General features: G+C 38.7%; 2 protein-coding genes and 2 long non-coding RNA genes across 4 annotated transcripts in view; all 4 read right to left on the bottom strand.

Moving 5' to 3' along the window:
* Positions 1–3,414, bottom strand: part of LOC130463642 (uncharacterized) — a 5,748-nt gene extending 2,334 nt beyond the window's left edge. Inside the window, exons 1-3 of the long non-coding RNA XR_008923825.1 lie at positions 3,091–3,414; positions 2,930–3,005; positions 1–2,453 (exon numbers count right to left, since the gene is read on the bottom strand). The exon at positions 1–2,453 is cut by the window's left edge and continues 2,334 nt beyond it. This is a non-coding gene — a long non-coding RNA (uncharacterized lncRNA). The remainder of the gene's footprint in view (positions 2,454–2,929; positions 3,006–3,090) is intronic.
* Positions 3,415–23,882: 20,468 nt separating this feature from the next.
* LOC130465927 (uncharacterized) lies at positions 23,883–25,279 on the bottom strand. Its single transcript, XR_008925948.1, has 2 exons — positions 24,661–25,279; positions 23,883–24,081 (listed from the first exon to the last, which is right to left on the bottom strand). It is a non-coding gene; the product is annotated as an uncharacterized lncRNA (long non-coding RNA).
* A 31,564-nt stretch (positions 25,280–56,843) lies between these two features.
* Positions 56,844–58,016, bottom strand: LOC130465421 (uncharacterized). Its single transcript, XM_056834169.1, has 5 exons — positions 57,885–58,016; positions 57,726–57,798; positions 57,179–57,613; positions 57,070–57,121; positions 56,844–56,958 (listed from the first exon to the last, which is right to left on the bottom strand). The coding sequence occupies exons 1-5, from the start codon at positions 58,014–58,016 to the stop codon at positions 56,844–56,846; spliced, it is 807 nt and encodes a 268-aa protein (XP_056690147.1).
* Positions 58,017–58,031: 15 nt separating this feature from the next.
* LOC130465420 (uncharacterized) lies at positions 58,032–58,580 on the bottom strand. The gene is made up of 2 exons (XM_056834168.1): positions 58,267–58,580; positions 58,032–58,200 (listed from the first exon to the last, which is right to left on the bottom strand). The coding sequence occupies exons 1-2, from the start codon at positions 58,578–58,580 to the stop codon at positions 58,032–58,034; spliced, it is 483 nt and encodes a 160-aa protein (XP_056690146.1).
* Between the last annotated feature and the right edge of the window lie 13,509 nt (positions 58,581–72,089).

Below are 72,089 nucleotides of genomic sequence, written 5' to 3'. Positions count from 1 at the left end.
TGTTTTCGCTCACAATGATGTAATCTAAAATCAAAACCCAAGTGTAATCTTTTGTGCAATTATAAGGTTAGTAGGTTAGTCTTCAAGAAATAAATATATATTAAAGCATAGAAATAAATATACAGAAACTTCTGGACGTGAATACTCCCTTTTGATAGTCTCTTTTGTACTTACAACAGTACACCTTGTTGATGTTCCTTGTTGTACATTCACTAATAAAGTTGTTCCCGAACTTCTGTTATATTTCTGAAATTGAGTTCCTCATGAGTTGGACCAGGAACTTGTGCGTTGGCGTCAAAGCCTTCTCATGGATAAGTTGGTTTTCGTTCCTGTATTCTTAGGTACTTCAGTGGTTCCTCCAAATCTTGGTCTCTGTTCCCTTGATACGTGGAACATATTTTTACGCTTCAATTTCTTTTACTTCAAGAATAGATCTTCAAAACCTTATCGTTAATTTGCACAACTAACCAAACACAAAGAGTTAATAATATAATAAATAAAGGAAACAAAGTAAATCACACAAAGTAAATAAGGATTTTGATTAAACTCCCTTCTTCATATTACTCATAACTCTGTCTTCTTAACGTAGTCTTTGAAACTTAAATTTAATCCATATGAGTTTGTTCGTTGTCTTCATCCATCTTGATTACAAGGAACTGACTTGTTGTGGAGGAATTGGATTTGACTTTGTACGGTTTTCTTATCCAGTTCCTACTGCGTCTGTTCCTAATATTTCAACGGACCTTAAGGGATATACCATCTTTTCTTTCTTCTTTGTGTGATTTGTTAGCTGTCCATTTCTTCGTTATAGATCTCTTGCATAATGATATAAACCTGTAATACAACTTCTCTTCTAGAATATCTTTTAAAGGCTTTTCGTGAGACACACTTATATGTCTTCAAATATGTGCATGAATAACATTTTTGTCATGAGCTTTATATTGTCTTTTCTCACATATGGCCTGCAAAATAGATCAGTTCTTGTTCTTGGGTACCCAAATTTGCTTGAGTCCCTTGTTGTTAGTAGGAGTAGTCAGATGTGCCCTTTATTTTTTAAAACATGTTTTACTATACTACTAATACTAACAAGATGAATTATGCATTCATATGGTACTGAATAAGTAAATAGTTCATAATGCATAACCTTCTTGACTTTAGGCATACACCTTGAAAATATTAAAATAACAGTGCCTAAATAATTCAGTTCCCATAAGTAGGAACAATCAGTTCCTCCAGATCTATTCCTTGTACTGTTTCTAGTGAGATGAAGATTGATAATTTTTAAAATGATTTGAAAACCTTCTCTTCAATTGAAGACACATAAATATCGTATTTAAAACAGTTAAAGTCGGATTTCAAGTTCTTAAAACAGATAAGGTCATCTTTACTAGAAACAGTTGTAGGAACATGTCTAAGTTCCATCAAAGTCAATTCAAAACTCAAAGTCGGAACTTTCCATATAAGTTCCCTTCATGTGTTCAACACTTCACCAATAAGAAACTTATTTTGATTCGTAAAACCTGTTTTGAAATTGATATGACTTGTTCCATAAACGATATCTAGGTTGTTCCTAGTAAATTCAAATTTTGAAAATTTCATTTTGAAATTCTGAATTTTCCTTTTTATTTGCATTATGAAGAAGTTCAATAATTTTTAAACACAGATTTCAAAACTCTTTTGGAACCAAAAATTGTTTTCCGAAAGCAACACAAGGAACAACGAATCTCAGTTCCATCTCAATGATTTTGGTATTCATGGTCACATGGTTCAATTCAAGTTGCATGACCTTTTCGACAATTTGCCAAAACAATTTTTGATACTTCAAATTAATAATGCTTTTAACAAGTCTTGTTGCACACATGTTCGTAGTAAAATATTTATGAAACAAATTCTTTGTAATTTTAAAAATCCATTTAAAAATCAAACCTTTTAGATTCAAGATAATAAAAATTATATTTCAAACCATTTGGAAAAATAGAAATATTTTTAATATCGACAAGACCAAGAGAAAATTATAATTTTTGCTGGAATTATGCAACAATCAAGACCACTTTGTTCCTCTTCAAAACCGAAAGAAATATTTTAAATTAAAGCAAAGTCTTATTGAAAACTTGTAAATAAACAGGGTTAAATCAAGGTTGTTCACAATCAATCGTTGATTTCTAATTCTGCGTTACGGAATGTACACACATATGGCCAATAGTATATAATGTATGATGTTCCGAATATTTAACAATTAAGAGCAAACATAAATAATATATTAAAGATTGAAAATTTACCTCTAATTATTTTTCTTCAATCTTTGTGTTAATCATCATCATCACCAAATACGTGCTATCCTCCTTTTCGTCCATCAGGAACAGCAGAATTGTGGGAACTGTTTCTTTCATAACATTGTTCATCTTTTCCCGGATCACTCATCAGAATTACCTGTAAATTATAGAGCACCGGCTCTGATACCAATTGTTAGGTTAGATGAACAACACAAAAGGGGGGTGAATTAGTGTAATACCCCAGATTTTTAAACTTGATTAATTATGCTAATTATTTTAATTTGCCTTTCTAATTAAGCTTTAACCTCGTTAATAAATATTTTAGAAAATTAAAATGTTTTAATGATAAGTATTATTTTCAGGTTTAATGATTTAATTATAAATTATGTTAAAACTTATTTATTTTAGTCAAAGGAGTTAAAAATCTGAATATATACTTAATTACTGAATTGCCCCTATATGAGTAAATCAGGTTCCCAGCCCTCTTCTTCTCCTTCAATCGTGTCACCATGGAAATGAAGCTCAATCACCAAACTCTCCATGTGTCTCTACAACAATCAATTACCTTGCTAAATCATCAAACCTACTTGTAAACCTATAAACCTAAAACTGGAGTAGCTAATCTTAATCACCAATTCCATTGCTCAAATTCTTACACTTGTTAATACAATCTTGCTGAGTTGTTGCATCCAGAGAACACCATTGCTCCTATAAATAGCTGCTCAATCATCCCTGAAACAATACAATTCAAAGTAACCTTCAATTTCTAAACCACCATTAAAAGCCCTCTTAAATTATTCAAATTTCTGGAAATTACCATAACTCATCACCATTTAACCACCACTGCCGCCCCTTTTTGCCCGGAAAACCACCACCAGAACCGGCCGACGGCGTTGCTTCTGCCGCCCATCTTGCCCAAGCTCCGACCATCGTCCACCGCCCAGTCGTTGCTTTGTCTCACCTCCTCTTTTCTCCTCTGCGGCGCTGCTTCTGTTCTTCATTTTCTTGCTTGGCAATTATCAGTTACCAACTTGAGGAGATTTGGATTTTAGTCCTTAGGCCCACATACCTCTAGCCCACTAAATAGTAAGAAATTGTCTCTTCTTTTCCTTGTTTTAATGCTTATTCTTATTAACTACTCTAGCATATATGAGTGTTTCATCTCTTTATACGACAAGTATTAATGGGCTTTGTTTTGTTTTCTATTAAAATAGACTAATCATGGCTTGTTATATAATAGTTGACTTTCCAATAGCCAAGAGCTAAAATTTACGTAGCTAACAATTATTATTATTATTATTATAGAAAACACCAAAACGTTACAAGCTTAGCAAGCTACAAAGATCAAATGAACTACAAGAAGTTCGAGGGGAGCCGAGATACAATCTGGGCCCCCACTCCTCTGGCTATGGCGAACCCGATCCTGCTGAAAATGTGGGCAGCTGCCCCCGCCCCAATGTCCTGAGCCCTGGAGTACACCTAGACCCGCTTCAGCAAAGAAACAACCCCTTTCTCTAATTCCCCAAAAGAAGAGAAAGAAAAAGGAAAGAAACCGTAGCCCAAAGCCCTACAACGTGCCGCATACTTATCCTGCTTGCGCTGCAACCACCACAACCCGACCCGGAACGAAGCCTGCCAACCCAGATTGCGTCAGAGGGGAAGACCCAGTCAAGTCAACACACACATCCAAACCGCCATCCCATGAGTAAAGCAATATATCTGCAGGACGAAGAGCTCAATCACTCTCACTAGTCAGCCCAACATCAACCTCCTTGCGAGCAGAAATCCCCGACCGGTAGCAAATATCCAAAAGGGTATCACGAACAACATTATGTCGATGTTTGATACCCACGATCCCAGCACAAGACACGGCATGATCCCCATAAATGTCTCCATCGAAAACCCGAGAGCAAGCAGAACACGGCGTCGAATCAGAGAACAACGGAATACCCAACCGATAACAAAGAACCGAACGATAAGTCTTACCGTTCATAGTCTAACCTAACCCCGAGATGGGGACTGCCCGCAACCAAGCTGAGGAGTGATCCCCCTGCTGTGATTTCCATAGGGCAACAAGACGCGAAGATAAGGAGTAGGCGGATTCCGCATCAGCAGTAACCTTCGTGAAATATATGTCTGCCAATTTCTTCATGAGAGAGGGGGCAGCGATCTCACTAGGGCTACGCATAAGGTCGGTCTCCACGGTCCTATTGAAAAGACCAAGAGCATCATCAAAGGCCGGTCCCGGACCATCAACACCTGAAAGCCGAAGAAGCGAATCCTGCAAACCAGAAGACTGCAAACGGGATGCAAGAAAAGCATAATGCCGAACATCACCAGCTGAATAAACACCCAATCCTCCATAAGAATAAGGCAAGGTGGCAAGACGCCATTGCCAGTCACCGAACCCAGGTCCCGAAGCAGTCACGATACGCTCTAAAGAAGCCCGCAGAGCCACATCAAAAGATAATTGGGCCGCTTCGAAAAGATGAGGCGGACAAGTGCACATAGCAAAGTAGAGTTTAGAAACTCTAGTACACGCACGAAGAAGCAACAACTCACACTGGGGATCATTAAGCTTGGCTACAGCATCCATCAACACAACAGTCTTCGACACACGCTGTGAAACCAACCCCTTACAAAAAGAGGAATCCGTACTGACTGGGCCACCAAGCAACTTAACACCAAGCGCAGGACGAGCAATATCCGTAGGAAAGACACCCTCTAGACGACTGCGTGGGTCCACCGAAGGCCAGAAAACCTCCGTCTTCTCAACATTAACATGGAGACCTAAACGAGGACCCTCCTCCAAAATCAACTCCAAGACCTGTCCAACCACCAAAGTGTCACCAACGATAGTGCCATCGTCCAAGTACCAAGCCTGAAGAGATAGATCAAAAGAGTCTCTGATACGACACACCAATGGATGTAGAACCAGAGAAAACAGCAAAGGACCGAGAGGATCCCCTTGCTGCACACCCTGACAAGACCACAAGGTATGCTCCCCATAATACAACCGCGCTGGAGAAGAGTAACAGAATTCAACCCAACGCGAAAGAGCAGGACAACGGAGCCGAACCTCACGCAACAAAGCCGATCGATCAACTAAATTGAACGCATTCTGAAAATCCACCAATAACATAGATAGGCCAACATCGGCCCCACGAGCCTCAACCAACCGATTGACAACATGGAGAATGGTCTCACCACCAGCTGGAACCCCAACTCCAAACTGAAGACCTCCAAAGTAGTTTCCTAGACGCGGACCAATCAAAGCAGCCCCGACCTTAGAAACAAGTCGCCTCTGAAGGAAATAATGCCCTTGGTCCAAGTATGCATTCTATGTTAAAGTCTAATAAATGCGGTTCAGTATTAATTAACAAGTTAATAATTCAGTGAGATCAAGTGAGCTGAATGCCTAGCTAGAGGCCGCTTCAGTTCAAGTGGAATTAATGATATTAATCCACAGCTTACTCTTGACTGAACCCGTAGGGTCACACAAATAGTACGTAAACGGATCAAGTATTTAATGGCATTAAATACTCCATCTATGAATATTCGGAACCGACGGATCTTGGTTTCAGTGGGAGCTAAGATCGTCACAGGCAAGAAATGAATACTCCGGAAACGATGATATTGCCGGAAACGGAAATATGGATCGTGTCGGAAATATGAATATTATCCAAGTCGTAGATGTTGCCGGAAACGGAAACATGGTACGTATCGGAAAATATTATTGGAAATGGAAATATTACCAGAATCGGAAATATTGCCGGAAACGGAAATATTGTCAGAATCGGAAATATTACCGGAATCGGAAAATAATTCCGGAAACGGAAATATTAAATATTTGTTCGAAACGGAAATTAATTCCGGAATCGGAAATATTAAATATTGTTCGTATCGGAAATAGATTCCGGAAATGGAAATTTAATCGGAAGCGTATCGTACGAATTAGCATCGGACGAGGCCTGCCGGACGAAGGCCCAGCACGAAGCCGGGCCATCGCCCAGCAAGCACGCACGCCACAAGCCCAGCGCGCGCCAAGGGCCAAGGATGCGTGGGCCGTGCTGCGTGGGCTGCTGCTCGCACGCGCATGGGCAGCCCTTGTGGCTGCCGTGTGTGTGTGAGTTTGTGCTCATGCGTGATTCCTGAATCTGCAAGAGTCAGTGTATGATTAAATTACTATTCCAAATTGGATAAATTAATTAAATAGAATTCATGTAGAATTCTAATTCCAATTAATTCGTATCCTACTAGGATTACGATTCCTTTTCCATAACTCTATAAATAAAGGCCTAGGGGTCATAATTTATACACAAGTTTCAAAGTATTCAAAAGTGAGTTTTTTGAGAGAAAATCAAACACACATCTTGCTCAAAAGTGCCGAAATTTTCTAGTACCTTAAGGGCGATTCTAGTTGGTCAATCTTAAGGCGGATCCGGACGTGCTGTGGACTATCTACGGAGGGACGACACTTGGAGTCCTAAAAGACTTGTTCTTGTTCGGTTCGGGCGCAGCTAGGGAGGGCACGCAACAAAGAGTATGCATCCAAATTATGCTATATGATTATGTGTAAATAATATGTTGTCCTGGGTTAATGGTTGTTTCCGCATGATTTATGTAATGTCATATGTATCATAACCTAACAGTGGTATCACGAGCCCCTTATTATTTTCATAATCTAAATTGCATGAACATGGTTAAATATTACAAATTTGCAAGAATTAAAAGGGGTGATTAATTTTCGTAATTGTTAATTAATTGCAAATTGCGTTTATTTAATTATATGTACGCAGTTTTTCGGCAGTTTCTTCATTACTCATCCGAATTGAGTGATTTTTGTGTCAATTCCGCATGTAAAAGGCATTCTAAAATTTTGACAAAAATAGTGTTTTTCTGCCGAACCCAGAATTCTCAAATTCGAAGCCTAACTATGACTTTTCGAAGGTTTTAGTTTCTCGAATGCAAAATTTCGTAAATTTAAGATGTTAAATTAAATATTTGCGATTCTTGTTGATAAATCTTGAATTTTTGATTGACCTACTGCATATGTTTAACAAGTTTGAATGCCTAGTCTTGTTAATTATGCAATCTAATTTGTAATTATGATTAATTTGTTGAAAATTAGAATAATTTAGAATTAATTTGATTTTCATAATTAATTGTAATTTAATTAGAAACCTATGATTAAAAACCACCATAAAAATTATAAATTTACGATAAATTTTAAATTTTTATGACCTAGACTTGAATCCATATCAATCGGAAATCAATTGGTAATAAATTTTCGATTTTTTCGCCCTAAAATTATGAAATTAATATTATTTATTAATTTGTCATTAATTTTAAATATAAATTTTAAATTTTTATGCGATTCGTTCAAATAACTTGCACGCACGAAGCAATGGACGCTTCGTGTTACCCTTAAGGGGTGTTGTATAATGCGGGCATGCGACGACGAGCAAGGGAGCTCGTCGCCCGTGCGGCACGAATGCAATGAGCAAGGGCGTAGTGCACGAGCACAAGGCAGCAGCCCTGCCTTGTGTCGTGTGCCACGAGCAATGAACGAATGGGCATGGGCGAGGGGCGAGCCAAGGCAGTCGCGTGTGGGCAGCAAGCGAGCTGCGCCACAACGCGCGCTGCCTCGCACAAGTGCGCGCAGCCTCGCGCGCAGCGAGCGCAAGCTCGCGTGCCACGAGCGCTGCGCCCAGCACTACTCGCGCGCACAGCGCGCGATGTCGCTCGCCCAGCGAGCGATGTCGCGCCCCAGCGAGCGATGGCTCGCGCGCACAGCGCGCGATGTCGCCCGCCCAGCGAGCGATGTCGCGCCCCAGCGAGCGATGGCTCGCGCGCACAGCGCGCGATGTCGCCCGCCCAGCGAGCGATGTCGCGCCCCAGCGAGCAATGGCTCGCGCGCACAGCGAGCGAGCCAGCGCGCCCAGCGAGCGATGTCGCGCGCCCAGCGAGCGATCTCGCGCGCGCGCACTGCGAGCGATAGCTCGCGTGCGATGGGGCGCTATGCGGAGGCTTGCGATAGGACAGCAGCAGCTATGCGACGAGCGCATGGGCTGCGCGCACATGGCCAGCAATGGCTGTGTGCGTACGGCCCATGGGCGTGCAACGCGTAGGGTGTTTGCGTTACCATTAGATCGTTTTGAATGTTTAATTTGAAAATTTCTGTTCACGTAATTTTAATTGATTTTAAAATTAATAATTTGAATTATTTTCTTGGATTTTAATTTTGAATATTATAATTATAATAAATGTTATTTATTCTAATTATTTTACTAAAATTAAAATCATGAATTAATTTAAATACGACTGAAATTAAATTAAATTTTTGGATTCAATTATAAATTGATATGAGCTTTAAATTTTAATTAAATTTGTATGTTTCCGGTTGGACTAGAAATACATTTTTATGTTTAAAATTGGTAAAGCATATGAATTTATTGGTTTAAGTGGGAGCGCTTTTTAGTCATAAACTCTTGATTAGGTCTACAAATCCTTAAGGTTAAAACAACTTGATTAGAATTAATAAGGACTGAATAATTGGTAGATTATTGGTGCCCTTGATTAATTGCTGCAAATGTTTACGTGATGCATAATGTGTTTTACTAACCAGCTATGTGGGCCATTCATGATAATGAATGGGTGAATGGTATATATTGTATATGTACTGTTTTGCAGGTTATGAAGTGACTAGTATGGCCCAAATAGGATAGAAAATATGGTCTGCGTACCATTAATTTGAATGTAATTGGTCTAAAGTACCAAAGTTATTTTTCAATTCAAATATGGTCTGCGAACCATCAAATAGTTGTAATTAGTTATAGCTTATCCTATTTGAAGAAAATGGTGCCTCCCACGGAGATTTTCAAGACGGACTTTGAAGTCAAAGCTTCAAGATGAAGTCGGGCCATACTAGATCACAAATATCTTATGCATGTTTTAAGTTATTTATTGTTTTAAATATGTCTTAAAATGCATGAGATCAAAAGCTTGATTATGTTGCATGATTAAGGATTTTAGTTCACTTAAAATCTAACCAACATAGTAAGAGCCTTAAGTTCCAAACTTAAAAATTGAGTTAAAAGGTGCCATGCCAAAATATACACTTGCTTGGATATCCTTTACATCAATCTAGTAATAGTTTTCGCTCAGCGAGGTGTTACTTATTGGTCCTAAAGGGGCAAGGTACACAAATAATTGTGAGTACATGTTAGTTTTGGTGAAACTCAACGATATAAGTAAGGAGTCCTTTTATGTCGTGGCAAATTCGATAGGTTTACCTAATAAGTTCTTAGACGTACCTATCAACCAAGAATAGTTTCTAGACTATTAGCAAAAGGCTTTTGCTTACCTAAGATGTTCTAGGATTAAGTCGACAAACTGTGCTTAGTTCTTCAATGATTTTAGGATCTTGGAATCATTTTATTCACACCTGCCGGAACAATAAAATCGAATAAAATGCTAATAACTTGTTTGAATTGCATGGTTGCTTTAATTTCAAGTTATTATTCATGATAAATGTTTAGACTTTGCATGCTTCAATGTATGTTTTAATTATTGTTTATAATTAAATATCTTGCACTGCAATAAATCCTTTTAGAAAGGTAACAGTAAATTTCCTCGATTGGTAGTGAATCCAAGAACGATTCACGGAAATGAGAGAAAGTGAGCAATTTAAAATGTACGTTTCTTATATCGACTTTTATGGTTGTTTTCGAGTATCAAAATCGAATGGCAAACCAATTGGTGCTTGTGAATTCAAAATACACTGTAGTTTTGAGATCATAAAGCATTGAGTTTAATACGCTCAGCTTTACCAATGGTTAACAACCTAATATCTTTGTCCATTTAATTCTCGAATGAGTCTAGTCCCTAGACATTCGAATAGATCGATGCTTAGAGAACTTTAGAAGCTTCTGGTAAGATCATCTAGTTGAAACAAAATATTCAACATAAATGGTAAAGAACCTTGTTGGTGACATTGGACATGTCTAACAAAGTATAAAAGTCAACACTAAAGAATTCAATTCTTAAGACCATAAGAAAGGGTACAAGAAATAGGAAAACGAGGAACAATGAAAGGAATTTACGATTCCGTTTCTACCTATAAGTTTATGTTTAAAGAGAAGTGACCTAGCAATCAAACTTCCTTGGTATCATATACCGCTTGAGGTTCTTACTTTGGTAATAACTCAAACAATGGAAGCTAGGATACACTAATGACCTACAAGTAGGAAATGAAGCATGGCAATGCTACATTAATTGTAGGGTCATCTAAGTTTGTTTTAAGTCCTTTCAAAGGCTGGAACTTAATGGCTATTTTGTTCCAAAATCAGCATACCTAAATTTCTGCTTCAAACACAGAAAGACTCACATTCAAAGAAAAACAAAAACAATGTTTGTTTGTTTATTTGAATGAAATGGTCAATTACAGGTTGAGTCAATATGCTTGATTAAAACAAACAACTCTTTAAAGAACTTTACTAGGTTCAAATCAACCCCTTGATTTGAGTTCCACAAATCTTTGGCATTGTTGCTTAGACCATATCAACAAGTTAACATTCATAAGCTCTATTTTGATGGACTTCTGAAAGTTGATTGATTTCTAGATCATTTTAAGACAACTAGTCTTACTTGTTGAAAGTAACAAAAGATATGAACTATTGTTAGAACGCCTAGACAATGGAGTTCAAAGCTAAAGAAAGATTTTATGACTTTATTATTTCACATGGATTTGAGTGAATATAGGTTTATTTACTCAAATGTGATATAAGTTGAATCTGTTTGGCTAGTTCAAAGATTCAGAAGTATAAAATCCACTTGGCAAGAAATCATAAAGATCTAGGTTAGATCATGTTGATGATTACTTGAGACCAAATATGATCATCAATGATTGTGTGTTGTAATTTCACAATCTAGGTCCATAAGATATGGCATATCTTAGTTGGAATAATCGAAGTCAATTAGTACTTGATTCGATCAATGATGAATCATAAAGACTTTTCCTATAATTTCTAAAACTAAATGCTCAACTACCACCAAACTAAACCAAATTCGTCAAAGCTATTGAAAAGTAATTTCAGGATATCTTCTCAATTATATATATCTAAAGAGTTGCTAAACTCAGTGGGAGCTTAGTGTTTGTTATTCAACAAACCAAGGCCCAAGTCTAGATATATGTTTCATTGTGATTTATTCAAATGAGACACAAGGGTATTGTTTCTACCACGAATTTTTGAGAACATAATGTTTGTTTGCTCGAAATAATGTCCTTTTGGAGATTCGTTTCCAAAATGACAAGTGGGAGAAAATAGACCTCGAAAGTCTTCGAGGCGAACAACAAACATAAACGGACATTCCGGAGGCTTTTCGAAGTGCTTCAGAAAAATCCGAACTTATTCTTTAAGACTTTAGAAGTGGCTTTAAAGAATAGACATCTCTTAGAAGACTTTACAAGTGCTTCAAGGAGAACAGAATATTCAAAGGACTTTCAAGTGGCTATTGATATTCTATTGTTTGATGTTCTATACCCAAGTAGGCATAGAATTCAAGTCACTGAAACTATGAGATTCTTCTATTAGATAGTGAAGAAACATAGAGATCAGGTCAATAAAACTATGAGATTCTTCTATTAAATAGTGAAGAAACCTACAACTTGCAGTCAAACTATTATCATATAGATTAATGAGTTTGTGACTTGTAAGAAAGCTATGACGAAATATAGATTCCCTAAAATGGTTAGAGGCCATATATAGACTATATGTTTAAATGGTTAGAGGCCATAAAACATACTCAATGTTTTGATGACAAAATTAAAATTTTGTTGATTTGCAAGAATAGTTTCACATCTATTGGTTGCAAGTTTGTTTTAAGGATAAAAACCATCAAACATGAAATTGTGTTCACACGCAAAGCTAGATTAGTTGCTAAAGGTTACAAGCAAATTCATGACATGGATTGTGTTGAAACCTCATGCATAATCGTAATGCTCAAGTCTATAAATCAAGCAATGATTGCATATTGGTACATATGGCAATTGGATGACAAAACATATTCCTCAATCAAATGTTGGAAGAAAACTATGTACATAGGTATGTCATAGGATTTGTGGATCCAAATAAATGCTTGAAAAGGAAAGCTAGCTTATAAAATCTAAGTACAGATTTAAGCAAGCAATTGGGAATTGGAACTGTATTTTAAGTGAAGCTAATAAGCATTTTAGTTTCATAAAATATACATGATTCTTATAGATGTATAAGAAGTTTAGTGGGAGTACATAAAAACTTATTTGGTCCTATGTGTATCACACACATATCTCTCTATTGTGAAATAACATTCAAATGCTAATGACTTAGATTTGAAATTATTCATCAATGATGGACCATGGCGAAACTTAGTACATATTGGGTATTAAGATCTATTTACAAAGATCTTATAATATTGTTTTAGATTAAGTAATGGCATTTACTAAATCAAACACGAAAGTCTCCATTGGAGATATTCGACCCATGTGAATAAATCTAAGTAAAGAATGTTTGAACTATGTATAAGCATTTACTAAGTTAAACATCAATGAGTCTAAATGAGATTCTTAACCTATATTATATGTCAAAGAATTTAGCTGGATTCAGTATCTACTAAAATTGAATGAGCTAAAGTTACATGAATAGAATTCAATTGGGAATTATTCTGCAAAAGAATTTATCATGTATGATATAATATGAGGATCGCCAAAAACGTATCGTATGACTTTAGGCATGACGAACATATACCAATCTCTATTGATCTAAGTGAAGATCAACTAGATTGAGACCAAGAATACTTATGGTACTTGAAAAGGTACATAGGAATAGTTCTTGATTCAAGGAAATAAAGATACGCTAAATATTGATGCTACACGCATAAACACTGGCAAAGGATCAAGCAAGACCCTTTGGAGTTAACCATTGATAAGGACGAGCTATAGAGCATCGTGTTTTGAAATGGCAACATGGATTGGAGACCATGAGTTGTTGCGTGGGAAATTAAAATATTAATTTCTATGTTCTAAGATATAGTTGGAGAGTCTTCCACATATCTATGAACTGCTTGGATAGGTAAATCCAAACAAAGCATCACTAGCAACCTGTACAGTTGAAGTAAAAGTAATTATTGCCTAAGAAGCAATAAAACAGGGTTGTTTAAAGTTCTTCACTGAACTTGGGTAGATCACCTATCTGCTGGCTTGATGGTTCTTCATTAAAAAATGCGTGGAACCACTCTTGAAGCAAGAAAAACGTCTGCTAACTTAATGGTTCTTCATTGCAAAATGCGTAGAACCACTAATGTAGTAAGAAAGACTAGATCACATAATAAACAAACTCGAAAAGATCTTATCATCATATCTCAAAGAACATTCGATGAAAAGGATGTTAAGATTGGCAAAGCATGATAACTAAACCTATGCAACAAGTGAGAAGCAACACTCACATTGTCGCACTGGAAATCAAGCATAGCTTTGAATTCCATGAATTGTTTTAGAAAATGGGTTTGAGGCCCATGGTTGTAAAACATTGGGGTTGAACATTTATCATATATGAAATGTATTTTCATATTCCATTTAATCTTGGTTTAGTATTAAATGATGAGTCCCTTCAAATTTGACGAAATATTCAAGATAGACTGTCAGGACCAGTCCTGTGACTAAGAAATGTCTATCAAGTGAACTTGAATGTCAAAGGTTGAAAATGGTCCCTAATCGGAGTTTTCTATAAAATTGGACGCATAGAAAACGTTAGACGATTAGAATGCAAGATGACTAGTAGTTCTGTTTCTTGAACTATGTGGACATGGCAATGTCATAATCATTTGCATAGATACTTACTTTGGGAAGACTAGTATCGGACAAGACCTATGAAACTTTACTGTAAGAGATGAAAGTCTGTCATAAGTAAATTTCATTAAATTATTAGACACTAAATCCTCAATACCTGAGTGATTTGAGATTACTTGTTTGAGAACTGGTTGCTTTGACGTTGACCAACCGTCGCACAGTAAAAGGAGGCTATAAAGGCAACGCTCAGGTAATCACCTATCAAACGAAGTCTAATCTCAAGATCGCAAGATTGGGATTGTCCTCCCATAAATCGGGATGAGATGCTTAAAAGTTGTACAAGGCCACTCGGAGAGCTAGAAACTGTGAAATGCATGGCCGTGCTCGGATGAATCATAGGCTATGATTATCTGTTTATTTGATCAGTTGAACTCTGAAACCGAGGAACACCTCTGGACATAATAAGGATGACAACTCTTACCTTATGTTCAAGAGCAAGCATCGAGCGACAAAGGAATTAGGAAATGCACACTTGTCCCTAAGGACAAGTGGGAGACTGAAGGAAATAATGCCCTTGGTCCAAGTATGCATTCTATGTTAAAGTCTAATAAATGCGGTTCAGTATTAATTAACAAGTTAATAATTCAGTGAGATCAAGTGAGCTGAATGCCTAGCTAGAGGCCGCTTCAGTTCAAGTGGAATTAATGATATTAATCCACAGCTTACTCTTGACTGAACCCGTAGGGTCACACAAATAGTACGTAAACGGATCAAGTATTTAATGGCATTAAATACTCCATCTATGAATATTCGGAACCGACGGATCTTGGTTTCAGTGGGAGCTAAGATCGTCACAGGCAAGAAATGAATACTCCGGAAACGATGATATTGCCGGAAACGGAAATATGGATCGTGTCGGAAATATGAATATTATCCAAGTCGTAGATGTTGCCGGAAACGGAAACATGGTACGTATCGGAAAATATTATTGGAAATGGAAATATTACCAGAATCGGAAATATTGCCGGAAACGGAAATATTGTCAGAATCGGAAATATTACCGGAATCGGAAAATAATTCCGGAAACGGAAATATTAAATATTTGTTCGAAACGGAAATTAATTCCGGAATCGGAAATATTAAATATTGTTCGTATCGGAAATAGATTCCGGAAATGGAAATTTAATCGGAAGCGTATCGTACGAATTAGCATCGGACGAGGCCTGCCGGACGAAGGCCCAGCACGAAGCCGGGCCATCGCCCAGCAAGCACGCACGCCACAAGCCCAGCGCGCGCCAAGGGCCAAGGATGCGTGGGCCGTGCTGCGTGGGCTGCTGCTCGCACGCGCATGGGCAGCCCTTGTGGCTGCCGTGTGTGTGTGAGTTTGTGCTCATGCGTGATTCCTGAATCTGCAAGAGTCAGTGTATGATTAAATTACTATTCCAAATTGGATAAATTAATTAAATAGAATTCATGTAGAATTCTAATTCCAATTAATTCGTATCCTACTAGGATTACGATTCCTTTTCCATAACTCTATAAATAAAGGCCTAGGGGTCATAATTTATACACAAGTTTCAAAGTATTCAAAAGTGAGTTTTTTGAGAGAAAATCAAACACACATCTTGCTCAAAAGTGCCGAAATTTTCTAGTACCTTAAGGGCGATTCTAGTTGGTCAATCTTAAGGCGGATCCGGACGTGCTGTGGACTATCTACGGAGGGACGACACTTGGAGTCCTAAAAGACTTGTTCTTGTTCGGTTCGGGCGCAGCTAGGGAGGGCACGCAACAAAGAGTATGCATCCAAATTATGCTATATGATTATGTGTAAATAATATGTTGTCCTGGGTTAATGGTTGTTTCCGCATGATTTATGTAATGTCATATGTATCATAACCTAACAGCCTCCAAATAGTGCCCACCGCAATAGGCCGAATACCACCACCAGGCTTAACAAGTGGCGTAAGAGGAGCACTAGCAATGTATCCTCCAAGTTCAGCAGGACACTTTCCAGCAAGAAAGAGATTAACTACCTGAGTGATAGCATCCACCAACTCATCAGAAACAGCTACAGCAGCACCACCCAAGCAATCCAAAAGGTGTTGAGCACGCAAGCCATCTCTACCGCACGAAGTACCACGCGGAAAGCCCTTAATCTGCTCCAAAACAACAGCGGAGGAAGCAGTAAGGTGATGATCAACAGGGATGTCCGGTAAGGTAGGGACCGGAACGGAAGGGTGCTTTGCTTGCAAATCTGCAAGAGTAGCATCATTGTTAGGGGCAAGACCCGAGGAAGAAAGAACCCTAACGGCAGCAGTGTAGTGACCGTTAGAAATCTTTCTCTTGCATTGCTTAATATTACGCTCCGCCAAATCATGGTCTTCGTCAACATCCAATAGAGGGGGAGACACGCTAGCCAATGTGTCTACGACAAGCTACTCAGAACCACCAGGCACACCCCAAGAACGAATAGCAGAGGTGATACACTCTTCTTGTTGTCGCCGCCTAACACCGGAGGAACACTCACGATTACTTCGTGGAGAAAAAGTCTTAAGGACACACAGAGGTAACACGAGCAACTGAACCCAACAAGCGATGTCATCTGGTCCGCAAATCACCTTGTCAAGGGCCCCTGTCAGAACACGCGAAAAACCCAAACGACACTTGGGAGGGATGGTTTTCACAGAACGCAACCGCTTAGACCATAAAGTGTTTAGAAGAGCAACATCAAAAGAAAAATTATGTTCTCGAGGCGCATCAGAAGTAGACAGCTCGGAAGCAGGAGCTTGAGGTTTTTGAATACCGTAGAGAGTAAAACGAATAGTACCATCCCCAGAATCAGGGGGGTCCACAAAAACCGTACTAGAACCACTGCCATGCCGACACTTAATACGATGAGTATGCGTCTTGAAACAATCTCCACATAGCCAAATTCCCATACGACGAAAGGTCACCTCAGCCGTAGTAAAAACCTGCAAATTGGTAGTAAGAGAATGACGAGTTACATCCCGCACACCAATGCAACAATGACGGTCCCGTAAGTGAGTGATCAGAGAACTCCTCACCAAACCACGCCCACCTCCATCCTGGCACCCGCTAAGACCCACAAAAGGGCAATGAAACTTCTCCACGGTAGCCATAAAAGCACTTCAACAAAACACCTAGCAAGCACCTAGCAGCAGCCTAGCAAACACCTAGCAAACACCACAAAGCACCACCCAAACACCTAGCAAGCACCACCCAAACACCTAGCAAGCACCACCCAAACACTACAATAGAAAGAGCCTCGACGCAACCAAAACCAACACCAAGCAGCAACAAAATACAGCCACAAAACAGAGCACAGCAGCAACGTTTACCCGAATTACGGAATCACAATTCCCGAAGCACAGCAAACCTGACCCGCAGAACACAGCCGCGCAACCCTGAGAGATCACTGCAGACGCACCACCTGAAATAACCGTCGGACAAAACCGCGGCCTTGAGAAGAAACCGCGGCCCTGAGAATTAACCGTCGGACAAAAACCACCGAACAACGTACACCAGTGAGACACCGTACAGCCTACAAAAACCACCGCACAGCCAACACAGTACCGAACAAAACAACGCAACCAGGGACACACCGCCGCCGCCGAACACCACAGAACAACCCTGTCGAACACCGCTGAACACCACAACAACCGTGTCGAACCTGTTGACCCGCCACACTAACCACTTGACGTACCTAATGAACCGCCGCACAAACCACTTGATGTACGTGATGAACCGCCTCACAACTACCGAAATGAACCGCACCCACCTGACGAAACCACCGCGGCCGGCCTGATGGCCGGAGAAACCCCTCTGTTGGCCGTGAATTCGAAACTAACCCGGTGCCCTAATCGCCCATTTCGAGAGGAAACGAACGTACCTTATTATTATTATTATTATTATTATTATTATTATTATCGTTATTATTATTATTATTATTATTATTATTATTATTATTATTATTATTCTAATACTATTACTATTACTAAAGATAAGTAACCATACTTATTTCCGTAGAAATCCCGACCCTCGGAGCTCAGGAAGGACGATAATCAAGACTAGAGGAAAAGCCTAGTCAAGCAGGAAATTGAGGTAACGACTATTGCTAGTACCCGCAAGTCCCTTCTAAATGGGATTATAAAATTACCATGTTACAGTTGAGTTTTAATCATGTTTATCGTGTTTCATGATTTGCGGGAAAGAACTATGCTTTGAGTAAACTATTTCATATTTATATGGTATTTATGAGAATCATGAAACAGTTATGTTTTATTGATCACCTGATCTCAAGAGTTGTTTTACTTCAAGTGAAGTACATAAGTTGAGAATTATAAAACTCATTAAAACATGATAAATAAAAGTGAAAGACCTAGTTTTGTTGGCAATATCAGTTCACAGGTTACAGTTCACAGTTTATAGTCTCGGTCATGCATGTACCAAGGGGCATAGGCCCACAGTTGAGCACAGGCTCTTATGGACACCGGTCCATCGTGGAAGACGTTCCACCAGTTTATACTTGCCAACAACTAGCATGTTAATAAAGAAAAGGTTACGAATAAACTAATATGATGTTTTATTAAATGTTTTATGATATTCTATTCTCCCTGTTTTAGTAACTAAAATGAGTTGAAATGATTTTACGTTGCTAGAGTAGAACGTTACTGAGTCTTCGGCTCACCGTTTTGTTTTATGTTTTAGGTGTCGACCGGGACGGCGGATGCGAATAGTGGAAAGGATTTCGTCTTATTAGGGTTCACCTAGTTTAAGCTTAATTTGTACTAAGTTCAAGTAAGAATTTTCTACTAAGTTATGTAAGTCACTTTTGAATATTAATATAGAACATAGTTATATTAGTATTATGAGGATAATAGCCTTGTAATTCCCAAGAGGGGGTTACGGCGGTAATATCCCGACCGAATTAGGGAAATTCCGCTGCTTAATTACTTGAGTTAGAGGTCGGGGCGTTACAATTAGTGTTTGTAGATATTGGATCTACTTTTTCGCGGAATTAAAAACATTAAGAGATTGCAAGAGAGATTTTAGCGTGGAAACTTCTCTACCCTAATAGAGAGGAAAAACCACGGCCCCTTGGGGACTTAAACCCTTTTAGTAGTTAGGAAAAACATAGTTCCCTAAACACAGTTCCCTAGGAACAGTCCCTCAACTGTTCCTTCTCACTGATCTCTCTACAGATCTTCTCTCTGATCTCTCTAGAGATCTTCTCTCTCAACTCTTCAGCCTGACTCAAGCTGATTCTCTCAATTACAAGGTTCACTCAAACCCCTTCCCAACTCTCAAGTATAAAAGATAGAATAACAAATAAAATCTGGAATTCGGCTGGAACAAGAACTACGTATGTGAAGCAGGAACTGACGGTACTGACGTGGGTTATAATGTAGATTTAACTTAAGCACGTACCACCACTAAGTCAGACAATCTTCCTAGACTTATGAATGCAGTATATATAGTGATGCATGCTACCTATTAACCCTAGAAGATATATTTTATGTTTATCTTTTATTTAGGAATCCTAGACCTAATAGAACTCTATCATGATAGACTTTTATCCTAAGACTCTAACAAACATATGATCGAATAATAACTCTTATGCAGTAGATATATTAATGAAAACTCTATCTAAACGACACTCCTTTCCTATCATGACTCTTAAACAAGATAAACATTATTTAACCATTAATTAATGCAATCCTAATTACTATCAAACACATAATCCTAACTATACTAAAACTCCTTAGTACATGACTTAGTATTATTATGTTTAGACTTCTATTAGGACACAAAATCTAAGGTAACTTGATCTAAAAACTATACTCATGCAATCCTATATACTACGTGCAGACTAGGACCAGTACCCTCGTCATTGACACTGTTCCACGTACGTTGTTCCACCAGCTCCGAACTTTTATTTTCTAAAACAAATCTATTAAGCACACTAATGCTACTAGATTTTCTTCTCTTCTCTTTCTCTGTACTTGTACTCTTAATTCTCCTTGAGTCCAAGTTCCCCTTCTCTTGGATTCTCTAACTCTTGAATCCTCGTTCTTCCTGTAAGTCTTTGGGTCTTCTTCAAAGTCTTACCTACACACGTCATTTATCATTTATTTGCATGCATAATAAACCACATTAGATATTGAGTCAAGTATGATAAATATGCATAAATCATATATTATAATATTTGCTTAACTAAAATACACATAGGATAATATGGAATATAATATACTAGTTGATAAATACTATTCCTATCCTAATATGAACTTAATATTTACGGCAAGTATTATGTGACTCAAATACCTAAAATACATTGAATCTAGACAATCCTATATTATGCATAATACTAATTAATTATGCAAGCTTAAACTCTAAACATTTAATCTTTCCTAAAATGCTTATGCAAACTGAAACTCTTAGACTCCTAAACCGTCTACAATGCACCATAATATATGATAAATGAGACCAGTTATGATATGCATTCCTAGAAGACTCCTAATGCATATCTAACTATATGAAGAGTCCTAATCGCACACAACTATATGTACTTATGATAGGATATTATAAGAGACCTAGACTAATGCAAAGTCCTAAGTCTAATAAACAACTTATCCCAATATGGACTCTTAATTACACATATAACGAACATATTAGGATGCAAATATGAAAGAATTATATGCACTCCTAAACTCTATTAATGCACGCATGCGTATCTCGTACAGGTGACTAGGAACAGGAACAGTCAGACAACTAGGAACTCTGTTAAACTGTTTCTAATCTCTTTCTTGTTGTTCCTGCTGGACCATATAAAGTATCATTTCGTTCCTCCTTTGTCACTTTACTTACCACATGAAGTTTACCAATGTAAATGCTAATTTAAATATAAACAACATGTATAACGTAGCCATCTCCGCTCTCGTCAACAATAGCTTATCATTGCTCATGTCCCTTGTCTCTTGGTTTAATAATAGCTTGTTCTTCCTATGCACATCTTAGAACACATGTTAAATAGATAATCATCATTAGTTTATAATCATCAAAACCTCACTACTCAACAGGATCCTATGATTAATAACCACCATAAAATTTGTTAAAGTTGAAAATTTTTAAAATTTTATGACCTAGAGTTTAATCCCTAAGAAATCATGTAATCGGAAATTAATTTAACTAATAAATTTTTTATTTTCGCCTAAATTTAGTGAAATTAATATGGGTTATTAATTTGTCGTTAAATTTAAATATAAAAGTTTTGATTTTTATGAATTGTTCACAATCTTGCAGGCACGAAGCAATGGAAGCTAAGTGTTACCCTTAAGGGGTGTTGCATAGTGCGAGCATGCGACAACGAGCAAGGGAGCTCGTCGCCCATGCGGTACTAGGTAGCGAGCAAGGCACGAGCATGCGCGCGCGGGCACATGGCCTGTGCGGTGTGTGCTGTGCGGGTGATCGAGCAAGGAAAAAGGGAAACACGTGCACACGCCCAGCGAGCGCTGGCGTCGAGGCAGCGAGTGATGGCCTTCGAGCCATACGCGTTTGCCATCCCCTTGTTGTGCCCAGCGAGCGATGTCGACGAGGCATCGATGGATGCCCTCGTGCCATGTGCGCATACCTAGCAAGCAGCAGCGACACCGAGTGATGGTGTCGAGCCAACGAGCGCTGGCGAGGGGCTTGGCTGTGCGATGGCCTCGGCCATGCGTGCAGTCAGCTCTTGTGAAGATGCAGCCTTGGCTAGGCATGGGCCTTGCCTTGGCCCAATGACTTGTTTCGTTTTTTAATTTTCGGTTGAACAACGATTTTAATTAATTTAATTTCGTAATTTTGATTTTTCTCGGAATTTAATTTTGATTAATTTAATTACAATTAATTAATTTTAATCAACGGAAAATAATAAAGGGATTTAAAATTGTTTTATGTGAGCTTTAAATTTTAATTAAATTTGTAAGTTTCCGGTTGGACTAGGGAATACAATTTTATGTTTAAAATTAGTAAAGCATGTAAATTTTTGGTTTTAGTGGGAGATTTTAGTCATTAAACTCTTGATTAGGTCTTCATTCCTTTAAGGTTAAAACAACTCGATTAGAACTAATAAGGTTGAATAATTTGTAGATTGTTGGAACCTTTGATTAGTTGCTGCAAATGTTTATGTGATGCATATTTTTCTTCTAACTTTCTATGTGGGCCATTCATTGTTAATGAATGGGCGAATGATATATTGTAAATGTACTATTTTGCAGGTTGTGGAAAGTGAATAGTATGGCCCAAATAGGATAGTAAATATGGCCTGCGTACCATTAATTTGAATGTAAAATTGGTCTAATGCACCAAAGTTTTTATTTAAATATGGTATGCGTACCATCAATTAGTTGTAATTAGTTTAATTATAGCATATCCTGTTTGAAGAAAATGGCGTCTCCCATGGTGAAATTCAAGACGGAGTTTCCAATCCATTTTCAAGACGGAGTTTGAAGTTGAAGCTTCAAGATGAAGTCGGGCCATACTAGATCACGTACATTTAAATCTTATGCATGTTTAAGATATTTATTGCTTTAAATATGTCTTGATATTATCCATGAGATTGTGGCTTGATTATGTTGCATGATTAAGGATTTTAGTTCACTTAAAATCTAACCAACATAGTAAGAGCCCTAAGTTCCAAACTTTAAAAATTGAGTTAAAAGGTGCCATTACAAAATAACACTTACTTGGATAACCTTTACATCAATCTAGTAATAGTTTTTCGCCATAACGAGGTGTTACTTGTTGATTCTAAAGGGGTAAGGTACACATTAGTTGTGAGTACATGTTAGTTTTGGTAAAACTCAATGATATAACTAAGGAGTCCTTTTATGTCGTGGCAAATGGGATAGGTTTACCTAATAAATTCTTAGACGTATCTATCAACCAAGAGTAGTTTCTAGACTATTAGCAAAGGATTTGCTTACCTAAAATATTTTAGAATTGAGTCTAAATACATAATGTGCTTATTTATTCAATGATTTCAGGATCTTGGATTCACTTTATACACAGCTGTCGGAACTAAATATTTCGAATAAAATGCCAATGACTTGTTTAAATTGCAAGTTTGCTTTTCAAGTTATTACTCATGATAAATGTTTAGACTTTGCATGCTTCAATGTATGTTTTAATTATTGTTTATAATTAAATATCTTCCACTACAATAAATCCTTTTAGAAGGGTCACAGTAAATTTCCTCGATTGGTAGTGAATCCAAGAACGATTCACAGAAATGAGAGAAAGTGGGCAATTTAAAATGTACGGTTCCTATAGAGACTTTTATGGTTGTTTTCGAGTATTAACACTAGTGGAAAAAATACCTGTTGAGGGGGGCATTTTGGGTTTATTGAGGCGAACAAGGCCCGCTGCGACAGACGTAGCTTCAACAGCTCAGTGATCTGTTGAGGCGGGCTTTGTTCGCCTCAACAGGTGATCTGTTGTGGGGGGCTTTCAAAAGCCCGCCTCAACAACCTCTACAGATAAGCGAAAAATAAGGACCTGTTGTGGGGGGCTTTACAGAAGCCCGCCTCAACAGCCTCCTCTGTTGAGGCTCACTTCTTAAATGCCCCCCTCAACAGACCTGTATTAGGGCCCTATTGAGACGTTGCATAACCTTTGCCCGCCTCAATAGATGGCTAGAAAATTGCATTTTTGTATGATTTACTTTTTATTTCTTATGATTTGGGTCTTGATTAGTGCGAACAAAATATTTTTGGGAGGCAAAAAACTAGAAATACTAAACACGTCTCGTTATTATTATTCAAATAAGGAGTACAAGAGATATGAGTTTGTATACTATTACATTATACAAAATACTATCTTACAAAGTGAAATAAATCAAAGTAATGTAAGCAAATCTAAACTAAACAAATTGACGACATATGCTTTCCTGTCTTCCAACTAATTAATCTACCATCCATTACACACCTGCAAAAAAAAAAAGCAAGACATCATCTAGTGAACAATAACAATAAAACGCAAAGGAAGATCCTCACAATAAGAAATATATACACGATGATTAAAAAAAATATAAAACAATCGGCATCAAAAAAACAATTACAAACCAGAAAGAAATATTATTATTTCATTTTTCCAAAAATTATCTGAAAAATTAACAAAAACAAAACAACAATTTGCATATAAACTAAACTATAGATCTGAAAGTTAATTCTTTTAAAAATATTGAGATTCTAACTTTTATTAACATTAAAATAACTTTTTGTTAGAAGAAAAAAAGACAATATAATGAAACCTTTTTAGATCTAAGAATGTCCGATGGTGAGGTTTTTCGGGACCGAGATCCTAAAACCAGTGTTCTTTCGTCGACATATGCTGCATGTTCAATTTATTCAATTTTTTGGGGGAAATTGGGTGTTCTTCTTCTTGATTTAATTCGATCTTCAGTCAATAAGGTTCGTCAAATCATCATCAACTCGTGAACAAATTAAGAAAAAAGGGTAAATAACAACATTCAATAAAAAATTAATGTAAAAAGGAAATTTGTACCTTGTTAGTATCAAGATCTCGAGATAATATAGATGACGATTCGAAGCTTCCATTTCTCCATATTTTATGAACCGCAAATACCGAAGGGGAGGAGACAACGGCAGGGTGGAGGAAGTACCATTGGTGGCTGATTTTCTTCATGAAAGAATGGAATCGCAAGAGAGAAAAAAAGGAGATGAAGATGAGAAAAAGTCTGGGAAATAAGGAGATAACATTAAAAACGGCTAAGGGAATAAAGGGTATAGAGGAATTTAGGATATCAATCCATGGCTTATTTTCTTCAAGAAAGAATGAAACCAGAACATAAAGAAAGGAGAAATGAGAAAAGATCAATGAGATAAGGAGAGAGCAGAAAAGCGGCTAAGAGAATTGAAGGGTAATGAGGAATTGGGGACGGGAAATAAAGAAACCCTAATCCGCATTGAGTTTATGTGGGCTTTTTGTTGAGGTGGGCTGTTGGGGCGAACAATGCAATGCCCCCCTCAACAGCCTTCAATTTTGAAGCGTACAAGATAAGGCCCGCCTCAACCGAGTCTCTTGAAGCGAACATTTAAGAAGCCCGCCAAAACATCTCATTAAAGTCCTTGACCCGCGTTGACTTAGTGGTTATTGTGGCAAACTTTTGATTGCCCGCCTCAACAGGGGGGCTTCAATAGGTGTTTTTTCTACTAGTGTAAAATCGAATGGCAAACCAATTGGTGCTTGTAGATTCAAAATACAATGTAGTTTTGAGATCATAAAGCATTGGGTTTAACACTCAACTTTACCAATGGTTAACAACTTAATATCTTTGTCCATTTAATTCTCAAATGAGTCTAGTCCCTAGTGTGAGGGGGTCGAAAAAGCACGAGGCTAATGCGTGACCGCGTCCCTCGTGGGTGTGACGATTCTTTTTATTCAATCAAGTGTAATTGGATTTCCTGTGAGTTTATACCCAATTGACTAGTAATATAGGAGTCGCCATTCAGTTTTTAACGACAATGAGAAAAACTGACAAAACCCGGTTATCGTGACATAAAGCGAGCGCAATTATGTTTGACCACGACGGCCGTAGGTTCCCTTGTAATCCCTGGTGGTGGGGATCGCTCAACGTACACCAGCAGGGTAGAGATTGAGGGTTCGGGGGACTGTAACTACCGAGAGGAGTACTCGCTCGTCGAGAACTCCAGAGGCAGGATATCCTTACTAGCTCAGCATAAATAATTGAAGGGACATGCGTTAACTATTAAACTAATCTGAGTTGATTTTAACAATATGCAACATATAGTAGTAGATCGAACGCGATTATCTGATTTAGATTGTTTTAAGGGACCTAGCATGATAATCCAATTTCCCAAAAATATTATATTTATTAAGCGTGATAGAACAATCAGATTTAGTTAGTTTAACAGTTCATAAAAAGGGCGAGGAAAGCAATTAAATCATCGAAAAGGGACACATTACGACGCACCCTTGAGAGGTGCATCACGGTTCTCAGAAAACTAATCACTTTGACTTTGCTATTTCTCCTTTTTATTTAACGAATCTCAAATTATGGATCGATTGCGACAGAACGCGTGAACAATTTCGCAGCGTGAGGCTTAGGCTAAGGGTTGGAGTCAATACCCAGAATATGAATTGTGTGTTGTCGTGTCCTTTTCACGTCGAACTTGGGCTATATTTATAGAAAAGAGTATGTGGAAAGATAGAATTGCAGAGTTCTAATCCACAAAGAATTAGGAAAAAACACGTACCCAGGTATTTTCAGCGCACAGGCCTGGGCGCCGAAGATTTCGGCGCCGAGAGCCAGGCGTTGAAAATAGGGTCTGGGCTGTTTTCTTAGTCAGATTCAGATTCCTGAAATCCGTAGTGTTTGAGACTTAATCGAGTCTTTTGGTGCGTATCAATTTCATGACGGAATGCGTCTGGGCCCGTTACGAACTCTAGGCTCGTTAGGATTTTAATTAATACGTCACTCTTATTTCCGAATCATATTAGGAATAGGATTCTCGCAGTTTTCTATCTCATTTAGGATTTATGTTGGAGTGCAACACCTAATTCTGACAGGTTTCTATCTTTTATGACTTGCCACTTTTAGAAGCTACCCTTTACGGCAGTTACTATTTTTAGCAGGTTTCCATAAATAGCAGGTTTCTATAAATAGCAGGTTTCGGGTGAAATGAAAAGGGGAATTGAGATTCGTTATTTTATAGGAGATGCGTTGTCAAGTGGAGATTTATGTTCTCATCATCGAACCTTTTCCTTTCGGGAATGGGGACAAAAGTAGGTGTCTACAGTTAGCCCCCACTTTGACTGAGTCTTGGAGTAAGACTATGGTCAAAGTATTAGACGGAGTGCGTCACACAAGCCATGTGTTTTTTGCGAGGGTCTCACGAGCCCCCGAGTGATAACATTTGACTTAAGGGTCATCACTTTGAAGTGTCGACATATCCCTCACGTGTCATTGGGATTTGTCAACTGATAGTATAGAAACTTCCTCACTTTGTCATTGGAAGGATCTAAAGGTGCGTAGAAACTCCCTCACTTTGTCATTGGGAGTAGCTACAGATGTTTTCGAAATCAAAGCTGTAAAGTGTAATTGGGCCTTGCCAAGCCCAATCACGAAGTAAAAATGTTTTTAAAGATTCTCATTTTTAGGGTTAGCTAAACGAGAAAACCCCCTTGTTTTTATGGGACGTAAAACGAAGGAAAATCCAGCACATCGTTCTTTTTTGGAAAAAAAGGAAAACCAATTTTTGAATTTTTTGTGGAAAAAGGAAAGCTACTCACATCGTTCTTTTTTGAAAAAAACGGAAAACCAAAAGCTACTCACATCGTTTTTGTGAAAAACGGAAAACCAAAAAGCTACTCACATCGTTTTTGGGAAAAACGGAAAACCAAAGGCTACTCACATCGTTTTTGGGAAAAACGGAAAACCAAAGGCTACTCACATCGTTTTTGGGAAAAACGGAAAACCAAATGCTACTCACATCGTTTTTGGGAAAAACGGAAAACCAAAAAAACGTTATCGCTGCAGCGACTAAGGACCTGCGCGGTTAGTGACGCAGACCCCGCCGGCTAAAGATGGCGAGCCTGTCCGCTAAGGGTGGACACCCCGTCCGGTAGAAGTGGACGAATCTGTTTTGAAATTTGTTCGTGTTTATTATTTTTTTGAAAATAAGGACCTACGTGGTTTGCGCCGTAGACCCCGCCGGCTGAAGATGGCGAGCCTATTTCATTTTGTTTTAGAAGATTCTATTTTTCGAAACTGAGGACCTGCGCGGCTAGTGACGCAGACCCCGCCCGCTGCGGGTGGGCGAGCCCTGTCCGCTGAGGGTGGACGCCCCTGAATTCGTTTTTCAATTTGGGACTCGCGTGGTTCGTGACGCGATCCTGCCCACTAAGATGGGCAAGTTTCCTACTTTTTTCATCGTGATCTCTTTTTTGAGAATTTCTTTTATTCATTCTTGCAAGAGCGAATTATTTCGAGGGATGCTCGGATTTAGTTGTAACCTGAACGTGGGTTGACAACGGGTTTAGGCGGACCTTTGTCTTGCGACCGTCTGCTTTCGTGGTTTTGAGCTAGTCTTTACGGCTCGATTTTTGCCACTACTTGGTCATTGATCAGAGGACCATGCATAAGTGTTAATGACGACCTTTCTCTGAGGTCGAACCTGCGCTTTTTTTTTGAGATATCCAAACATGAGATGGTGTATGGCGTAGTCCGGGAATGTGATTTTGATTGTGCGCCCCTTGTTGGAGTATATTTTTTCGCGAGCCCCCAAGCACTGGGGCTCGTCGGTCGTTTTTCGCATCTTGTAATCATGTTTGGGGTCATGCTCGTATGCGCGAGCGACCTTTTATAGTAGTGTGCTACTTTAGCGAAGCCGTGAAGTGCGACTTCAGTTTTCAGGCGACATCCGGTTTTAGCTTGGCCCGGATTAATCCTTTGACAGACAAACATTTTTTATTTGGGAGACCAACGACTTAACGACATACATTTTTTGGTGTTTTGAAGAATGACCATGATATTTATTTTGATTTGAAAAGTGTACATAAGCATTTTCTGAGACAAGTCTAAGTTTCGACCAAGTTTTAATGTTTATTTTTGCTTATTTGGGAGCTAAAGGTGCTTTTGGGCTTGATCCTACTTGCAATAGGGCCTCGTGTTTAGCAACACGGTTTTAAGTCCTTTCCTGTTCCGCGTTTTGTGAAACCTGGGCCTTGGGCTGCATTTCCGGCGCCCAAGGCTAGGCGTTAAACATTTCGGCGCCCAGCCATGGGCGCTGGAAGTCTTTTCCTGGTGATATTTGACTTTCGGATTTCCTAACACGTTTCCGAATGGGATCAGGATGTCACTGGGTGTGTTCAGCTATATATAGGGGCTAGATACGTCCCTATTTTCCACCACTCTCAATTTCTTTCTCTCTTTTTTGCTGTGTTTTAATTACTCATTGCTTTTGCCATGTCGATCCCTACACTCTCACTCCAATGGACTGTTAGGCGTTGGCTACGGGCCCTTACTCCCACAAAAAAGGCTTTGTTAAAAGAATACCACTTAGAGGCACTTTTAGGCTTACAACAAATTAATATTGATTATAACTTTCTGCATGTTGCCCTAAGCTTTTGGGACTCCGATCATCATGTTTTTGCCTTTCGGGTCAACGAAATATGTCCTTTGCAGATGAATTTGCTGCGATCCTTGGTTATCCTACTAATGCTACTCCTGCTACCCCTGGCACTATTGAAGAGGGTAAAACAACCGTAGGGGCTTTCCTAGGACTAGATGATAACATGTTTGCTGAATTTGTTGTAGGTGACAAGGTTAACTTGGCAAAACTTGTAAAACATCACTTTAGGCCTAGTAAGAATATGACCGAACAGAAATTGAATATTCGAGCCCTTATATTTTGCTTGTTGAATCACTATTTGCTATCGAATAACAATGGCGTGTTCGGTGACATAAGGTTGATCCCCTTGATTAGCCAGATGGAAAGTTGCTATTCTATTATGCCGTTGGTTGTTGCCTAGACTTTGCTGAGTGCGGATGAGCTGAAGAAGGATGCCAAATCTAAACATTTTAAGGGAAGCCCCCTATTACTGCAGGTAATCGATTTTTCCTTGCGCACGTATACACGTTTTTTTTTGCGTACACAATGAGTTTCAGCGCCCAGAGCTGGGCGCTGGAATTTTTGGCGCCTGGTCCTGGGCGTCGAAACTGCGCACCAGGAACCGTTTTCTTTTATTATTTTTTTGATCGTGCCCGTTTTTTTGCAGATTTGGCTCGTGGAACGGCTTAGACTTTTGGAAGCTCCTGCCGATCCTAAACATTATCGCCCTATAGCCTTGGGTAACCGAAAATACTTGCACCAAGGCCAGGGCGAGGCCGAATGGACCTCCTTTTTTACTTATGGCATTTGTTCTATTAAGTGGGTGGTACCATGGTGGGGTTTGACTACTATGACGGGGGGTTCTGATGTATCGGTTTATGTTTCTTTGTTGGGGCTATCTCGTCCCATTTATATTTTCCCTGACCGAGTCATGCGTCAATATGGTTTAAGGCAGACTATCCCCTTTTCTGATACGGTACCACCTAAGGTAGCGGCCTTTTCACAAGCACGGGTTCTAGCGTGGGCTAAGTATTATGATGGTCTCCCGCGTTGGGCCGTAGCTACAAATGGCTTTGTGGGTCTTTCTGAAAACTACAAGTTGTGGATGAGCTCCGATGATAAAGATTTGAGGACCGAGGCTCGAAATGGGGAGTCGGCTGAGCTTTTGATACCTCGTATTCGTGTTAAGTATGAGGGTCCTGATTCTGCCAAACCTCGTACCTATAGTATTAAGACTGTGAAAGCTCGTCCTGATCGAAAGCGAAAGGAAGTTCCTCCCCGTTCCAGTTTCAGGCCTAAAAAGATGCCTAACATGAAGGGGCCTGCTGTTGTTAAAAGAAATGCAAGCTCTCGCGGAGATCGTCGCCGGAACAATGTATGGGTTAGGAAGGCTCAGCCGCCTGTAGAAACAGTGGCTAGTCTAGTTGATGATAATAATCCTTCTCCCACCATTGTCTGTGCCCTTGAGGCTGAGCGGGGGATCGATCATTCAACTTCAAGTCATATATTCTTGTAGGATTACTACATTATTTTTTATTTTCTCCCACATATTTTTTTTTTTAAATAATTACAATGATGAAGATTTTGATGATGCTTTTGGTGTTAACAAGTTGTGGTTTAACCGAAACAATTGCCCAAACCCAAGCAGCTTCTCCATCACCACCATCAGACGACCCATGCAGCCTAATGTTCGCTGAATCGGTCGTAAAGAGGCTCGCTAAAACCCCCAGTATCGTTCTGAGGGTCCCTACATCTACTAATGAGGAAAAGTGCGTAAAAAAAGCTATGCAAATGTTACATTTGCAAACCCTTTTGCGTCAGAACTGAGAATGTTTCTGAAGCCTTGGCATCTTTGGAAGTTAGTGTCCAGGAGCCGGTTCTTATGGAGATTGATATTGGGGCAGCGCAGAAGACTGTGGGGGTGGATCCTGCGAACATTGCCCTCTACAAGACTTTATTTGATGATCCGGAAGAACTAGAGTAGTGTAGTTCTTGCTAGGGTGTAGGTGCCCTTTATTTATTTCAGTTGTGTTTGTTTTTTTATTCTTAGCACTTTGTTTTCCTTCTTATTATTTTTTCAATGAAGGCGTATTTTTATTTTTCATTTTTATTTATTTTTGTTTCTCCTCTTTTTTATGTTTTTATATGTCTAACACTTTTTGCACAAAGAATATGTGTTTTTTTTTATTGGACCGAATCCTTGGTAAGGATTGCCTACGTATCTTGTCAGAATCAGGTCGCGCGTAGTTCTAGCTTTAGAATAAGTTCTAGTATTCCAGATTTCGGTAGATATGCCCTGAGGTGGAAGCATATTACTTAATCGGTCAAATGAGTGAAGTATTATCATTACTTTCATCTGCCGTTTTTTTGCCATAACTCGCGTAAAAATGAAAAATTCGACTAATTTGTATGGCTATATTTTTGGTAAGCCTATTGGGATACGTACTGTACCCCCCAAGTGTTTGTTATTTTTCCGTTGTGTGCGGATAAAATGACGAGCACTTCTGAAAAGAAATTTTTTGGCAGGCAGAGAGTTTCAACGCCCAGGCTGGGGCGTCAGAAATTTCGGCGCCCAGCCTTGGGCGCTAAAAATGATTTCTGGCGGTCGTTTTTGACGTTTTGCTTCACATGTTCTTGCATTTATTTCTTTTTTGTGCCTTGATTTTTTCTCGTATTTAAAGTCAATTTTGAGGCTATTTTGGAGGCTTTTTTTACTGTTAGCGTGAATTGCATTTTTGTCCGAATTAATTTTTTCTATTCGTGACTCGAAACAGTTTTGAAAATGGAGTTAGGGTGCGGAAGTTATGAAGATCTTTGTGTAGGCTTTTGAGGTGGGTTGAGGTGCGTGTCGTTTTTGAAGGATTGGTGGGGGTTATATTTTATTAATTCCCCTTTTAAGCAACATTTGCTTTCGTTTTGGATTTTGATTTCCTTTGACTTCTTTGGGTTGTATGGGTTGATTTTTATGGTTACACTGGTTGACTTTTATGTTTTGGGGATATGAATGGGATGGTGCGGTTTATTTTGTGGGTTTCGGGAATTGGCTCCCATGGCACTATTTCAAAACCGAGTGGGCTTTGTTTGTTGGGCCTAGAGTGGGCCACCTCTTTATTTTTGTATTTTGCAAGTACATTTGGTGCTTATTTAGTGTTAGAATAAAAATTTTAGGAAAAATATTACGCCTTTATTGATTCGGAAAGTAAGGAAAACACACTGAAATAAAACTGACCTATATTCTAAGGGGCCTTAGGACCATCTAACGTCTCTATTATTTTTTTTCCTACCAATCGAAAGAACTACTAGGCGCTTTTACTAATGGTGCTCTATGTGGCTCAAGCCTGGGGTTTAGTCTCATAAAACTTCGGTCCTTCACCGGTACTCATCTTGAATTCTATTCCTTTTGCATTGACCCACTGATATGTCTTCACCCATCCGTTCTCGATCTCTTCTAGTGTTGATGCAGGAGAGATTAACCGGGTTGGATCGAAACCTTCATCTTGTAAAGCTAGGGTAGTCATCACAGTCTCGTTCTCCATAGGCCTCGATTCGTTAAACAATGTCCATAGAGCCTGGTTGTCCAATATTTCAGCTATTTTAGTCTTGGTGAGGTGGGGTGCCTCATCCAAGGTGTGGCAGTCATGGAAAATTTCAAATCCGGGTTTTAGCAAGCCATCCTGAACGAAGGGTTCAGGGAAATCGCAGCATGGGTGTTCTTCTCCTTCCCGAACGAACATCCCGTTAAGGGTTCTTTGATACAGGGGAAGGAGGGTGGTTTATTTGGCTTTGTTAAGGCGTAGCCCGGACAGGCGGTCAGCAATATCTTCCTCCGTTGGTTCATAGCCTAAGCCAAAGGGAGTAGATTTGTTGGGTAAAGGATGGAATGTGCATTCCTTCTTCCTTATGCCCAATGGGGTTCATGGGAAATAACCTTGAGCTAGCAGCATTCTAGGGATGACCCGGGATGCATGCGGGTCTAGGAATGCTGGATCATAGTCTTCAATGAACTGGATTGCTTCTTCCATTTGAAACCCATAAAGGTCGTTTGCAGTTTCAGCCGTTCCAACCATAGTACAACTGATGTCGAGAGGAGGGGCGCGGATTTCTAGTATTACCCCGTTATGGTTAAGTTTAACCATTTAGTGCCGGGTAGAAGCCACACCTCCTAAGTCATGGAGCCAAGGTCGCCCCAATAGGAGGTTGAAAGTGGGCTTGATGTCGATTATTTAGAACTCCGTGGTGCGTGCCACAGACCCGGTTTGTATGGTAAGGTTGATTTTTCCCAACGCAGGCCTTCGAGAGTTATCATAGGCTCGTACCCCTTGTGTGGAGGTTTGGAAGTCATCGCTTCCTAGTCCTAAGCAATGGGCGGTTCGCAACGGGCAAACGTTAACCGCCGAACTGTTATCTACGAGCGCTAGGGGGATGTTTTGCCCTTTGCATCGAACTACTAGATAGAGGGCTTTGTTATGGGCACCCCCCTCCCTGGGTAAATCTTTGTCAGTGAAAACTATGGCCTTTTCTCCAGCATCTCTTGTGACGTGGTTAACCAATGAGTCAGGTGTGATATCTGTAGGCACTCAGATGAGGTCAAGTGAGCGAATAAGCTTTTCGCGATGTTCTTTTGAGGTACACATGAGACCCCAGATGGTAATTTCGGCCTTGGTTCTTTTCAATTGTTTCAAAAGAGGATTTTCAATGACTTCTGCGACGGTGGTGTGCCGTCCATTCTCAGGAGCTTGCCTGACTGGGATATCATCCATAGGAGGTGGGTGAATGTCAGGCTGGTATATTCTTCCTGATCTGGTGGGGTTGTCGACTTCGGGTTCTTGAGTGGTGTCGATGAGAGCATACCCGGGCCAAGTTTCAGTAAAGAGGTCCTGGCCCGACACTTGAGATAGGTAGATATCTTCAGCATCATCATCCCACACACCACACACTTCTCTCTCGATTCGATCCATAGGGACCACAGCGAGTGGTGCACCTTGAGGTGTAATGTACACCGTAGGGTCGAAGTTCTCATTTTCTGGTTGGTCGAGAGAGATGTGACAAGAGCCGAGTGGGCTCTTGATGTTGTTGGGTTTGCCAACGTTAGGGAGAGGTATCACTTCATCCTCTATCATGTCCTGGATGGTATTCTTTAGGTTCCAGCAGTTTTCAGTGTCATGCCCATTTCCTTGATGGAATTTGCAGTAAGTACCTTCGACCCAATATTTTCTTTTGACAGGAGGGTCACGGGTGGGGCCTATAGGTCTCAACTTTCCTTGATTGGTTAATCTTTCAAAGGCTTGTACCAAAGTCGACCCGAGTGGGGCAAACTTTCGGTCTCGGACCCATCTTCCAGGGCTTCTTCGGGCGGGAATCACTTCTACAGCATGGACTTCTTGGGCTTGGGATGTGTTACCCCGATTATAGGTGTTGTTTTTATGTGTGGGTTTGCTTTGTATGGTTTTGGCGAGGACGTCCTCGATCTTTATTCCCACATCATAAACTCTTTTGAAAGTGTCAAGTCCCAGGTACCTATGGTGTTGTCTGTAAGCCGGGTCCAGGTTGTCAATGAATTTTTGGACCAATTCTGTTTCGGGAGGCCTATTGATTAGCTGGGCCGCCTGGTCCCTCCATCTAGCAAAGTAGGTTGTGAAACCCTAATTTTTCTTTGGGAAGAGAACTTCCAGCTCGCGCATGGTGACTTGGAAATCCATGTTCGACGAGTATTGCTTGATGGAAACATTGACAAAGTCTTCCCAAGTGGGGAAGAGCTTAGGGTCCTGGTGATAGTACCATTTGAGAGGCACAGGTTCCAAGGACAAAGGAAAGGCAGGTAAATACATGGACTTGTCCACGCCTTTCAAGTTCATGGCATTCACAAAGCTCAGTAGATGATCACGGGGATTGTCCGTGGCCTTGAACTTTGGTAAGTCAGATGAACTGAACTTTTCTGGTAGTTTGCCAGGAAAAGGTTTAGGATCGAGGGAGAAGTATTTGCTCCCCATGGTTTGCTGTAGGACCATTTTTTCAATCCTCTTCTCGTTATCGAGGTCATTTTTGGCTTGTGCAGCCGCTAAAGCTTCATTTTCCATTTTCAATTGGCCCATAAGTTGGGTCATTTGGACCATCTGATCTCGCAAATCTTCGATGGACATGTTTGAAGGTGCGAATCGAGGTTGGGGAAGCAGAGATCCTTGAGGGATGACGGACGGAGCTTGGAGTCACTAAACCTGATGTTGGCGATGTATCTTCGAGACGCACTAACCGTTGATTCCCTGATCGGCACCAAGTGGCAGGACCAGTCCTAGGCATAAGATAAGCTAAAGTTTAGGTTCCCAAAGTTTCAAGCATTTCTTAGTCTAGACTTCGACTCTCTCTATTGGTTATTTTTTTGCTCTTTCTTTTATTGGTACACTTTTCGTTTTTTTTTGGTCATTCTTTGAATTTTCGAAACACTTGCCCGTGTGACATTCATAATTATTTTCATGTTTGATTTTTAGTGCCGAGCATTGTCGTCGTAGGAGGCCTAACAACGACGCAAAGAGTTATTAATTTTTTACGAGTCGCTTTTGAAATCGAGTGCTTTTCTTACGCCCTCGTAGCAATTCTTTTTACGAACATTTTTTTTGTGCTACGTATTTACCTTTTGCGCGGGCACCGAGGCTGCTGCGCCTGACCAGAAGGCCAAGCAGCAACTTCAGCGCCCAGCGAGGGGCGTGAGAAATTCTGGCGCCCAGCCCGGGGCGTTGAAAACGCGTCCCTGGCTGATTCTCATTTTCTGTTTGCGTCTACTTTGTTTATGCGACTTCGATTTGCGTGCTTGCCTAGTAACATCCTTTACGCGTTGTGCAGCGTTTGTGGGATTCGTTACAGGCCATCCCGAGCGTCGCTTTTTTTGTGGCGATAATTCGGGTTTGCAGAACACGTATTTCGGTATAACTCTTTGGCAAATTAGTCTATGAATGTTTGGGCAATTTTTAAGGTCGTTGGTTTTCTAGGATAGTTTGTCACACACAATCACATATTTCGCTACACATAACTAACATTCATCATGAGGCGATAATAACATGTCACGTAATTTATGATAGGCTTCTATGGGTAGTTATTTGCGCCTGGCTTGGTACCGCTTCTATCGTAGATCCAACACATGCCCCGGTCGAGGTAGTGTCTTGAACAGACGAATTTCGCTCAAGAGGCCAACCCGCAAGTGCAAGCCAAGGGGGCATGCAGGCGAGAGGGACCTAATGAGCGAGCGATTGGGTTCGGGATAGGTGTACTACCTGCGCAAGTACCGAGTGGGCAACATGCGCGGTGTATGCACCCCCCTATTGGCGAAAAAAGGTATCCTTAGTCCCAACTCCCGAGGGAGCCGAGATTCGTTATGCGGTTCTGCCCGTTCACATTAATATGCTGATTTTCAGGTCGTCCCAACTTGATGGGGAAATAAACGCGGGGTAGGATCGTTTCACCCTTCGGCTATTTTGATTACCTACAAGCACGAGCATTTCCTTCACTATCCCCAGTGGAGTCGCCACTGTGAGGGGGTCGAAAAAGCACGAGGCTAATGCGTGACCTCGTCCCTCGTGGGTGTGACGATTCTTTTTATTCAATCAAGTGTAATTAGATTTCCTGTGAGTTTAAACCCAATTGACTAGTAATATAGGAGTCGCCATTCAGTTTTTAACGACAATGAGAAAAACTGACAAAAACCCGGTTATCGTGACACAAAGGGAGTGCAATTATGTTTGACCACGACGGTTGTAGGTTCCCTTTTGATCCCTGGTGGTGGGGATCACTTAACGTACACCCGCAGGGTAGAGATTGAGGGTTCGGGGGACTGTAACTACCGAGAGGAGTACTCGCTCGTCGATAACTCCAGAGGCAGGATATCCTTACTAGCTCAGCATAAATAATTGAAGGGACATGCGTTAACTATTAAACTAATCTGAGTTGATTTTAGCAATATGCAACATATAATACTAGATCGATCGCGATTATCTGATTTACATAGCATTAAGGGACCTAGCATGATAATCCAATTTCCCAAAAATATTATATTTATTAAGCGTGATAGAACAATCAGATTTAGTTAGTTTAACAGTTCATAAAAAGAGCGAGGTAAGCAATTAAATCATCGAAAAGGGACACATTACGACGCTGTTAGGTTATGATACATATGACATTTACATAGATCATGCGGAAACAACCATTAACCCAGGAAACATATTATTTACACATAATCATATAGCATAATTAGATGCATACTCTTTGTTGCGTGCCTTCCCTAGCTGCGCCCGAACCGAACAAGAACAAGTCTTTTAGGACTCCAAGTGTCGTCCCTCCGTAGAAAGTCCACAGCACGTCCGGATCCGCCTTAAGATTGACCAACTAGAATCGCCCTTAAGGTACTCAGAAAATTCGGCACTTTTGGGGCAAGATGGGTGTTTGAATTTTCTCTCAAAAACTCACTTTTGAATACTTTGAAACTTGTGTATAAATTATGACCCCTAGGCCTTTATTTATAGAGTTATGGAAAAGGAATCGTAATCCTAGTAGGATGCGAATTAATTGGAATTAGAATTCTACATGAATTCTACTTAATCAATTTATCCAATAGGAATAGACATTTAATCATACACTGACTCTTGCAGATTCAGGAATCTCGCATGAGCTCAAACTCACACACACACGGCAGCCACAAGGGCTGCCCACGCATGCGAGCAGCAGCCCACGCAGCGCGGCCCACGCATGCGCGGCCTTGTGCGCGCTGGGCTGTGGCGTGCGTGCTTGCTGGGCGATGGCCTGGCTTCGTGCTGGGCCTTCGTCCGGCAGGCCTCGTCCGATGCTAATTCGTACGATACGCTTCCGATTAAATTTCCATTTCCGGAATCTATTTCCGATACGAACAATATTTAATATTTCCGATTCCGGAATTAATTTCCGTTTCGAACAAATATTTAATATTTCCGTTTCCGGAATTATTTTCCGATTCCGGTAATATTTCCGATTCTGACAATATTTCCGTTTCCGGCAATATTTCCGATTCTGGTAATATTTCCGATTCTGACAATATTTCCGTTTCCGGCAATATTTCCGATTCTGGTAATATTTCCATTTCCAATAATATTTTCCGATACGTACCATGTTTCCGTTTCCGGCAACATCTACGACTTGGATAATATTCATATTTCCGATACGATCCATATTTCCGTTTCCGGCAATATCATCGTTTCCGGAGTATTCATTTCTTGTCTGTGACGATCTTAGCTCCCACTGAAACCAAGATCCGTCGGTTCCGAATATTCATAGATGGAGTATTTAATGCCATTAAATACTTGATCCGTTTACGTACTATTTGTGTGACCCTACGGGTTCAGTCAAGAGTAAGCTGTGGATTAATATCATTAATTCCACTTGAACTGAAGCGGCCTCTAGCTAGGCATTCAGCTCACTTGATCTCACTGAATTATTAACTTGTTAATTAATACTGAACCGCATTTATTAGACTTAACCTAGAATGCATACTTGGACCAAGGGCATTATTTCCTTCAGTCTCCCACTTGTCCTTAGGGACAAGTGTGCATTTCCTAATTCCTTTGTCGCTCGATGCTTGCTCTTGAACATAAGGTAAGAGTTGTCATCCTTATTATGTCCAGAGGTGTTCCTCGGTTTCAGAGTTCAACTGATCAAATAAACAGATAATCATAGCCTATGATTCATCCGAGCACGGCCATGCATTTCACAGTTTCTAGCTCTCCGAGTGGCCTTGTACAACTTTTAAGCATCTCATCCCGATTTATGGGAGGACAATCCCAATCTTGCGATCTTGAGATTAGACTTCGTTTGATAGGTGATTACCTGAGCGTTGCCTTTATAGCCTCCTTTTACGGTGCGACGGTTGGTCAACGTCAAAGCAACCAGTTCTCAAACAAGTAATCTCAAATCACTCAGGTATTGAGGATTTAGTGTCTAATAATTTAATGAAATTTACTTATGACAGACTTTCATCTCTTACAGTAAAGTTTCATAGGTCTTGTCCGATACTAGTCTTCCCAAAGTAAGTATCTATGCAAATGATTATGACATTGCCATGTCCACATAGTTCAAGAAACAGAACTACTAGTCATCTTGCATTCTAATCGTCTAACGTTTTCTATGCGTCCAATTTTATAGAAAACTCCGATTAGGGACCATTTTCAACCTTTGACATTCAAGTTCACTTGATAGACATTTCTTAGTCACAGGACTGGTCCTGACAGTCTATCTTGAATATATCGTCAAGTTGAAGGGACTCATCATTTAATAAACCACGAATTAAATGGAAAAATGAATTCCTTTCATTTATTGTGAATGATTAACCAATAATGTTTTACAAAGATTTAAACTCTAAAACTTTAAAACATTAAACAGAGACATCAAAGCCATTCTCCAATATGCTTGATTCCCATAGCTGCAGTGTGCGAGTTGTGCTTCGCTTGCGGCAGAGGTTTAGTTAATGGATCTGATATGTTGTCATCAGTTCCAATTTTGCTTATCTCGACTTCTTTTCTTTCAACGAACTCTCGTAGAAGGTGAAATCTACGAAGTACATGCTTGACTCTCTGGTGGTGTCTAGGCTCTTTTGCCTGTGCAATAGCTCCGTTATTATCACAATACAGGGCTATTGGTCCTTTAATGGAGGGGACTACACCAAGTTCTCCTATGAACTTCCTTAGCCATATAGCTTCCTTTGCTGCTTCATGTGCAGCAATGTACTCCGCTTCAGTTGTAGAATCCGCAATGGTGCTTTGCTTAGCACTTTTCCAGCTTACTGCTCCTCCGTTGAGGCAGAAGACAAACCCAGACTGTGATCTGAAATCATCTTTGTCGGTTTGGAAACTTGCGTCCGTATAGCCTTTAACAATTAATTCATCATCTCCACCATAGACCAGGAAGTCATCTTTGTGCCTTTTTAGGTACTTCAGAATGTTCTTGGCAGCAGTCCAATGCGCCTCTCCTGGGTCTGACTGGTATCTGCTCGTAGCACTGAGTGCGTACGCAACATCCGGGCGTGTACATATCATAGCATACATTATTGAACCAATCAATGATGCATATGGAATCCCATTCATTCGTCTACGCTCATCAAGTGTTTTTGGGCACTGAGTCTTGCTTAGAGTCATTCCATGAGACATGGGTAGGTAGCCTCGCTTGGAGTCCGCCATTTTAAACCTATCAAGCACCTTATTGATATAAGTGCTTTGACTAAGTCCAATCATCTTTTTAGATCTATCTCTGTAAATCTTGATGCCCAATATGTACTGTGCTTCCCCTAGATCCTTCATCGAAAAACATTTCCCAAGCCAAATCTTGACAGAGTTCAACATAGGAATGTCATTTCCGATAAGCAATATGTCGTCGACATATAATACTAGGAAAGCAATTTTGCTCCCACTGACCTTCTTGTATACACAAGATTCGTCCGCGTTCTTGATGAAACCAAAGTCACTGACTGCTTCATCAAAACGTATATTCCAGCTCCTGGATGCCTGCTTCAATCCGTAGATTGACTTCTTTAGCTTGCATACCTTTTTAGCATTCTTTGGATCCTCAAAACCTTCAGGCTGTGTCATAAACACAGTTTCTGTTAAAACGCCGTTTAAGAAAGCAGTTTTGACATCCATCTGCCATATTTCGTAATCGTAATATGCAGCGATTGCTAACATTATTCGAATAGACTTTAGCATTGCAACTGGTGAAAAGGTTTCATCGTAATCCACACCGTGGACTTGCCTGTAACCTTTCGCAACCAATCTAGCTTTGAAAACTTCAAGTTTCCCATCCTTGTCCTTTTTCAGTTTGAAAACCCATTTGCTTCCAATGGCTTGGTAGCCATCTGGCAAATCGACCAAATCCCATACTTGGTTTTCAGACATGGAGTCTAATTCAGATTGCATGGCTTCTTGCCATTGCTTGGAGCTAGGGCTCGTCATAGCTTGCTTGTAAGTCGCAGGTTCATCACTTTCAAGTAATAGAACGTCATAGCTCTCGTTCGTCAAAATACCTAAGTACCTTTCCGGTTGAGATCTATATCTTTGCGATCTACGCGGGGTAACATTTCTAGATTGACCATGATTCTTACCAGATTCTTCTAAAGATCTCTGAGTTTCATCCTGAATGTCATCTTGAGCATTCTCTAGAGTTTGTTGTTCGACTCGAATTTCTTCGAGGTCTACTTTTCTCCCACTTGTCATTTTGGAAATGTGATCTTTCTCCAAAAAGACACCATCTCGAGCAACAAACACTTTGTTCTCAGATGTATTGTAGAAGTAATACCCCTTTGTTTCCTTTGGATAGCCCACAAGGATACATTTGTCAGATTTTGGATGAAGTTTGTCTGAAATTAATCGTTTGACGTATACTTCACATCCCCAAATCTTAAGAAAAGACACATTTGGAGGCTTTCCAAACCATAATTCGTATGGAGTCTTTTCGACAGCTTTAGACGGAGCTCTATTTATAGTGAGTGCAGCTGTATTTAGTGCATGTCCCCAAAATTCTAATGGAAGTTCGGCCTGACCCATCATTGACCTGACCATGTCTAGCAAGGTTCTGTTCCTCCGTTCTGACACACCGTTCCATTGTGGTGTTCCAGGAGGAGTCAATTCTGATAGAATTCCACATTCTTTCAGATGGTCATCAAATTCATAGCTCAGATATTCACCGCCTCTATCAGACCGCAGTGCCTTAATCTTCTTGCCTAATTGATTCTCTACTTCACTCTGAAATTCCTTGAATTTGTCAAAGGATTCAAACTTATGCTTCATTAGGTAGACATAACCATACCTACTGAAGTCATCAGTGAAAGTGATAAAGTAGCTGAAACCACCTCTAGCATTTGTACTCATTGGTCCACATACATCTGTATGGATTAAACCCAATAGTTCATTTGCTCTTTCTCCAACTTTAGAGAAAGGTTGCTTTGTCATTTTGCCAAGTAAACATGATTCGCATTTACCATAATCCTCTAAGTCAAATGGTTCTAGAATTCCTTCCCTTTGAAGTCTTTCTAAGCGTTTCAAGTTTATATGGCCTAATCGACAATGCCACAGATAGGTGAGATCTGAATCATCCTTTTTGGCCTTTTTGGTATTTATGTTATATACTTGTTTGTCGTGATCTAATAAATAAAGTCCATTGACTAATCTAGCAGATCCATAAAACATCTCTTTAAAATAAAACGAACAACTATTGTCTTTTATTATAAAGGAAAATCCCTTAGCATCTAAGCAAGAAACTGAAATGATGTTTTTAGTAAGACTTGGAACATGGAAACATTCTTCCAGTTCCAAAACTAGCCCGGAGGGCAATGACAAATAGTATGTTCCTACAGCTAATGCAGCAATCCGTGCTCCATTTCCCACTCGTAGGTCGACTTCACCCTTGCTTAACTTTCTACTTCTTCTTAGTCCCTGTGGATTGGAACATAAGTGTGAGCCACAACCTGTATCTAATACCCAAGAAGTTGAATTAGCAAGTATACAGTCTATAACGAAAATACCTGAAGATGGAACGACTGTTCCGTTCTTCTGATCTTCCTTTAGCTTCAAGCAATCTCTCTTCCAATGCCCCTTCTTCTTGCAGTAGAAGCATTCGGATTCAGAAGTGGGTTGACTGACCTTCCTCTTTGCAGATTTGGCGCCAGTTTGCTTAGTTGGGCTGGCTTTGTTGCCACCTTTCTTAGCATTCCTCTTCTTTCCAGATTTCTTGAACTTGCCCCCACGCACCATAAGCACATCCTGCTTATCACTTTTGAGCGTCTTTTCAGCGGTCTTCAGCATACCGTGAAGCTCAGTGAGCGTTTTGTCCAGACTATTCATACTGTAGTTCAGTTTGAACTGATCATACCCGCTATGAAGAGAATGGAGGATGGTGTCTATAGCCATTTCCTGAGAAAATTGCTGATCCAGCCGACTCATATTCTCAATGAGTCCAATCATTTTGAGAACATGTGGACTTACGGGCTCGCCTTTCTTAAGCTTGGTCTCAAGAATTTGCCTATGAGTCTCGAATCTTTCGACTCGAGCCAGATCTTGGAACATGTTCTTCAACTCACTGATGATTGTGAAAGCATCTGAGTTGATGAACGTTTTCTGCAGATCCGCACTCATGGTGGCGAGCATTAGACATTTCACATCCTTGTTGGCATCAATCCAACGATTGAGGGCTGCCTGAGTGATCCCGTCGCCTGGAGCTTCGGGCATCGCCTCATCTAGGACATACTCCTTTTCTTCCTGCATAAGAACTATTTGCAAGTTCCTTTGCCAGTCAAGGAAGTTTTTCCCGTTCAACTTCTCCTTTTCGAGAATTGATCGAATGTTGAATGAATTGTTGTTTGCCATATTAAAAACTACAATTGAAAAGAATAAACAAATAAATAACCATTCACAGTTTCTCTTAATAAACTTAAATTCTAGCATTCATGCATAATTCAATGTTTATTAAGCATTTTATTCAAGTTATGTGTTCCAGCAGGTGTGAATAAAATGATTCCAAGATCCTAAAATCATTGAAGAACTAAGCACAGTTTGTCGACTTAATCCTAGAACATCTTAGGTAAGCAAAAGCCTTTTGCTAATAGTCTAGAAACTATTCTTGGTTGATAGGTACGTCTAAGAACTTATTAGGTAAACCTATCGAATTTGCCACGACATAAAAGGACTCCTTACTTATATCGTTGAGTTTCACCAAAACTAACATGTACTCACAATTATTTGTGTACCTTGCCCCTTTAGGACCAATAAGTAACACCTCGCTGAGCGAAAACTATTACTAGATTGATGTAAAGGATATCCAAGCAAGTGTATATTTTGGCATGGCACCTTTTAACTCAATTTTTAAGTTTGGAACTTAAGGCTCTTACTATGTTGGTTAGATTTTAAGTGAACTAAAATCCTTAATCATGCAACATAATCAAGCTTTTGATCTCATGCATTTTAAGACATATTTAAAGCAATAAATAACTTAAAACATGCATAAGATATTTGTGATCTAGTATGGCCCGACTTCATCTTGAAGCTTTGACTTCAAAGTCCGTCTTGAAAATCTCCGTGGGAGGCACCATTTTCTTCAAATAGGATAAGTTATAACTAATTACAACTATTTGATGGTACGCAGACCATATTTGAATTGAAAAACAACTTTGGTACTTTAGACCAATTACATTCAAATTAATGGTACGCAGACCATATTTTCTATCCTATTTGGGCCATACTAGTCACTTCATAACCTGCAAAACAGTACATATACAATATATACCATTCACCCATTCATTATCATGAATGGCCCACATAGCTGGTTAGTTAAACACATTATGCATCACGTAAACATTTGCAGCAATTAATCAAGGGCACCAATAATCTACCAATTATTCAGTCCTTATTAATTCTAATCGAGTTGTTTTAACCTTAAGGATTTGTAGACCTAATCAAGAGTTTATGACTAAAAAGGGCTCCCACTCAAACCAATAAATTCATATGCTTTACTAATTTTAAACATAAAATTGTATTTCTAGTCTAACCGGAAACATACAAATTTAATTAAAATTTAAAGCTCATATAAATTTATAATTGAATCCAAAATTTAATTTAATTTCAGTCGCATTTGAATTAATTCATGATTTTAATTTTAGTAAAATAATTAGAATAAATTCCATTTATTATAATTATAATATTCAAAATTAAAATCCAAGAAATTAATTCAAATTATTAATTTTAAAATTAATTAAAATTACGTGAACTGAAATTTTCAAATTAAACATTCAAAACGATCTAATCGAAACGCAAACACCCTACGCGTTGCACGCCCATGGGCTGTACGCACACAGCCATTGCTGGCCATGTGCGCGCAGCCCATGCGCTCGTTGCATAGCTGCTGCTGTCCCATACGCAAGCCTCCGCACAGCGCCCACCGCACGCGAGCTATCGCTCGCAGCGCGCGCGCGTTACCGCGCTCGCTGGTGCGCGAGATCGCTCGCTGGTGCGCGCGAGCCATCGCTCGCTGGGGCGCTGCATCGCTCGCTGGCGCGCGATATCGCTCGCTGGTGCGCGCGAGCCATCGCTCGCTGGTGCGCGCGAGCCATCGCTCGCTGGCGCGCGAGATCGCTCGCTGGTGCGCGCGAGCCATCGCTCGCTGGCGCGCGAGATCGCTCGCTGGTGCGCGCGAGTGATGCTGTGCGCAGCGCTCGTGGCACGCGAGCTTGCGCTCGCTGCGCACGAGGTTGCGCGCTGTTGTGCGAGGCAGCGCGCGCTGTGGCGCAGCTCGCTTGCTGCCCACACGCGACTGCCTTGGCTCGCCCCTCGCCCATGCCCATTCGTTCATTGCTCGTGGCACACGACACAAGGCAGGGCTGCTGCCTTGTGCTCGTGCACTACGCCCTTGCTCATTGCATTCGTGCCGCACGGGCGACGAGCTCCCTTGCTCGTCGTCGCATGCCCGCATTATACAACACCCCTTAAGGGTAACACGAAGCGTCCATTGCTTCGTGCGTGCAAGTTATTTGAACGAATCGCATAAAAAATTTAAAATTTATATTTAAAATTAATGACAAATTAATAAATATTATTAATTTCATAATTTTAGGGCGAAAAAATCGAAAATTTATTATCCAATTGATTTCCGATTGATATGGATTCAAGTCTAGGTCATAAAAATTTAAAATTTATCGTAAATTTACAATTTTTATGGTGGTTTTTAATCATAGGTTTCTAATTAAATTACAATTAATTATGAAAATCAAATTAATTCTAAATTATTCTAATTTTCAACAAATTAATCATAATTACAAATTAGATTGCATAATTAACAAGACTAGGCATTCAAACTTGTTAAACATATGCAGTAGGTCAATCAAAAATTCAAGATTTATCAACAGGAATCGCAAATATTTAATTTAACATCTTAAATTTACGAAATTTTGCATCCGAAAAACTAAAACCTTCGAAAAGTCATAGTTAGGCTTCGAATTTGAGAATTCTGGGTTCGGCAGAAAAATACTATTTTTGTCAAAATTTTAGAATGCCTTTTACATGCGGAATTGACACAAAAATCACTCAATTCGGATGAGTAATGAAGAAACTGCCGAAAAACTGCGTACATATAATTAAATAAACGCAATTTGCAATTAATTAACAATTACGAAAATTAATCACCCCTTTTAATTCTTGCAAATTTGTAATATTTAACCATGTTCATGCAATTTAGATTATGAAAATAATAAGGGGCTCGTGATACCACTGTTAGGTTATGATACATATGACATTTACATAGATCATGCGGAAACAACCATTAACCCAGGAAACATATTATTTACACATAATCATATAGCATAATTAGATGCATACTCTTTGTTGCGTGCCTTCCCTAGCTGCGCCCGAACCGAACAAGAACAAGTCTTTTAGGACTCCAAGTGTCGTCCCTCCGTAGAAAGTCCACAGCACGTCCGGATCCGCCTTAAGATTGACCAACTAGAATCGCCCTTAAGGTACTCAGAAAATTCGGCACTTTTGGGGCAAGATGGGTGTTTGAATTTTCTCTCAAAAACTCACTTTTGAATACTTTGAAACTTGTGTATAAATTATGACCCCTAGGCCTTTATTTATAGAGTTATGGAAAAGGAATCGTAATCCTAGTAGGATGCGAATTAATTGGAATTAGAATTCTACATGAATTCTACTTAATCAATTTATCCAATAGGAATAGACATTTAATCATACACTGACTCTTGCAGATTCAGGAATCTCGCATGAGCTCAAACTCACACACACACGGCAGCCACAAGGGCTGCCCACGCATGCGAGCAGCAGCCCACGCAGCGCGGCCCACGCATGCGCGGCCTTGTGCGCGCTGGGCTGTGGCGTGCGTGCTTGCTGGGCGATGGCCTGGCTTCGTGCTGGGCCTTCGTCCGGCAGGCCTCGTCCGATGCTAATTCGTACGATACGCTTCCGATTAAATTTCCATTTCCGGAATCTATTTCCGATACGAACAATATTTAATATTTCCGATTCCGGAATTAATTTCCGTTTCGAACAAATATTTAATATTTCCGTTTCCGGAATTATTTTCCGATTCCGGTAATATTTCCGATTCTGACAATATTTCCGTTTCCGGCAATATTTCCGATTCTGGTAATATTTCCATTTCCAATAATATTTTCCGATACGTACCATGTTTCCGTTTCCGGCAACATCTACGACTTGGATAATATTCATATTTCCGACACGATCCATATTTCCGTTTCCGGCAATATCATCGTTTCCGGAGTATTCATTTCTTGCCTGTGACGATCTTAGCTCCCACTGAAACCAAGATCCGTCGGTTCCGAATATTCATAGATGGAGTATTTAATGCCATTAAATACTTGATCCGTTTACGTACTATTTGTGTGACCCTACGGGTTCAGTCAAGAGTAAGCTGTGGATTAATATCATTAATTCCACTTGAACTGAAGCGGCCTCTAGCTAGGCATTCAGCTCACTTGATCTCACTGAATTATTAACTTGTTAATTAATACTGAACCGCATTTATTAGACTTAACCTAGAATGCATACTTGGACCAAGGGCATTATTTCCTTCAGACGCACCCTTGAGAGGTGCGTCACGGTTCTCAGAAAACTAACCACTTTGACTTTGCTATTTCTCCTTTTTATTTAACGAATCTCAAATTATGGGACAGGATACGTTCTGTTCGATTTATGGATCGATTGTGACAGAACGCGTGAACAATTTCGCAGCGTGAGGCTTAGGCTAAGGGTTGGAGTTAATGCCCAGAATATGAATTGTGTGTTGTCGTGTCCTTTTCACGTCGAACTTGGGCTATATTTATAGAAAAGAGTTTGTGGAAAGATAGAATTGCAGAGTTCTAATCCACAAAGAATTAGGAAAAAAACACGTACCCAGGTATTTTCAGCGCCCAGGCCTGGGCGCCGAAGATTTCGGCGCCCAGAGCCAGGCGTTAAAAATAGGGTCTGGGCTGTTTTCTTAGTCAGATTCGGATTCCTGAAATCCGTAGTGTTTGAGACTTAATCGAGTCTTTTGGTGCGTATCAATTTCATGACGGAATGCGTCTGGGCCCGTTACGAACTCTAGGCTCGTTAGGATTTTAATTAATACGTAACTCTTATTTCCGAATCATATTAGGAATAGGATTCTCGCAGTTTTCTATCTCATTTAGGATTTATGTTGGAGTGCAACACCTAATTCTGACAGGTTTCTATCTTTTATGACTTGCCACTTTTAGAAGCTACCCTTTACGGCAATTACTATTTTTAGCAGGTTTCCATAAATAGCAGGTTTCTATAAATAGCAGGTTTCGGGTGAAATGAAAAGGGGAATTGAGATTCGTTATTTTATAGGAGATGCGTTGTCAAGTGGAGATTTATGTTCTCATGATCGAACCTTTTCCTTTCGGGAATGGGGACAAAAGTAGGTGTCTACACCTAGACATTCGAATAGATCGATGCTTAGAGAACTTTAGAAGCTTCTGGTAAGATAATCTAGTTGAAGCAAAATATTCAACATAAATAAAACGGTAAGAACTTTGTTGGAGTGACATTGGACATGTGTAACAAAGTATAAAAGTCAACACTAGAGAAGTCAATTCTTAAGGCTATAAGAAAGGGTACAAGAAATAGGAAAACAAGGAACAAGTGAAACGAATTTACAAATCCGTTTCTACCTAAAAGTTAATGTTTAAAGAGAAGTGACCTAGAAATTAAACTTCCTTGGTATCATATACCGCTTGAGATTCTTACTTCGGTAATAACTCAAATGATGGAAGCTAGGCTACACTAATGACCTACAAGTGAGAAATGAAGCAGGGGATTGCTACATTAGTTGTAGGGTCATCTGGTTTGTTTTAAGTCCTTTCAAGGCTGGAACTTAATGGATATTTTGTTCCATGATCGGCATACACTAGTAGAAAAAACCCTTATTGCAGCGGGCTTTTAGACCCCTGTTGCAGCGTACATCGTATGCTGCAACTGGGGGGCCTGCAACAAGTCTGAACTTGTTGCAGCGTACATGTTCGCTGCAAAAAGTGATTTGTTGCAGCGGGCTTTTAGATGTACGCTGCAACAAGTGCCAAAAAATTGGCAAAATTTTGGACTTGTTGCAGCGTACATATAAAAGCCCGCTGCAACAGACCCAACTTTTTGCAGCGTACATTTATTTGTACGCTGCAACAAGTCTGAATTACTCAATTTTTTGCAGCGTACATTTATTTGTACGCTGCAACAAGTCTGAATTTTTGCGAAATTTTTTTCCCTTGTTGCAGCGTACAACATATATGTACGCTGCAAAAAAGCACTTTTGGCGGGAAAATTCTAATTTTGTTTAGGGATACCTAGAGTGCCTTGCACCAAATATAGAAACCTGTCAAAACAATAATAGAATAACGCAACCTGTATAACAAATATAAAAACAACAACTGGAGTTTTGTATACTATATATCCCAAAACCAAAGTGCACATATTACATTTAAATATATGTTCCAATTTCAACATAAACATACATTTTAATATAAAATTTATTCTATAACAACTAAACCAACTCGATCAAGCGCGCTAAAGCCAATAATAAATACTTGCTGGTAAAAAACTTAGCCCATTGCTCACGAACCACATCAAATTCCTCGCATAAGGCGCAATCCTCGGAGTGTAGACCTTTACAAAAACAGAAATTTAAATTAAACATTAGATTAAATACAAATTAAATATCACATTTTAACATTCAAGAAACTAACGACAATGTCCTAATAGTCTAAAATGAGTCCTTAGGTTCTTTAGTTCAAAGTTGGGAGCGAAAATGTCATTTTAGCCTAAATATGACCTATAACGACCCAATGAGCCTATAGGTGCATAAATAGATTGGAACGAGTCTTAGATCGTTAAAATTATGCATCTTAAAAATGTAATAAGTTTTAAATGAGTCCTTAGGTTCTTTATTTTAAAGTTGGGAGCGAAAATGCCTTATTTTAGCCTAGATATGACCTATAACGATCAAACAAGCATTAAATGGGTATAAGTAGATTAGAATAAGTCCTAGAAACTCAAAACTAAGCTTATTAATCATATAATAATTTAAAAATGAGTCCTTAGGTTCTTAAGTTCAAAGTTGGGAGCGAAAATGGCACTTTAGCCTAAATATGACCTATAACGACACAATGAGCCTTAAATATGCATAAATGGATTGGAATGAGTTCTAGAAAGTTAAAAATAAGCATATAAAACATTTATTAAGTTTAAAATGAGTCCTTAGGTTCTTTAGTTCATAGTTTGGAGCGAAAATGTCATTATAATAATAGTGAGACATTTATCGAAATAGAACTGTAAAAACCAATATGGAACAAATAAAAATGAAAGTCTAAAAAAGTAATTTGGGACATAGGGAGTTTTTTTTTTTTTTTAAAAAGTGATGATAGTGTTCCAACCATAAAAAAGTTCCCATTTACAAGAAAGTTGCATTCGCAAAAAGGAGGCAGAAAAGCAAGTGGTGAGAACATAAAATAGAAAAGACCATGACAATGACTAAGGTTATCCTGTAGCAAATATCAGGGGAAAGGATATACAAGTAATAAGGAAACGAACCTCCAATGGAAAATATTCCAGCATTATTTATTAGTACATGCAAAGGTCCAGGCTTCTGCAAATTGCGCAACAGAGTCCAAAGATAGCAAATCAAGTTCCATAACCTACAAAGGAAGGATTAAAAGCTAATCTTTCAGCAACGAAGTAGTGTTGGATGTAAAATGAGACTTCTATCTTTTCTCTCCCCCATTTATAGGGAAGAAAAACATAAAGTCCTCTAATTAGTTGCTCGTACTAAAACCCCAGAATATCATACATGCCAACGATGAAAAAGTTGAATTAACACATATTCAGTAGCACATAAAAAGGGTGGCAAACAAAAACAATGAGAAAGAATTAATTTACATATATGCAATGTTTCACAATAAAACGAACTGTCAACGATGTCATTGTTTGACTCAACTTATTGCCTAACTTATCTGAACGTATTTAAAATTATCAGAAATTATTTGAACTTGTTTAAAAGTATCTGAAATTGCTTCTTTGTTTGTGAAATTGTCTGAAATTGTATGAAAAAACCTCATTTTATTTGAATTTGTCTGAACATGTTTTGTTGAAATAAAACGAAAACATTAAAAAACATGTAACCAAACAGGGTGTCGGTGTCATACCAATTACCTGGATAACAGAAACAAGAAACTTCCCTGGACATAATGTCTAAGACAAATCAAACAAGTTCTTAGTACCTCAATATTTAGAGGAAGGCCTTTCCCAGACCAGTCAGTTTGCCATTTTTGGATCAGCTCATTAGCTGCTTTAGGATTCCTCACAGCCATGACAACATGTGCACCAGACTCTGCCAGTTGCCTAAAGATATAACAAAACAATCACACGGTAAGAAAGTGATCCTTGGGTCATTTGTTCAGTGATTCTTAGCTCATTTATTCAAGTATAGAGTCTACAGTAGTATTTCTAGAGTAAAAAACATTGAATATAATTCACTATGTATATACTGACACCAATTCACCAATAACAGTTGAAGGTATGGGTCTGATTCCCGCAATCCCACCTCCATCACTTGCCTCTCCATCGCCATTTCCCATCCATCCCCCATGTCATATTACCACAGATAAGCACACAATGAAAACAAAAGGAAATTACATACTGCCTAGGACTAGGGGACTCCAACAGTCAAACAGCCTGAGCATGTACACCTCCAATTTGTATGCGTGCCAAAAACAAGCAATTCCAAACCATCATTAAGATATACTTTTTTAAATAGAAGTATGTATCTTTTTTATATTAAAAAAAAAAAAAAAAAATTGGTATGTAATTTTCATTTTGTTTTCCTCGTTAGCTATTGTATATCTGTATCACATTCAGGAATTTAGGTGTATAGGTAATAAATAGTTTTCTATGTATTCTGACATTTAGTTATGAAAGATATACATGCCTAAACACATATTAGAAATTATAGCACTCATTACTTTCTTCATCTTATCATATTCTTATCATATCATGGCATCAGTGTGTGCTCCAATTGATACAGCAAAGAAATCAGAATAATTATTAGCTTTCTTGAGGCTCAAAGCATACCAACACAAAGTTTGGCCAAGCTAGCAAGAAAACAGTGTGGTTATTTCCCTCAGAAAATTTCAATCCACTAACAAATCATACATTTTATTTACGATACTAAGATAATCATTGGGCAAGATTTCTAAAGAACAATCTCAAGTCCGTACTGTTCTTTTATTCAGATATTTATATCTCCAAAAAGTTTATGTTTCATGATTTTGCAAGCTAATATGGACAAAAATTAGCCTTAAATATGCCATTTTTCACATCTAATCACAAGTTTAGTTTATACACATTTTGACCATCAGAACATTTCTTTTATAAAAATTTCTCAACACTCTAAAAAGAACTCAATCATTCGAACAAACCCTAAAAAAAACCAATCATTTCCCCCAAACAATTAACGAAATGGACCAAAAATAATAGGTATACACCAACATACAAAAAGTTGCTAAATCAACTCCAGATCTGGCGATTTGAACCATACACAAACCCCAACACCACAGACATGTTAATTGACGAATAGATTAGAAATATACCTGTGCAATCGACGAAGTTTCTTACGAATTGAGATAGCAAAGACAAACGAACTATAGGAGGAGATAGAGTCTGGATATAGCTTAGTTTTCCGAGCAGGGAATGACTTCGCCGGTTGTTTTTTCGAGTAGGGAACCACCAGTGAGAGGCGAGGAAGTTAAATAGACTCTTGCTGGAGTACCACCGGCGACGGGCGACACCCAGCGGCGACGACCACTGGTGAGAACCACCGGCGAGAAGCAGGGTAAGCCGAGAGAAGAAGAAGGGAGTACTGAGAGTACGTGGGATATTCGCTGCTATGAGATTTGAGATAGAAATGTTTGGTCTGAGTTAAAGTTGCAGCGAAAAAAATTTACAAATATGTTATTGCAGGGGGCTTTTACCATGTACGCTGCAAAATAAAAGGCCTATTGCAGGGGGCTTTTATTATGTACGCTGCAAAAATCTCTTTTGCAGGGGGCAATTAATTTGTACGCTGCAACAACCCTTTAAAGGGTTTGACCCGCGTTGACCGACTGGTTGTTGAAGCGTATTAATACTTGTACGCTGCAACAAGGGGGTTGCAACAAGGGTTTTTTCTACTAGTGATACCTGAATTTCTGTTACAACACAGAAAGACTCACATTCAAAGAAAACAAAAACACTGTTTGTTTGTTTGTTTGGTTGAATAAAAATCGTCATTTCGGGTTGAGTCATGTATGCTTGATTAAAACAAACAACTCTTTAACAATGAAAACTTTACTAAGTTCAAATCAATATCTTGATTTAAGTTCCACTAATCTTTGGCATTGTTACTTAGACCATGTCAACAAGTTAACGTTCTAAAGCTATATTTTGATGGACTTTTGAAAGTTGATTGGTTTCTAGATCATTCAAGACAAGCTAGTCTTACTTGTTGAAAGTAACAAAAGAAATGAACTATTGTTAGAATCCCTAGAAAATAGAGTTCAAAGCTAAAGAAAGATTTTATAACTTTATTATTTCACCTGAATTTGAGTGAGTATAGGTTTATTTACTCAATGTGATATAAATTTGAATCTATTTGGCTAGTTCAAAGATTCAGAAGTATAAAATCCACTTGGCAGGAAATCATAAAGATCTAGGTTAGACGATCATGTTGATGATTACTTGGACCAAGAATGATCATCAATGATTGTATCTAAATTGGAATGAGATATAAATTGGAATGATCACCCAGAATGACCAAGAATGATCATCAATGATTGTATCTAAATTTCACGATCAAGGTACATAAGATATGGTATATCTAAATTGGAATGATTGAAGTCAATTGGTACTTGATTCGATCAATGATGAATCATAAAGATTTTTCCTATAATTTCTAAAAACAAAATGCAAACTACCACCAAATTAAACCAAATTTGTTAAAGCTGTTGAAAAGTAATTTCAGAATACTTTTTCAATAATATATATCTAAAGGGTTCCTAAACTCAGTGGGAGCTTAATTTTGTTATTTGACAAATTAGGGCCCAAATATTGATATATGTTTCATTGTGATTTATTCAAATGAGACACAAGGGTATTGTTTCTAGGACGAATTTTTGAGAACATAATGTTTGTTTGCTCGAAATAGTGTCCTTTTGGAGATTCGTTTCCAAAATGACAAGTGGGAGAAAATAGACCTCGAAAGTCTTCGAGGCGAAAAACAAACATAAACGGACGTTCCGGAGGCTTTTAGAAGCTATTCAGAACATTCGAATGCTCATTCTTAAAGGAATTTAGAAGTGGCTTTAAAGAATAGACATCTCTTAGAAGAGTTTACAAGTGCTTCAAGGAGAACATAAATATTCAATGGACTTTCAAAACTGGCTATTGATATTCTATTGTTTGATTTCCTATACCCATGTAGGCATAGAGTTCAGGCCACTAAGACTATGAGATTCTTCTATTAGATAGTGAAGAAACCTACAACTTGCAGTCAAACTATTATTAAGAATGGTAATGAGTTTGTGACTTGTGAGAAAGCTATGACGAAACCCAGATTCCCTAAAATGGTTAGAGGCCATATATAGACTTAATGTTTTAGATAGTTAAAGGCCATAAAACAGACTCAGTGTTTTGATGAAAAAATTAAAATTTTGTTGATTTGCAAGAATAGTTTAACACCTATTGGTTGCAAATTGGTTTTAAGGATGAAAACTATCAAACATGAAATTGTATCTTCACACAAAGCTAGATTAGTTGTTAAAGGTTACAAACAAATTCACGGCATGGATTATGTTGAAACCTCATGCATAATCATAATGCTCAAGTCTATAAATCAAGCAATGATTGCATATTGGTACATATGACAATTGGATGAAAAAACATATTCCGCAATCAAATGTTGGAAGAAACTATGTACATGACATGTCATAGAATTTGTGGATCCAAACAATGCTTGAAAAGGAAAGCTAGCTTACAAAATCTAAGTACAGATTTAAGAGAGCAATTGGAAATTGGAACTGTATTTTAGTGAACCTAATAAGTATTTTAGTTTCATAAATTATACATGAATCTTATAGATGTATAAGAAGCTTAGTTGGAGTAAAAATCGATTGGTCCTATGTGTATCACACACATATCACTCTATTGTGAAATAACATTCTAATGCTAATGGCTTAGATTTGAAATTATTCATCCATGATGGACCAAGGCGAAACTTAGTACATACTGGGTATTAAGATCTATTTACAAAGATCTTATAATATTGTTTTGGATTAAGTAATGGCATTTACTAAATCAAACACGAAAGACTCCATAGGAGATATTCGACCTATGTGAATAAATCTAAGTAATGAAGGTTTGAACTATGTATAAGCATTTACTAGGTTAAACATCATAGAATCTAATGAGATTCTTCACCTATATTATATGTCAAAGAATTTAGCTGGATTCAGTATCTACTGAAACTGGATGAGCTAAAGTCACATGAATATAATTCAATTGGGAATTATTATGCAAAAGAATTTATCATGTGTGATAAATATGAGGATCGCCAAAAATGAATCGTATGGCTTTAGCCATAACGAACATATACCAATCTCTATTGATCTAAGTAAAGATCAACTAGATTGAGATCAAGAAAAACTTATGGTACTTGAAAAAGGTACATAGGAATAGTTCTTGACTCAAGGAAATAAAGATATTCTAAATATCGATGCTACACGCATAAACACTGGCAAAGGATCAAGCAAGATCCCTTTGGAGTTAACCATTGGCAAGGACGAGCTATAGAGCATCGTGTTTTGAAATGGCAATATGGATTGAAGACCATGAGTTGTTGCGTGGGAAATTAAACATTAATTTCTATGTTCTGAGATAAAGATGGAAAGTCTTCCACATATCTATGAACTGCATGGATAAGTAAATCCAGACGAAACATCACTAGCAACCTATATAGTTGAAGTAAAAGTAATTATTGCCTAAGAAGCAATGAAACAGGGTTGTTTACGTTAAAAGTTATTCAATGAACTTGGGTAGATCACATTTCTGCTGACTTGATGGTTCTCCATTGCAAAATGCGTAGAACCACTATTGAAGTAAGAAAGACTAGATCACAAAATAAACATACTAAAAAGATCTTATCATCCTATCTCGAAAGACATTCGATGAAAAAGGATATTAAGATTGGCAAAGCGTGATAACTAAACCTATGCAACAAGTGAGATACAACACTCATATTGTGGCACTGGACATCAATCATAGCTTTGAATTCCATTAATTGTTTTAAAGATGGGTTAAAGACCCGTGGTTGTAAAACATTGGGGTTGAACATTTTTTGTTTTTTTGGCAAATAATAATATATTATTACCAAGAGAGCTAGAGAACTAGCTAAGGAATACAAGGCCTAGCAGCCACAACACCACAAACACCACTAAACAGCAACTAAACTACACAAGCTAACAGCCAAAGAAAAACACAAAAAGAATCACTAATCAAGCAGCAACTGCTGCTGGCTATCACTAGCCCTACAAGCTACTCTAAACTTGATATCCTTCAACATTTCATGAGGGCTTCTGCAAGAACCAGTGAACACCTTAGCATTCCTTTGCAGCCATATACCATAGATACATTTAATAAAATAGGTGATCAACAGTTTAAACCTATCTCATGTTCTCTTTGCAGCTTTCATCATCCAAGTCATTTCATAATCAAACTTCCCCACTGCTCTGGTAAACTGCAAGCTTCTTAAAACATAAGACCAAATGGCTGCAGAATAACCACACTAAAAAAATAGATGCTGAATAGATTCTGGTTGGTTGCTACACAAAGGGAAAATGTTGCTGTCCACCACTTTCCACCTTATCAGCCTATCAAGAGTAGGAAGTCTACCCCAAATAGCCACCCAAGCAATGAATAAGCTTTTTGGAGAAGCCTTGTTCTGCCAGATAAGCCTTCTCCATCTGACTTTCTCATATGGCCCCAATAGCCTCTGATACATAGCTTTGATAGAGTAGGAGCTAGTTTTGCACGCAACAGACCACCCCTCAGCATCATCAATCATCTTCTGAGATCCCAACACCTTCTTCAGTGACCAAGAAATAGACTTAGGCCACTGAACATTCCTAATATCTCTCCCCTTGATATAATAGGTATGCACCCATTTGCACCACGGCTTGTCTTTCTTATAAGTAATAGCCCAAAGAAGCTTAGCCACTGCTGCCTTATTCCAAATACACATGTCTTTGAGGTTCAGACCACCTGCACATTTAGGTAAGCACATGGTTTACCAAGCCACCAGAGCTTTCTTAGATGGATCAATATTGCCAGTCCACAGGAAGATCCTGCAGAAACTCTGAATTTCTTTAATCACCTTTTTGGTCAAAATGAATATCTGGCACCAAAATGATTGAAGACTCAACAGGATTGTTTGAACAAGCTGTAACCTGCCTGCATAGGACAGGTGCTTAACAGTCCAAGTTTTAGCTCTTGCAATCACTTTGTCAATCAAAGACCTACACTGGTTGTAAACCAGCTTCTTGGTTGTGAGGGGGACACCAAGATATCTAAAGGGGAAAGAGCCTGCAGGAATGCTGAAAGAATCAAGAATAGCAGCTTTGTCATCACCATACACCCCCCCAATATAGATATTGCTTTTATCCATATTAGCTTCTAGCCCTCAGGCAAGAGAAAACTTGTTAAAAGCATCTAGTAGATAGGCAATAGACATAGAGTCAGCTCTGCAGAACATGAGCAAATCATCTGCAAACAACATATGAGTCAAAGACAACTTCTCACACTTTGGATGGAAGTTAAAATCAGGCTGATGTTTCAGTTGCTGCAAGTGCCTGAACAAGTACTCCATGCCAATAGCAAACAGGAAAGGAGACATAGGGTCACCTTGCCTTAATCACTTATTTTCTCTAAAAGGGACACTTGGCTTTCCATTGATCAAAATGCTGTAAGAAATAGTTGATATACAGGTGAACACCCAATCAGCAAAGGTTTTAGGAAAACCCAACTCAATCATGACACTGTATAGGAAACTGCATTCAATGGAGTCATAAGCTTTATTTAAATCTATTTTAAGCATGCATCTAGGAGACAGATGTGCTCTGGTATAGCCTTTGATGAGCTCAGTAGCAAGTAAGATGTTGTCAGAAATTAGCCTATCAGGGATGAACCCAGATTGACTGTCACTCACCACTTGACCAATAACACCTTGCATTCTGGAGGTCAAATCTTAGAAACAAGCTTATAAATCACATTACAGCATGCAATAGGTCTATATTCTTTCACTTTGGTGGGATTTGGAATCTTGGGAATAAGAGTAATAGAGGTGCAATTATACTAAGCAAGCATTTGGTTGGAGCTGAAAACTTCTCTCACTGCTTGATACACATCCTGTTTGGTAACAGGCCAAGCTTTCTTGAAGAACACTGCATTCAACCCATCAGGCCTAGGAGCTTTGTCATTGCCAATGCCTTTGATTGCAGAATCAATTTCATCATTTATTACTTCCCTGCAAAGCTCATTTCTTGCTGCATCAGATAGTATAGGCCCACTTCTAACTGTAGGAACATGAATGGAGGAAAGAGTTTGAGCAGAAGACCCCAACAGTTTCTTGTAAAATGACAAAATGTCATTCTGAATATGTTCTGGATCCACCAATCTAGTACCATTATCATCATAGAGGATAGAAATTCTATTCAGTCGATTTCTTTCTTTCATAGTGGAAAAGAAGAACTGATTGTTAGAGTCACCAAGATGCAACCATTGAATTCTGGATTTTTGTCTCAAAGCTATCTCATCCACTCTCAACCATTTCCTGAGATTCCCAACACAAATAGCTTCCTTTCTTAGCAGATCAGGAGTAGAGGAATGTTGCAAAGCAGACTGAACCTCATCAAGATCCTTTCTAGCTTGGGAAATTCTATCTGTAATACCAGCAAACTCTTCCTTGTGTAAATTCTTAAGGTGACACTTCACTTTTTTCAGCTTACACCACAATCTCTATTATATAAGCCAACAGCTGAGGGCGTTTTGGTAACTTAACTTTTCGTGTCCCCAAGCAAAATGACGAAAGTACCCTTCACACTTCAGCTGCAACACAAATCTCCGGCCTTCGCTCTCCCCTCCCGTTTTCTTCTCTCTCCTCCCTCCCTGCAACCCAAACCCTTTACCCTCCCTCCCGTTTTCTTCTCTCTCCTCCCTCCCGTTCATTTTCTTCTAGCTCTCTCCTCCATCAGATCCTCTCCTTCAATCTATTCATCTTCTGCAACATCAAAATGCTCGAAAAAAATCCATAAACAAAAACTCGAGATCTAATTGGTGAATGGGGAAGAAATCGAGTTCAGAATCACGCTACATCCGTCTCTATTAGGTAAATCATTCAATTTCTCTTATTTCTTAAATATTTCGATTTCAAATTTTTAAGTCTTTCGAAGAAATCGAGTTCAGATTTGAGGATGCATTCAAGCCAGATCCAAATGCTGCTGAGGTAGAAACAATATTTGATGCTCCCTTGGAAATGTTCATCAAGGTTTGCTCTTTGGTTTAAGATCTTCCTTCAAGATACATGTTTTTGCGTGCTTTCTTTCTTTTGACATATTCTGTTGGAATGTTATCTCAGGATGAAAATCACATAGCAGAGGAAAGAGAATGGATGTGATGCAAGTACTTGATTCATTAGTTTGATTATGAAACAGTTACAAAGAGTATGTGATATGGGGTCTAACTGCTGGGATCTTGATTCGGCATCAGTTCTTTATCAAAGACCACCACCATTTGTGGAGCAGAATCCCAAATTTAAGGTTCCTACAAACCGATGATTAGGTATTTATTACGCCATTAATTTTGATCTGGGTGTCGTTCTTTGAGTTTGGTGTTTTGCATCTGGAATTCTAAGTTAATCGAATTTAGGATAATTTTAATGCTTGATTTTGCCAATTTTGTTTTTTAAATTAGCAGCTTCCACCGTTTAATCGGATTTTATTTTCTATTGATTTTTGAAATTTGTGGTCTTTGGATGCTGGTGATTATATCTCAAATTTATGTACTGATATCATCAAACTTTGCCGAGTTTAACATTACTCATATTAAGGCAATGAAGCTCCTTGGGCTACAAATAAGCACTCAATTAATTAGTTGACACCCTTTTTCCCCTTTAATTCCAATTTTCACACATTTATTCTATTGTTCTTCAATTTAATTGAGTTTTGGTTATATGGCTATCAAATTCTTGCAAATTTAGAGTGACCCATTTTGATAAGAACGAGTTTTTTAGTGAAGAAATTAACATCATTCTCATGTCTGAACCATTCTAACAAAAGTACTCTCTCTCCTCTCTTCACATTTTTTGATTGTTGGGTATTTTGCAAATTGTTCAACAATCTATTACGTGTGTACTTGAATGAAATGCTGCTCTAATGTGTGTGTTTGACTGAAATGATGCTCTAATGTGTGTGTTTGACCGAAACAAATGAAAAAAAACCAATGATATTGCTGCAGGGGATTGGTTTTATTTTCACGCCTCTATTTTTTCATTAGTATGAAGTATTAGATATTGAGCAGTACCGTTACTCTGTTATTGTCTGTAAATTTGATTAAGTTTGAAATTCATCATTATTATGGTTGGATTTGTGATTTTCAATTGAAGCCCTAATCAATTAGAATTTAAATTTATTGGGGAAATTTTAAATTGGTCTATATTATTGTCTGTAAATTTGATTAAGTTTGACTAACCGCCTTTGATATTTTGTTCAATTGTTTATTTTCTTCAGCTCTAATGTCGAATTTTACATCTCTTACGAATTTGGGTCAAAATACAAATCCAACTAAGTCATATGATGTACTTTTCATTTTTTTGTCTTCATGATCTTAGATTGTTGAAATACTGAATTACAATAGTTTTTGGGTAAAAAAAATAATGTGAAAATTGTGGTTAAATTATGAACTCCAGGTGCCTCAACCACCAACTGATTATGTGTCAAGCCTTCATTTTAGTCCCAAGGCTAATCATCTTATTGCAACTTCATGGGATAATCAGGTTCGTCTTTTTTGCATTATAGTCGCATGGTTACATTATTTTACGTTTTTGCTACATAATTTGTTCAATAATTTTATGTTGTGACTTGGTGTTTCATTAAATTGTTGTTGCAAACTTTTCTTGGGTTGCTTTGTTTTTTGTAGCACTCGATTTATTAAACAAGGTTAATAGTGTACTGCCTTATGATTCGTAATGGATGAATTTTTGCAATAATTAGTGTGGTTTTGGTTTGAGTTTGGTGACGAGTACATTCCCGTTGTTGTAATTATTGTAAGTGTGTGTAGTCGAAAAGATTGGGTTATGACGGTAAGCTGATGTAGCCATGTAGTCTTGAAATGCTTTAGTCCCAATACTGACATTCTTCTGGGTTTGTGGTATGGAATTTAATTGAATTGGTTTGTGAACGAAATTTCTGGAAACAGATTGATTTGGGTTTCTCTTGAAATGGGATAAAATCTAAACCCCGAAATTCAGTACCAAACTAGAATAGTTGTAGATAATACTCTGTGTATCCTAAACTAATTTAAAATAGCTTGAGGGCACGGAGATTCTGGAAGCTTCCATTAAGCTAGCTTCTTTAATTCAATTTATTTTTGCTCAAATTGTGTTATTTCTCAAAAAGAAAAATTTGACTTAATCCAAAAAAAACTAAGGGTACACCTTGCACGTTTTTCATCATAGATTTCTAATTAAATAATGTACATGAGTGATTAGCATCAAACCTGGGATACGATTTTGTTAGAAGCCAATGAGACCTTGAAACGTGTTGAGAGTGAGAAAGCTGTTGTAGCAGAAAACCTTAGCACCTTGAGGCACAGTACAGTTCTGCAGCTGTGTTTGCTGCCTGCTGTTGCCGAATGTGTACCTGCTGTTAGTTCAGTTCTGATTAGTTCTGCAGCTGTGTTTGCCGCTGCTGTTGTTTGAATTTTAGTAGAAATCTTAGCACATTTCATTCTATTGATTTGATTTGACCCTAATTTCTGACGATTTAATTTGACCAGAATACCCTGTTCGACCTGATCTTGGCTGCTAATTACCTGGACATCAAGAGTCTGCTGGACTTAACCTGCCAAACCGTGGCCGATATGATCTAAAGAAAAACCCCGGAGGAGATCAGGAAGATCTTCCATATCAAGAACGATTTCACCGAGGAAGAAGAGGCGAAGATTAAGAAGAACCAGTGGGCCTTTGAATGATCCAACTTCATTGCAGCAACCATTCACTACTAAGGTGATATTAAGCCCATCCGACCTCCTTCCTCCACTTGAGCCCGCGGCATCATACACTGCGAAACCAATGACTTTGGTGACAAATGTATACCCAGGTAACTCATTGTACAAAACACCTGTTTTAAATTCGGGTATTGTTGAATGCAAACCTAGGGTCAAGCTATCTTGGTGATAATGTAATTGCAATTTTCGTTAATTTTTTGAATTTTTTCTGGATATGATTGGGTTTCTGGAGTTTTTGGTTTTCCTCCAATTGCAGGTTTGATGCCTGAATTAATCTTAGTGTATGATTCATTAAACCAAAATGAAATTTTCAATGTATAGGGAAAGTGCTCAGAAAAAGAGCACTCTGGTTGAGGCCTTGGCTTCAAAGTAAGATTTGATATGCTCTTTGTAGTGTTCTTGAACATCTGACAAAAATTCAGTTGCTAAATTCAGATCCATTAATTTATAAGACTTGGAGCGTGACTTGAACCTCTGTTGTATTCATCTCCCATCAGATTGGTTGAGTTTAACTTGCTGTTAATTTCTTTGACTATTATTTTGGAGCTTCAAGAAACCGAGACTTTTGGAACATTTTGTGTGTTATTACTTCATTTAAGTCAAGAATTGAGTTTTTTTTGGAAATTTAAGGGTTAGAAAAAACTGAATTCTGAAAATAAATTTGAAAAATTCAATTGGAATGTGCAGTTTGGAGGGTCTTTTGCAGACAAAATACTGTAAAATTCGTACACTTGATGGTTCTGATTTTTCTTCGCAGTCAATCTTCTTTAAGTGTTGAAATAAGTGATGTAGTTACCTTTACCTTATTAAGCTTTTGGGCCAGCAAGACATGAAGATGATCCAATTTTGAATTATGCTTTATATGTTTACACGAGTGAAGTTTGATTATGTTGTGCAATCTTGGAAGTTAAGTTAGGAAAGTTCTTGCCTATGACCTGATTGATTTCAAATTTCAATACAAGACATTAAGATGATGCTTGGATGAACCCACTTACTAGCGTTGAACAATTTTCATGAACCCGAAGTTTATAGCTTATTATTATTTTTATTTTTAATTTCATTACAACACACTCATGTGGTTTTTGATAGATTTTTCCTTTGCCTATCATCTTGCTTATTGTTTCCAGGATTTTGGAAAGTTGAATTGCTCATTCTTTAGCTCAATGAGAAAATGCAATATCACCTCCAGAACTCCTGTGTGTCGTCAGCATACACATGTATATGGTGAAGCTAATATGGCGATGTTCCAAACTTAAGTAGATTCTTTGAATATTGTTTTGGAGCTTCAAGAAACCGAGAAACAGAATTCTGGTGGTTCATTTAATGATGCGAGAGTTTCAGTAACAGTGATTACAATACGATGTAAGCAGAGTCATCGCAAGAGATAAAGACATGATTACTCTGTTCACTATTTTAACTTTTTTTAATATGAATTTTGTGAATATTTTTTTAAGCTAATATTTATATTTAGTGGTTGTAATCAATTTTAAGTTTTTATATAATCTCGCACGCATCGCGTGCATATAAGACTAGTCTAAACATAGCTAAACCAGTGATAGAGTTATCCTTCCAAACAGATTGAATGGTAGGCATGAACTTGCTATGATCAGCCAAGTAGTTAAGAAATCTAAAAGGCCTGCCACCACCAACTTTATCAGGTAAACAATTAATCACAATTGGAGAGTGATCAGAAATAGAGGGATTTAAGTATTCAGCATTTACATTACTATATTGGTGAACCCAGCTTGGATTCCCCAAGCTCCAATCAATTCTACTAGCTACTTTCCCCTCTCCCACACCCTTGTGCCAAGAAAAGTAATGACCAACACTTTTCAGAGGACACAAACCAGCTGATGTAACAAATTCATAAAAATCTCTTGTTTATGCATCTGTAACAGGTGCTCCATTGATTCTATCAGCTACAAAAAGAGGAGAGTTAAAATCCCTAGAGATGATCCAAGGGTAACTCCCAACACTACCAACAAGGGACAGAAGGGAACTCCACATAGGTTTCTTGGTATCAATGGTATGCAGACCATACACCATGGTAACAAACATAACCACTGTACCTGTTCTATCTTTTATTTCACAGTGAATAAACTTGTCATGCACAAGCAAAACCTGAACATCTAATTCAAGAAATTGCCAACCAAGCCATATTCTTCCTCTAGTATTCATAGCATAGTTATTCTCCCACTTCCAGTGTCTGCCAAATTTGTTAGTGACTTTATTGAAATTGTTACTTTTAACTCTGGTTTCTAATAAAGCAATAATCTGAATATTATGCAAATTGATCAAATTCTTTACCTCAGGAACCTTAATAGGATCATTAAGGCCCCTCACATTCCAGCTACACAGGTTAACCTTCTTCATTAACAGTTTCAACCTGATCACCCAATCCCTCATCTTCATTCTCCATGTTTCCATCAGAAATGTCCTTAAATCCCAACTCTCCAGATAGCACACTGAATGGATTGTTGGGAGTCAAAGATCTCATTCTAGAAAGTCCTTTAGTCTTTCTAGTAACAATCTTCCGGGGGTTTGGTTCAGTCACAACTGAGCTGTTCATTACAGGAGGAGTATGAACATTAGTGGTACCATTCTCTTTTTGTTGATTCACAACTGGCTGAACCTTCTGGACTGGCTTTGGAACCCACACTTTCTTAGGAGCTGGTTTTGGAGCTATTGGATTGACTTTCTTGTCACAATCATGCCCTGCAGTGCCACATTTCTTGCAATACACAGGTTTCCAATCATACACCACTGCTTGTTTAAAGACCCTGCCAGAGGCATCCTCAATCCATACATGATCAGGCAGAGGAATAGTGATGTCCATCTCAATCAGAACTCTAGCAAAGGAAATTCTATCCTGCCTGGTTGTACATTCATCTTCAAACAATGGTACACCCAGCAAACTACTAATTCTGCTCAAAGATTCAGTTCCCCAACAATTAAGAGGCAAGTTAGGGAACTTCACCCACAATGGAATCACCCTTAGAACTTCCTCATAGAAGTTAAAATCAGCTGTCCAGGGTTTAATAATTACAGGTTTTCCATAGAAAGAGTATGGCCCCCCTGCAATAATCTGGTTCCTATCTTTAGTATTAGCAAACTTGATGATGAAGTAACCCTCATCATGGTAGAAAACTTATGGGTGAGTTACAGTATTCCATACCCCCTCCATAAATCTCCTAACAGAAGATATAGTAGGTGATTCTCCTACTACATACATCACCATAGATGCTTGCCACTTCACAGTCAAATCCTTCAATTCACTCTTCTGCAACTGAGCCACCTTCTTCCCCTCCTGAACTACTGGAGTAACAAATGTCAATGAAGCCCCTTTTGCAGCCATTTTTAACCCATTAAACAAGTTCTTCCAAGGTTCAGTAGGAGCAACTACAGGCGTCACAACTTCAGACCCATCGGGTTTTCTAGCATTTCCCATACTGCCTTGATTTGGATTTGGAATTCCAATCACATGGTCATTTCCCACAAGTCCTAATTCACGATTCAATTGAATAATAGTATTGTGAAGTTTATGCGAAATCATACCAGCAGATGGATGTACTAGGGGCGAGTGCATCAGTTCTTCCCCATCTGAATCGAAAACCAGAGCATTATCATATGGGTATGATTTTTGGGTCTCTTCCTGGTCAGATTTAGCTTCATAAATACATGGAATCAATAGGGAATCCTTCGTAGAAACTTTCGCAGAACCTATGTTGAGCGCATGCTTCTTCTTCTTCGCCATCAATGGAGGGTGGTGAACGTTAGTGAAATGCCATTAACGTGCGCCCAAGCTCGAGAGAGAGAGAGAGAGAGAGAGAGAGAGAGAAGCCTTAACGGACTTTGGGGTTGAACATTTATCATATAGGAAATGTATTTTCATATTCCATTTAATCTTGGTTTAGTATTAAATGACGAGTCCTTTCAATTTGACAATATATTCAAGATATACTGTCATGACCAGTCCTGTGACTAAGAAATGTCTATCAAGTGAACTTGAATGTCAAAAGTTGAAAATGGTCCCTAGTCGGAAGTTTTCTATAAAGGTGGACGCATAGAAAACACTAGATGACTAGAATGCAAGATGACTAATAGTTCTGTTTCTTGAACTATGTGGACATGGCAATGTCGCAATCATTTTCATAGATACTTACTTGATAAGATTAGTATCGGGAAAACCTATATAACTTTACTATAAGAGATGAAAATCTGTCATAAGTAAATTTCATTACATTATTAGACACTAATCTTCAATACCTGAGTGATTTGAGATTACTTGTTTGATAACTGGTTACTTTGACGTTGTCAAGCGTCGTACCGTAAAAGGAGACTATAACGGCAACGCTCAGGTAATCACCTATCAAACGAAGTCTAACCTCAAGATCACAAGATTGTGATTGTCCTCCCATAAATCGGGATGACATGCCGAAAGTTGTACAAGGCCACTCGGAGACCTAGAAACTGAAAAATGCATGGTCGTGCTCAGATGAATCATATGCTATGATTATCTGTTTATTTGATCATTGAACTCTGAACCGAGAAATACCTCTGGACATAATAAGGATGACTACTCTTACCTTATGTTCATGAGAAGGCATCAAACGATAAAGGAATTAGGAAAGCACACTTGTCCCTAAGGACAAGTGGGAGACTGAAGGAAATAATGCCCTTGGTCCAAGTTTGCATTTAATCATTTAATGCTAAGTCTAATAAATGCGGTTCAGTATTAATTAACAAGTTAATAATTCAGTGAGATCAAGTGAACTGAATGCCTAGCTAGAGGCCGCTTCAGTTCAAGTGGAATTAATAATATTAATCCACAACTTACTCTTGACTGAACTCGTAGGGTCACACAAATAGTATGTGAACGGATCAAGTATTTAAGTGAATATATCATTCATTAAAATACTCTATTTATGATCATTCGGAGATGACGGATCTCGGTTCCAGTGGGAGCTGATATCGTCAAAAGGCAAAGTAAAGAATATTCTGGAAATGATGATATTGTCGGAAACGGAAATATGGTTCATGACGGAAATACAAATATTATCCAAGTCGTAGGTGTTGCCGGAAACGGAAACATGGTTCGTATCGGAAAATATTATCAGAAATAGAAATATTGCCGGAATTGGAAATATTGCCGGAAACGGAAATATTACCGGAATCGGAAATATTGTCGGAATAGGAAATTATTTCCGGAATCGGAAATATTAACGGAAACGTAAATATTTTTTCAAAACGGAAATAGATTCCGTAAGCGAAAACAAACCGGAAGCTCGACGAGCGACAAGCCGGCAAGCGAGCCGGCCCAATCGCTCGACAAGCAAAAGGTCGAGCGCACATTACTAGGCGCGAAGCCCAGAAATAAACGCCCAGGCTTGTGCGATGGGCCAGGCAAGCAATGGGCCGCGGCAGGCCGTGGGCAAGAAACGACCAAGATGCACCAAGCAACGGGCCAAAGGCAAACTGCAAGGCGCGCGCCAAACATGGGCCTCGTGGCTGCGTATGGGCGTGCGTCTTAGCCTTGTCCGATTAATTAGTAGCCAAGTAACTTGGGTGTTCAGATTAGTTTTTCTAGTCCTACTAGTATTGGATTATTAGGAGTTTAATTGTTCCTATAACTCTAATTGATTAATAATTCCAATCCTAATAAGATTGGTAATTGTTTACCTAGTGGGATTCTAATTCCTTATTTCCTACTCTATAAATATGAGGCTAGCCCTCATAATTTAAAAACCCATATCATATTCTTTACTTAGATTGTATTCAAGGGAGAACATAGTTTATAGCCTAACCCGAGTGCATAAAACCTTAGTGAATATCCTAGTTGGTTGAACCTAAGGGGGATCCGAACGTGCTGTGGACTTTCTACGGAGGGGCGGCACTTGGACCTCTAAAGACTTGTTCTTTTTCGGTTCGGGGGCAGCTAGGGAAGGCACGCATGATAGGGCGATTTCCGGTCGTTGAAACGAATATCGCCCTAATCAAACAAAATTTATAAACTGCTAAACTAACCTACTATATTGGCTATAGTGGTAAGTTTTGTGATTGTCCCAAGAGAATGGATATATTTGACTTTTCAAACTATTAGCATTCACAAGCTAGTTCAAATGGATATGTATGTATGTATGTATGTATGAATCTATTGAAATCAAAAAGTATGAAATATGAACAAGTAAATAAACTCTAGAGATTTCAGGAATTGGCAATGGAATTTGAATTGGGAGTTCCGAAGATCCTAAATGCCCATGATATGCAATGGCTAATGAATGAATGCAATGAAAAGTTTGTGGCTTCGAAGAGCACTACTCAACAAATCCTAATCTAGCTCTTGCTACAATCAAGACTGGAAGAGGAAATTATGAACGAAAAATCAAGCCAAAGTAATGCAAGCAACGAATCACGCTCTCGCGCCAATTCGAAGCCAAACACTCCAATATTCTAGCAATTTAGGTTAGCTAATCCTAAACTAACTAGACATGGAATCAAACATCAATTAATCAATTTAATCACAAAATTATCTCCAAAATCCCTAATTCTACATCCAAGGCTTCAACCCAAATCTCTAGACTAAGAACTACTCAATAGGCATGATTATGACTATGATTAAACTATATAAATCTAATCCTAATCATGAAACTAATTGCAACAATTAAACTAATTGAATCAACAAAATTCAGAAAATTCAAACATGAAAATTAGGCCAAAAATTAACAAAATTCAAAATATGAAACTAATATAAAATCAAACAATTAAATCAATGCATAAACGAATTTGATGAAGCAATTAAAGAATTAAGAACGAATTAAAGAATAGAGTAAGAATTCATACCAAATGAAGCGTGAAATTGAAATTGAAAAGTGCAGAAAAGTTGAAGAACAAAATCTGAAAATTGCTTGAGAAGAACTACGAATTTGAAGAACAAAATAGAAATCTAGTGTTTGATTTGTGGAATCAAAGCCTAAAATCTATCCTAATCTTGCTGTAATCTAACTCTAATTCTCTAACTTCTCTCTACAACCTAAAGCTAATTCTGAAAATCAAAACTAATTAATGAACTACTTCCGAAACCATGCTGCGGTTTACTTAAATGTATTCAGCTCCGCGTTGTTGTGCGCCCGGACAAGGGTCCGTTCGCCCACACAGAACTTACAGAAGCTCCGGAAGTTCTTGTGCGCCCACACAATAGGCCGTGCTCCCACACAAGCAAGCCTGTGCGCACGCATAATAGGCAGTGCGCCCACACAGTCCTGCAGTCTGCACAATTGTTGTTTGCTTCTGATCTGTGCGCACTTGGCTGCAGTTTGCTACTGTTCCGTGGCTGCATTGGCTTGTAATGGCTCGTGTATTGTAGCAACTATGATGCTAGATCGCTTAACAAAACAAACATCGTATAGCACATTATAAAATCGCCTAGCACATTCATTAAATCGCATAGCATATTATTAATTCATATCGCATTTTTACAAATCGTAAAATCATATTAAACTTCATTAAGCATAATGACACCTTATTTAACACGTTAATACTCAAAACTACCTTTACGCAATGAGAATGCGCACAATAGGCACATTTAGAGCAAAAACGACTAAAATATACGCAAGACGAGAAAATATTACGATTAATGCAAAAATGCGATAAACGAACTAAAAACGATAAAACTAAGCAAATAATAATAAAATGCTAATAAAATGAACTAAAATACTAATCTAAGTGCGACATAAATGCCGCTCCTCAAACTCCCCCAAGATAAACCTTTGGTTGTCCTCAAGCAAAGCTAGAATGAGAAACGGGAAGGAGAATGAGCTTATTTATTCAAAATCAAAATTACGAAAATAAGAACTACAAGAATGCACACTAACTCACTATCGTAGGAATCACGGTTGCAATTAAGCACATGCAACAAGCTCTTTAAACCCCACAATCGCTCATTAGGGCGAGTGGGATCTCGCAAGGTTTCCTAAGAGTTTACCCCATAACTCTAAAAAATGAATCAAGGCAAGACCTAAAAAGGAAAATAAACCAAGAAAAAGCAAGAAGAAAGGAAAAGAAAAAGAAAAGAAAACAAAACAAAACTACAAATATTCTAGAACCGGGCTTTTATTATGGAACGAGCACAAAAGGATGCAAATATTCCTAAATCGATATACGAATGCACGCTAATCAATGTCCTCAATCGAGCGAAAGATTCAAGTGTAAAGCATATAGAACTAAGGAATTGGACTAATCTATCCCCCTTCAATCGATCGTACCGCGTCTACTCTCTAGATCCTATTCACCCTCAAAGATAGCTTCACTAGACGTCGGAAAAGACAAGAATTTCAAGAGAGGAAACAAGGCTACTCGACATCTCGGCATGACAATCCCGCTCCATAAACTTGAAAATTTCCTCCCTCCACCGACAATGACTCAACTCTAAAGGGTCAAGAGGGCTTTTATGGTGTAACATTTAGACTAGGGGTAAGGGTGTGAATAAATTTGGTAATTGGAGCTGAATCCTAAAGTGAAGCACAAAATGAACCCAACTCAAACAACAAGATCAAAACCATATCATACCACTTATTTGGGACTCCCCCAAGCTTATTGAACTAATAGAATCAAACTAAACTTCTTTTTGCACTTTTCTTGTTTCATTTTCTCATTTTATGTTTCAAGTCAAACTTTTCTCTTTGCCTTGTTTTTCTATGTTTTTGGCTTTTTTAAAACTTTATGCTTTTTCTTTTGCCTCTTATTCAATATATACAACATACTTCTCCAAGCTTTCCTTTCAAACCATCATCCATCATTTCTCAACATTTTGCATATTCAATCAAAACCACAAAGCACAATAACACTAAGCTTCACTATCACTTCTAAGGATGAAAATAAAACAAAGGCTTATTGGCTTGTAATGAGCTAATAACAAATGAAGGGTCAAGGCTCAAATGTCTAGCAAGGGGGCATATGCAAACAAAATACAAGAGAAAAAAAATGATGTCCTAAACTATAAAAAGAAAATAGTCACCGAAAGAAATGCCTCTATCGTCCCCTAAAGTAGTTCGGTCGCGGTCTCGGGAAGAAAAAAGTCAAATTCAGGATATGTGAAAGTCAATGCAAAGGATCCATGCCACTCAACATTTGTGTTTGAGAATTGGGCTAGAAAGAACAAGATAATCACATATGGGTAGCAATTACTATCCTCTCCGGCTTCAAGTCACTGGAGAGAACGACACCGTCTTACCACAAACCAAGGGTTCAAGACTCATGCCATCCAAAGTTCTAACCGACTACCTTTACACCCAAATCCTAGACTCGAACCAAGAATTCAAAACCGTGCACACCTCTACCAATTAGGAATAGAAGCATTCTAACCTACAAGTTTCAATTTTATTTTGCCCGAATCAAGAATAAATCCTAAAAACTAGAAAAACTTGCCTTAACTAAGAGGAAAAAGGAAACGAAAAAGGAA

The sequence above is a fragment of the Spinacia oleracea genome, chromosome 1 (genome assembly GCF_020520425.1).
Source record: "Spinacia oleracea cultivar Varoflay chromosome 1, BTI_SOV_V1, whole genome shotgun sequence".
NCBI classification, from domain to species: Eukaryota; Viridiplantae; Streptophyta; class Magnoliopsida; order Caryophyllales; family Amaranthaceae; genus Spinacia; species Spinacia oleracea.
This window is presented reverse-complemented; position numbering and strand designations above follow the sequence as displayed.

What these genes read in the sequence shown, in the direction of transcription:
- LOC130465421 (XM_056834169.1), bottom strand. Translation starts at nt 58,016, where the DNA reads ATGGATAAAAGCAATATCTATATTGGGGGGGTGTATGGTGATGACAAA. An exon ending in CCCTCACAACCAAGAAGCTG is followed by an intron (nt 57,799 to 57,884) that starts GTTTACAACCAG and finishes CTATGCAGGCAG; the next exon opens with GTTACAGCTTGTTCAAACAA. An exon ending in TATTCATTTTGACCAAAAAG is followed by an intron (nt 57,614 to 57,725) that starts GTGATTAAAGAA and finishes CTAAATGTGCAG; the next exon opens with GTGGTCTGAACCTCAAAGAC.
- LOC130465420 (XM_056834168.1), bottom strand. Translation starts at nt 58,580, where the DNA reads ATGCAAGGTGTTATTGGTCAAGTGGTGAGTGACAGTCAATCTGGGTTC. An exon ending in GTCCCTTTTAGAGAAAATAA is followed by an intron (nt 58,201 to 58,266) that starts GTGATTAAGGCA and finishes GTACTTGTTCAG; the next exon opens with GCACTTGCAGCAACTGAAAC.